Below are 71,576 nucleotides of genomic sequence, written 5' to 3'. Positions count from 1 at the left end.
TGATCGATTTTCTTTTAAATTCTCTTTCAAATCGTTTAAGTTTTTTTTTTATGAATATCGTTTAAGTTACTTATAGCATTTTTTATAAATTTAACACGAATTTTAAAATTATATAATATTGGCCTCCAAATTTTATAATTCAAAATATCTTGTAATTTTTGTTAAAAAATTGCTAATATGGACGCCCAAAATAATGTATATTCCGATCCCACACAGAAATTTTTAATAAAAATTGTAGTATTTCAAACTGAAAAAACAACAACGAGAGTTCATGGGTTAAATTGAAAAAGTTAAAAATTTGTGTTAAAATTGCAAAACATGCTAAAGTCCGCGACTTTAAAGCAATTAATCTATAATATAGTTTTGTTATAATTTTGGATACATGATTTTTAAGAGTACCTTGATATCCAATGATCACGATAGACAAAATAATTTATCCTATTTAAAATGAACAATATCTAGATAATTTGGACCTACTTCAATGTTTTCAATGTTCTGCAATTAATTTATAATTTTACAAATTAATTTTAATTTTTTAAAAAGTATTATAGGTTAAAAATAAAATTTTGAAAGCGTATTAACAAATTTCTTTTAATTGGAGCTGTTGGAATTGTTTGAACAAAAATAAATTTTAATTGTTAAAACAACTTTTGTAAATTGGAACGAATTACTGATCAAATTCATTGGCTGAAGCGCGGACTACGTCGCTTTCTTTTAACCGTCTAGTGTAATTTTCCATTTTGGATAGTATTGATTGCCTCATGCGATAGAGTAACATCATCTCTTAACTACGGGTCTAACCAGAACCTTATCCGACTTCCATCTCCCAAGATCCACAAGAGTTTGCTGCAAACTTTCTTTCAAACTTCACTCAAAGATTTCCATAAACGAGAATTTTTTTGTGTCTCAGGTAAATGTTGGAGATTACCTTCATAAATTTATATTTCGCTCGTAAAATTTGCACCCAAAGAGATTAAGAATTGGTAATAATCTGCAACCCTAACTTCATAAGTAAGACATGATTGAATAAAAACATGTTTTCACAACCAAGGCTCCCGTTCCTCTTTAGTTGTCGAACAATATTTCCATAGACAAGGCTATTTTTCTAGTTATCCCAATTATTCAAAATATTATTTTTGATTAATTTGTGGGAGTAATTGATTATAAATTGATGAAAATGTGACAATCCAAATGTTTATGAAATGTGCTTAGTTTCAACCATAACTAGTTAATAGGTGGTTCAATCTTCACACTTATAAATTCATTTATATTTCTTCATCTAAGAAATGTGGGATTATCTTTAACACTCCCCCCTCAAGTGCAACCGGGACTGGACGTCCGGTTATCAGTTGAAAGTGAAACTTCCATTGGGACTGTAATTGTGATGTGATATGCAACGGCAACACCGGACCGGGCCGCTGAGACTGGACATCTAGACTGACAACCAGATAATTAAAATTCCGAACCAGACCCTCTCTGATATCATATTAGAAATATAATTTTTAATTAATTGTTAGGAGTAATTGATTATAAATTGGTGAGAATGTGACAACCCACATACTTATGAAATATGTTTAGATTCAACCATAACCTAATAACTAGAATTAGTTAATAGATGGTTGAGCTTTTACCCTTATAAACTCATTTATTTTTCTCCTAAGCAATGTGATTTAACACCAGTCGATCCCAAAGGATTTGGCAACAACCTTTTTCCACCTTCTCATAAGCGCTATCAGGGAGATATATGGTTTGCATAACCATGACTTCATTTTTATTTTTAAAACTAAGCAAGTGTTTTTTTTAAACTAAGAGACTAAAAAGGGGTTATGATAGAATGTAAAAATCTGATTGTGACTATTGATAACCTTATCAAAAGAGTCACGTAGAACACACTAAGTGCTAAAATTTCAAGTCCTAGCACTTCTGAAATGCATAGAGAGAAACTTCTGTGAAGTTTGTTGAACTTGAGAGAGACTTCTGAGACGCATGATGAGGTGATTCATATATTCCTTTCGAAATGAAAACATTAATATTTTATCAAATAATGTAAAGCGACATACAGACGCTCTTTGGATCTTCTATGAAATTTGTTCAAAAACATGATCAAACTACATATGTACATGAAAAGTAAAAAATATATTTAAAACACAAAATATTTTTTGCCAACACTGCTTCGAGATAAAAAAACACACAAAAGAAGAAAAAGTGTTGCACTGTTTTCTTAGCAGACATACACTAAAGACGCCTCGAATACACACTATCAATGCTGAATGTTGCAAACAAATCCATGTGGGAAGATCATCAAAACAATTTTGTCAAATAACTTGTGAACCTTCGGGTCAATAATGTTAACCATTTTATTAATCTTTTTCTCTTGTCTTATAACATATATTATATTAAAATAATTAATAGGTTAGATGATATATTTTTTTATTACTATTTAATGTTTAGATTTTATTTTAATAGTTTACTACTAACTGTTCATATAGTAAAATTCAAAAATTGCAATATTAATTGTTTATTTTATAGTGAATATGTGCTAGTTTTATAAATTGTTTGAAAAATATTAATAGTAAACAAATAAAGTGAAATTACATTAATAATTATGTAAAAGAAAAAAAAGCAGTAACCTCATCCAACCTTTTAATAAAGTTGTTAGGTGTCAATAAAATTAAACAAAAAAGGATAAAAAGTAAAGGTAGGTGAAAAGGTGAGTAGGGCAGGATCTAAAGAGGAACAATGGTTTGAGCAACTGTTTTAAGAATTGGACTGACCAGTTCAACTAATTCAATCATAAAAGAGCTGGCCATGGGCCGGGTTAACCTGTGAACCAATCCGGAACCAGCCCGGTCAAACTTGGCCCGGAACTGGTCAAATTCGGAACCGGATTAAAACCGGCTCGGAACAGGCGTTTTAAGAGTCGGAACCGGCGGTTTAAGAGTTGAACCTGTCGATAAATTATTTTAATATATATATATATATATTATATAAGATATATATTATATTTGTTTTAGTTAATCTTTTTGGTTAGCATAATATTTATAATTTATTTTATTTCATTATTTTCATACAATATTATCTTCATGTGTTATTTTATTTTTAAATTATATTTTTCAAAAATTAAATTTTAATTTTACTTTCAATTCTTTTTGAACCGTCTATAACCCGAAACCGGAACCGTGCGGTTCCGAACCGGCATGGAACTGCCACTTAGAAGGTTCCGGGCCGATTCTATTTTTTTTTGAACCGTAATCCGACAGTTCCGAACCGGAACCGCCGGGTTGTGAACCTTGGCCACCCTACATAAAGCAAAGGCTTGTTCAATTTTTCTTGAAAGTGCGAGAGAAACCTAATACAACTATACTAGTAGCTAAAACTCTGTAATGCATTCTTAAAATTTCAGTTTTGCCAGTGATTTAAAATTTAAAAATTTAACTACTAACCACTAATCATATTCTATCTTTGTAAAAATAAAATATAAAATATACTTCAGCTCCTTAAACCAAAAAAATCATACTATAAACTAGTGAACTCTTGAATCGATTGAACTGTAAATTTTAAAAATTTAATTATAATTCATATTTTTCAAAAAATAATACGTGTATATATATTATATATATATATATATATATATATATATATTATAAATACAAAATATATCTATTAGTATTATTTAATTGGTAAGACCAATTAAATTTTAAACCGAGAACCACATTAGTTTGGTTTTAAAATATTGGTTTGAGCAAATCAAAGAAGAGAAGAAGAGAAAGGGCAATTTAGGAACATACACATAAAAGTAGAAAGTGTGGTTAAAGCAAAGAAAGAACACGAGTTTGTTTGAGTGACGGAACTGAACGGAGAGAGAAATCATTAAAAAATAATTAAAAAAGTAGCAGTTATAGTAGCATTTAGCAGAAGAATATCCTAAAACTAAAGGATAAAGGGTCATTTTAGTTAGTGAAATTCTAATTCAGAGATAAATAACTCTATCTTTTACTTTTAGATCAATTGAAAATTGAATTAGATCATTTCGATCCCCATATTTATTCATATTATTATTCTGAATTGAGCTAAAAATAAAGAATAAATTATCCTTCATTGATTAAAAACATAGAGAGTAAGTTATTTAACCACGAGTCAAAAGTTTAGGGACAGATTGACCCCTAATTTTAAACCTAAAGGCAAAACACATACTTGAATCCCTGGTAGTATCCCACATTGACTGTATGTGTGAATGAACATGTGTTTGTGTATCGGTTGGACATCTTCACATAATACCAATTGGTTTTAAGATGTAATCTAAATCTTTTATCGTCATATTTTGTTTAAATTGGACCCTTCTAGTATTATTTATATACTTTTAGACTTTTAATCCCTTTATCGATAAAAGTGTTAACAATATCAAATTAGACTAAAAAATCTTATGTTTAACAAAATAAAAATATAAAAACCTAATTTTAAAAAAATTAACACGAAAAGCGAATTACGAACCCAATCGCCTGAACGGCGCGTGGACTACACGACACACACCCTTTATTTTCAATTTCTCACGATAAGAACGAACCCAGTAACTTGCAAAATTAAAAACATATAAAACCAGAAGGATCCAATTCAAAAAAGTGTAAAAATACAGGAATCGAAATATATATTTGGCCACAACGAAAACATCTGCAAATCTGCGTTTGACCGTCGTACTTCTTCAGTTTCTCTCTCTATCTTTTACTAATCCACCTTTCTCTCTCTAACATCATCATCTTCTTCTTCGTTTTCAATTTTTAAATATAAAAAAAAAAACACCGTTTCTATAACTGCAGTCTTTTTTTCACCATCATCATCATCATCATCACCTCATTACACATTTTTTCTTCAGATTCAGATTTCACTTTTTTCAATTTTTATTTTTTACTATAAATATTAAATAATTACACACTCTCCCCTTATCTCTATATATACAGCGCACCACCACCGTTTCTCATTGCCTCTCTCTATCTTCTCCTCTTCATCGGACGGCTACGATCTCCTTCTGTTCTCTTGCTTCCACTCCATCCTACGGCTGTTACTTTCCGTTACGTAACTGATACACTTACGTTTTTATTCGGATTAAGATTAACTTCCCGTTTCTAGACCACCTTTTGCTCACAAAAACAAGATCAGTTCACTGTTTTACTCAATACGTCGCCGTTTTTCCTCGTCTTGTACGTATTTGTTTCTTGTTTTTTTCTTTTTAATTTCTGTTTATTTTGTGATTTTTTTTGTTAATGTTTTTTTTTTGGTTGATTTGAATTGCATGCAATCACTCTTTTGATTTTATTTGTATTGTGTTACGCTTTATTATTGATTTTCTTATTTATTTTCTATTTATTCAGCATTTTTTATTGTGATTTTAATTTGTTTTAGCTAGATTTCTGCTATTTATATTATTGTAATCATTGTTCTTACTTTTAGCAGAATTTGGTTTGTAAAAATAAATTTTTGTTCTTTTTTAAAGCAAAATCTTTTTCATTCAACTTTATTTTTAGTATTATTATGTAATTGTATAGGTCAAGCAGTTCATAAATATAAATATGTACTTGTCTGTCAATTCCTTGAATTAAACTAAATAAATTGTTTTAAATACTAAATGAATTTACTTTAGTTATTATGTTTTTGGTGAGTGAAGTTTGGAGGAAACAACATAATTTGAAGGGCAATTTCTGTAGGGACCTGAGGTGGTTGGTGTTTTTATTTACTAATATTAATTGGAATGTTGCTGATTCTCATATCTTATGTTTGAGTGAAGTTATTGTATGTTCTCCTTTGAAATTATAATCATGTAGGTCTATTTGGTAGTCCCATCTGTCTTCAATGTCGCCATTAATGTGGCATTTATGGCTTTTGAAAGAACAAAATCATCATCCAGAATGTAGGATGGGGCCATGAAATAAAGTTGGAATTGGAGCTATCACCGTATTAATTCTAGTTGTGTGACTTTCAATCTGGGATTTCATGAAGCCGCCGTTGCTTCGTATAGTGTTGTTATCTTATTGTTGTTGGTTCTATAAACTGCAGTTAAGTTGTTGGTGAAAAACTGTTCGGAATTATGCTGTATATGTTTTCTTTTGGTATGTGAGTGATGGATTATTGCGAGTGATGCCTTTTGACGTATATTTTGAGGAATGCTACAGAATTTAAATTATATTGACTCATATAATGTTGTGCTATGACTGTTTCGTGTATTTGCGTAGATTGATATTTTTTTTTAAGATATGTTCTTTCGGTATATCTATCATGCTGCTATTTGGTTCCTAATATGTTACTCTTTTCCGCCGTGTTTAGTATTTTGCTCATTTTATATAGCTAGCTGAATGTTCGCAATTTTTTACAGCTCCTAGCTGTCTCCCAGTCTCCCACCGAAGTCATTGTTTTCAGGAGTTTGCATTAATTTAAGGGAGGGACGTTATGGAGCCTAATGGTCACAGGAGAACAAGGAGAAGAGATCATCTTGTTCAACAAAATGGTGATATGATGTTAGAAAGTGTTGGTGATGTAGATCCATGGACAGCATGGGCATACAAGCCTCGTACAATTACATTGTTGCTTATTGGTGCATGCTTTCTTATGTGAGTCCCTTTTTAAAAATCACATTTTAATAGTATCTGAATGGTGACTAATAATCATTAATTCATTAGTGTACAATTAACTATTACCTACTATGTTAGATATACATTTTTAAAATGTTCGCTTTCTAAATATTTCTTCTCTAGTTTGAATGTTATCTTCCTTTGTTATTATTTCCTGTGTAATATGCCTTCTTCATACATTTTTGATTGTTGTCTACTTAATCAGGGTATCATGGAGCAACTGCATCATTTTCTCACCTGAATCCTGATGGACCCCTTCTAGATCTGAAACATATAACATTATAATATGCTTTCTCCTTTCCTACAGTAGAGAGAATAACAAAGCAGAAATCCATATCATATCACATGAATCATTTAATTTTTCATTTTACTTCACAGTTCACACTGTCATCTCATTTTCCATTGCCCTGTGAACTTGAATATATGATATCTGCCTCCATGATTTCCAGAAAATGGATCCTGATTTCCCACATGCTTGTTCCTGCCTAAGAAAGCTTTCTTGTCAGACCTTTTAACTCTGCTTTGTAAACCACATTAATTATTAAAACAACAATCCCATAGAGTCTCCATTATTTAGATATAAAATTGTTTCAATTAATTTTCTTCTATTCATGTATACAGTTGGGCAAGTGGCGCACTTGATCCTGAAGGCGCATCTGGTGACATGGTGACATCTGTGAAACGGTTGGTTTACGTGTGCACTTAGCTGTTTTTCAGTCAATAATTTATGCTTGCTTTTGTACGTTGCAAACTATAAAATACTTACTGTGTAATATTGCTCGTAGGGGTGTATGGGCAATGATTGCAGTTTTTCTTGCTTATTGCTTGCTGCAGGCACCTTCAACGTAAGTTGCTCGATTTATGTTGGAGTAATTTGTTTCGAATTATTGTTTATAGTTGATTTTTAATTTTTTAGCATATGTCTAGTTTTATTGTTGACTTGTAAGTATCATTTGGAGGAGTTTGATTGATCTGTCTAGGTTTAGTGGATTTATAATATCTAGTCATGGTTCAAGTTTTTATCAATTTTTCAGTTGTCAAAATTTGAATCCTGGCTGGTTTGTTGGCTTGTTAGTATGCAATAGTTGAAATATTGATATAGGTTTCTATGTGTAGCTTGGTCAATAAGTTACATTGTTTGGCCTTTAAGCACCGTTTGGATTGGGGGATTTTAAAATACATAAATTTTACTAAATCTATGAAGTTTGAAATTCATGGATTTATTGATTCCATTGTTTGGATTAAATATAAAAATTCATGGATTTTGGGAATAATTTTGAAATTACTAAAATTTTAAAACAATTCATCACTTATAAAAAAGGACGGATTTGAAATTTTCCACCAGGAGGTGGGAATTTAAATAATGGATTTTGGAAAATGGCGGATTTTCAAAATTCATGGATTCTAACAACATTTTATCTTACCAATCGATGGATTTGTTTAAATCTACGGATCGTGTAAAATCTATGGATTTTAATCATCCAAAATTTGTCAATCTTAATGTTGCCTTAGTCTTTGAGATTTTTTTGGTTTTTAGAATGATAACATGCTATTGAAGTGGTAATGGAACGTTAAGCAAAATATGCTTTTGTTATCTATTTTTTATGCTCCTACCTGCTTGCATCTGCAGTCACAAATATGATCCTACGCTTGGACAGAGAGTTGAACATGAGTTTTTTATGTAGTGCAGATTGTAAGAATGTTTTTAAGTATAATAAACAAATACTGAATAATAGAAAAGCCAAACTGAATCGAAATTAAATTCTTAAAAGCTGTTGGTATTAGGTAAAGAAAGATATCAGACAAGGACTGCAAATTGAAGCATTATAACTTGTTCTTTTGACATCTCAGATTTGACATGAACTCTTTTGAACATCATGTGTGATTTTCTTTTCATGTTAAAAGCAATTGACATGTTCAGAATTTGCATTAATTTATCTACATTATTATCTCAACCTGTTAAATATGAAAGAAACATTTGATCATGTTTTATATAACCCTTATGATGCTATTTGTTGCTAACTATTCAACTGTCTGAGCTTTTCAAATCTGCTTTTAATGTTCAGAGTTCTTATAAGGCCACATCCAGCAATTTGGCGATTAGTTCATGGACTGGCTGTTGTGTATCTCGTTTCCCTCACATTTTTACTTTTTCAGGTTGGTTTTCTTTTCACAAAGCTGACTTTGCTTTTGTGGGATGTTAAACTTTCATTTTCCTTTTAGATGCATGGTTTAGGTCCGGGTATATTTACTTTTAATTAGAGCAAGGCCCTTAAAAATAAACGATTTCACTTTTATATCTGCTTGTACCTGCGCCCATGGAAGGCCATTAGTTCTTTATGTGTAATACTGATTATATCATTTTTCTTCTCAGAAGCGTGATGATGCTCGACAGTTCATGAAGTTTCTCCACCCAGATCTTGGAGTTGGTAATCCTTTTGACACCATATTGTAACTTATGCACTGTATTAACATGTTAAATTTGCGTTTTAAAACTTCCGCATCAGGTTTGATGTGGACTGTGTACTCAACTGTCTTGCTCAATTGTTGCATTTTCGCGCAGAACTTCCTGAGAGATCATATGGAGCAGATTGTCGCATTTACATGCCTGATAGCCCGACAGGCAGGTTCAAAAATGTTTATGTATGAACTCTTTCATCCCACCTATGTCTCAGTTCTTTTCTTTGTGTTTGCTATTACAATATGATACGTGGATGTTATAATATCTGATTGGTTTAGTTTTTTTCAGGACACACTGTTTGATGAATTTGTTGTAGCTCATATATTTGGATGGTGGGGCAAGGCTATATTAATCCGTAATCAGCCTCTTCTCTGGGTTTTATCTATTGGGTTTGAATTCTTGGAGGTTAGATAGCCGATCGATGCCTACATCTTTTTATTTAATTCTCATTTTCTCTTTGGCACGGTCATCTTTGGTTTTGTGCTTAAAATGTCTGCAGAGCGCTTGCTCAAAACATGCATACTGACTCTGATATTTGCTTACCAGTATACTTTCCGTCATATGCTGCCAAACTTCAATGAGTGCTGGTGGGACAGTATCATTCTTGATATTTTGATATGCAATTGGTTTGGTGAGACTCCTTGACCTGCTACTGCTACTGTTGTTATTGTTGCTTACAATTGTCAAATTAATACATTCTTTGTTGAGTAAATTAGTTCAAAATTTTTAAGTAATTTTCTCAAGTTTGTATTCGGGGACTTGACGTCAATTGTTTTAATCATAAAGCAAATTTTATTCAGATAGGATACTGATGTTAACAATTTAAATTGTTAGTTGGTTGGTAGCTGGCTATGAGGCACTCCGTTTGTCATTAACCTCACTAAAGGGCCTGGCTTGGTTTGGTGCACTAATTGTTGATGTTTTAATTTAAGCACTACTAATATGGGAACTGTGACCTCATTAGTCTAGAGAGGATAAGTTAAGACTCAAGCCCCTGATTCTGACATTCAAATCTAGTTTTATATTCAAATTGAAGCTTCCAGTTATGTGGTTAATTTACCTTTCTTGTTTCTATTACCCTGAAAAGACACACATTTGCTTAAAGCCACACTTGAACTTTCACCTTAGAGCTCAGTTAGAAATAACATCAGCTATAACTAAAGAAACAACACAATTGTTATCATCTTTTGAAACTGAAATAAGAAGGAAAATGATCACATAGCAAGCTGTAAACCTTGTATTAGCCATTTTAAGGTGGCCTATGGCGCACATTTTGCTCTGGTTTGTTGCTTCTTTCTGCCTGTATCTTTTGGTAAAATAAGCTTTTACTTTTAATTAGCTATCTTATAGTTTCTTTTTATTCAGGATTGGCTAGTTGATATATGTTGTGATTTGATCATGATTTTGAAATCCTTCATTGAACATCTTAACTGTAGCTGAATATGCTGAAAATATAAAATAAATCAATGGTATTTAAAACAATACTGTGTGTCAAAGTAAATCCCAGTGTGCACATTGTATCACAATCTGAAATGCAAAAAAAGGATGGGGGTGCTATAACAAAACTAATGTTTGTCTGCAGCTGGCAATTCATTTGCAGTTTCATAAATGTACGGGCAAAACTGAATGCATGTATTTGTGATTTTTACAATTAATCTCTGGAATTTGTTCCTAATTTAAATATTTCCTTACTTTTTGTCGTGGTGCTTTTTGCGGTATATTCTGTAGGTATCTGGGCAGGAATGAACACTGTGAGGTACTTTGATGGGAAAACATACGAGTGGGTTGGAATCAGTCGCCAACCAAATATTATTGGCAAGGCATGTTTTAAAACTTTCTAATATTGCTACCTTTTCTTTTCCTTAATGTTTCAATTTGTTTTTGCTGAATGCTAACCTTGGGCGCACGCCCCAATTGCTAAATAATACTCCCTCCGTCCCAAAAAGATAGGCCACCTTACTATTTTTGGCATCCCAATTCATAGGGCAGCTTGTATATTTGGAAAGTAATTTTAAAATTAAAAGTCTCATTTACCCCTAATAAATATACATATTTATCTTCAAATGAATTAGTTGCCCCGTATTCCAATATAGAAAAATGTCATTCTTAATATTAATGCAAAGTACACCAATAAAAAAATCAATAATTAATTTATTATTTATAGATATAAAAATTTATTTAAGGATAAAAATGGAAAATTATACAAAATAACAAATTTTAACCAATTTAACCATATTTTTCTTAATTACTGTGTTTGTCCAAATGGCCTATCATTTTGGTACGGAGGGAGTATGACATTGCGCACTGCAAAGCCTTTTGAAAGGATAGTGCTCTTTGATATCTGTTTCTTCTTACTTCTAAGAATAAATAATGTTACCTCAGTTTTAGTGCTTGCCAAGCCACAGGACCCCAAGGATTTTACTAAACCATTGAACTAATTTGTAACTGTTACATGGTGACTGCCACTTTTTCAGGTTAAGCGAACATTAGGACAGTTTACACCAGCACAGTGGGATAAAGATGAGTGGCACCCCTTGCTTGGTCCATGGCGATTTATCCAAGTTCTCACTCTTTGCTTAGTATTCCTGACAGTAGAGCTTAACACATTTTTTCTCAAGTTTAGTCTTTGGATTCCTCCTCGAAACCCTGTGATAATTTATAGGTTGATCTTGTGGTGGCTAATTGCCATACCAACAATTCGCGAATACAATTCATATCTTCAAGACAGGTACTCTCTCTCTATTTGAAATGTTGCTTGGAATGCACATTATATTATGGAAGAGCCTTAACTAACGCATGTTATTCTTGCTTATGTCATCTGTTTCAGAAAACCGGTGAAAAAGGTTGGATCTTTTTGCTGGCTTTCAGTTGCTATTTGCATCGTTGAGCTTCTAATTTGTATAAAATTTGGAAATGGTATATTGTCTCACTTCATATTTTCTCTTTTTCTTTCAACTGCCAAATTATTATACTTTACATCAGTAAAATAGAGCTTTTGATATGTCAAGATTGGTTGAGTAATGATGCTATTTTTTCCCCTCTAACCAGGTCTATATCCTAAACCAATGCCTGTATGGTTGGTTATCTTCTGGGCATCTCTTGGAATTGCCCTTCTGCTATTTATCATTATTTGGTCATGGCAACTGCATCTAAGGTTGAGGAGAAAGAGGCAATAAATATATTATGGCAAGAGGCAACATATATATGGCTAGCATGGTACACCATTCTTTGATTCTATTGTGTTCTTTTGAGTCTCCATAATTGTTGTAAATACCCTATTATTATTTCCCAGAATTGTAAATGCTTATTCTCTTATAGGTTTGTGGATCACAGTTGCGTAATTAGAGTGTGTTGGGTAATTAGAGAGTGTTCAATTCTTTTTTTTCTTCCCTTCAATTAGATTAAGAAACTAACATTTACTCATAAGTTGCTAATTTGTCACTTAATGAATCGGCAAATATGGCTGATTATCTGTCCGCTGTCTAATTTTTTATACTCGGTTTTGCTCCTGTTTGAGTATTATAATGTTTATTGGCTTCACATAATTCATCGGCTTCAAATTTTGGAAAGAAAGAAATTTCTGCATTCATCAAGTATGATTTGCAAAATGCATTGAGAATTTCGTTTCTATTGTTCATATGATGCTCTACATGATTAGCTGGTTAGGCTAGGCGTACTTTGTTCGTCGGTCTGATCTTCACACATGTCACTAAACTGAACTTAATTTATGACTGTACACGGTCAGTTTAGGATACGAATTAGGTGATATTTTTAATGTTTTATGGTATTTGTCTGCGAATGTTGGAATTTACGTCTGGCATATTCCATAATTTGTCAGTCTGTTAGGGTTGAAACGTTTCTTGCGTCTTATTCTTAGGATTTCATCATGTAAGACACAATCTATGTAGTATTCATGATTAAACAATATCACTCCCCTTTCTCGAAAGAGACATCTTTGTATGCACACAATCACACATAGAATCATATATATTTCTTGACACAATCAAGAAGCATAATCTTACATACACAACAAATTAATGGAGGAAAAAAATGTCTGCATTTCGCCCCCGAGTTGAATGTCCAAGTGTAATCATGGGGATGTACGGCGCAGCAATGACCCTTTTGAACTTTGATTATTACAGTGCTGTGTTATATGGAAGATAGGTCTGAATGATTTAGGACAGGCACCCATATTGCTAAATCCCTTTGCATTTTTAAAATTCACTATAAAAATCTTTTTTTTTTTTGCCATTTTAGGTGGAAAATGGCATTTTAAGGAACTTTTTTTTCCATTTTGTTTTTCCTCTGACAATCTCTTGATTTTGAGTTTCCCCTTTAGCTAGAAGGAGATGTGTATATTTCAGAGGCACTTTATTTAGGGAGACCAAAAATCCGTTGCCCTCCATTATTTCTGATGGCAATGAAAACCCATTAAGCAGAGGAATTTCATTGCTCTGTTTCAAACCAGTGTTAATGATTCCGTCTTCGTCGGGCTCGCTTAGGGATTGAACAACGTCTGCACTTCCGCATTCCCTTCTATACTCTAATGTTATATCAGAAAGTTGATGAGACTCCAAAAACTGGTCAGGAATTGTCTGTAGAAGTGAAAAAAGCGAGTGAGAACAAAACATTTTAGGTTGGATTAGCTGTATTGATCTGTTGAAGTTATTTTGGTTATGTTTGTTACCTCTAGCATCCATCTTACATATTTGACATTGTTGACATGCTGGTTCATGTCTAAATCACTCCTTTTAGGCTGCAAAATAGGAATTTGAATTAGTAGATAGTTCTGTTTTTTTAGTTTGATGTTATGAGTTCTGATGTTCACCTTGAGGTTAGAGATCATATATCTTGCTTTTTCGTCCAACTTGGTTATTTTCTCAGCCACCTCTTCTTTGATTGCTTGCTTTTCTATAAACCATGGAGAAATCTCAGCCCTCACCTCTTCTGGCATCTTTGAGAGACGCCTCGTCTTGTCGTTCATCATCACCCATGTACTGTTTTAACACTATGATTATTGTCCGAACAAGGATGAATGATAAAAAAAATGGAAGATGGAAACATAGAGGAGATAACAGCTAAGTTGTTAAACACGCACCTAGTCGCTCTTGCGTATATATGCCCTGTTGCTTGGCTTCGAATGAGCCAATCTCTCCGCATTCCATTCTTTCCTGATGCTCCTACCCACGTATCGATTTCCACAACCTCTCCCCTGCAAGAATTGTCCATTTTAAGCTTAGATATTGATACTTAGTTCAACGCATAGTTGAAGTAATAAATCTAGTAACGTAGTCATTGTACGGAAATGGATGAATTTCATCCATTTCCATAGAATATCGATAATCATCATTTGGTTAGTCACGAAGAAAGAACTTACCAAATAGGATAATGATCAATTTGAACTTGTAATTTTGAGACAACCCAGATGAGATTATTCCTCACCATTCCATGAGTAGCACCGAATCCATTGCTGAGAAGTCCAGATAACCATACATGATTCAATGCTGTTTCCTGCAAGTCATTACAACACATTGTTTAGTTGATCATATACTAGAAATGAATCAATCAAACATTGTTACTTTTTACAGTTTCTGACCTGAAGGAGATACAATATGCTCTCAAGTGTAGCTGTTTTATCCGGACCAACTTCATAGGACCTAACGACAACCGTCTGTCTGTAACCGACACCTCCTTCTATTATAAGACCTTGACGATGAGGATCAATGTACTGTTTCTTCGTCGGAATGTTCTGACGCATTTCTTCTTGGGTGAAACTCAAATTATCAGAAACTGAAGCTACATAAGTTGATGCCACGGCAGCAGTTTGGCTTGGCGCATCGACCTTGAGTGGCCTCGTAGAGGAAGGTGAGCCGTTGATTTTGATTTTGTTTAAGTTTTGTTTATTAGGATCATGGCTATTACTACTGGACGAGCACCTGATTGGCCAGGTGATTGTATAAGAGCAAGCAGCCATTTGTTTTTTTAATTTTCTTTAGTGTAGATGGGAAAAGTTTAAATTAAAGGGGAAAGAAAATGGATTTATAGTGTAAGGTGACGGTATTAACAAAGGCTAAAATTAAACATAGTGGGGAAATTTAGGGAAGGGCTTTGTTGTAGGCATAGATGTCAAGAGATTCTTGTGTTTTTTCTGCTGCAAGAAAATGTTTTTTAGCTGTGGATTTTTTTTTCAATTTTAATAACGGAAAAGAGTGGCTCGAACCTGAAGCTCTCCGGCTCGAACAATCTGTCCGTAAACTTGTAGTTGTCTCTTGGATATGATCGTAACTAAGAAGTTGACAAAAGGGCTAATTCACTTAGTCCATTTTGATCACTATTAAGGACAAATTTGTGAGCTTTTTTGGTTGACATGTATGTTCATTTGTGCTCCTAGAATTTGGGTTCAATTTTTTACAATTGTCCAAATTTTTGTTGTTTTTGTTTGGAACATTGGAGTTTGCAAATCCTTTCTGTATATTCTCTCAAATCATCCCCTCTTTTCTTTATCTTTCTTGAAAGAGAAAAATGTTAGAAAATCAAATGTAAAGAACCTTTGACTGTAATTTAGAAGGTGAGTGAAACTAGCAAGATTCTTTCTTTCAACAATTACTTCTTGTGTGCTTTAGACCATGGGTGAGTAAATCGTCGGTTCGGTTAAAACCTGAATTATTATATATATATATAGTCAAATCATCAAATTAGTATTTATAACTGAAATTGTTTCATATTAAAATCTTATTAATGTAAAATTGAACCGACCTAATTTTTTTTTGGTAATTTTGTTAAATTGATAAAATGTTTAAAAGAATTATTCTAAATTATAAAAGATTAGAACTCTTATATGTAAGGTCTAATAGTAAAATAAATTCAAACTTGGTTACTTTTTACCAATGTTTTAAAAACCGGACCGGACCGGCCGGTCGGACCGGATTAACCGGGAACCGGCCCTCAGTCCGGTCCGGTTACAACTTAAAACTCCTAAATACTAAAAATCGGACAAAAACGGGTTGAATCGGTGAAATCCGATTTTTTAATCAAACCGGTAGAATCCGGTTTTTGAATAAGCTGGTCAAAAATAGCATTGTTTTGTCCCAAAAATATAAGTGTTGTCCAGGTCTTATATTTTCTTTTCCCATGTGATGTGACTTGATGTGATATTTTAACTCTCTTTCTTTCCTTTTTTATTTTCTCAAGACACTACAACCTATAAATATTCTTTTTTCTAAATCACACTTCAATTTATTTTTTCAGCATAAAAAAAGGAATACACATAATATAATTAACAAAGTATTTATGTATAATTACATTCAGAACAATAAATATTTTCATTACGAAATATTCATCAAAATTTTAATCACTTAATATTTTTATTCTAAAAAACAATATACTTATTAGTTTTCAGTTAAACAATTATTAATTAAAAATTTAGAAAGTTGTCTATTTTTTATAAAAAAACATTTATTTTAAATATTTTTAAAAATTAACCAATTATAATTATGTTTAACTAAATCAAGTTTGATAATATTTTTTCATTAAAACATATCATATTATTATTAAACTTTTATATTATGGTTGTCAATTTAAAAACTTTTATAATTTTGTTTTAATAATAATTTTTTTTACTAAAATTGAATTTTTTTATATAGAATAATTATTTTATATACTCTTAAACATTAATTATCTACAATTATATTTTAATTTTTACATAAAAAATTCTAAAAAATAGTATTATTTAAATATTCTATCATATTTTTATTTATAATATTATATCTTTTATTTAAATAATTTATATTTAATAAAATGAAAAAATCCGATCCAACCCGGTTGAACCGGTTGAACCATGAACCCTCGATGAAGCCGGTTTCCGTTCCGGTCCGGTTTTAAAAACATTGCTTTTTACCAAAATTTTAATTTTTGTAATTTTAATATTTTATTACAATATTAGGCCTGTGGGTAATTTTAAGCCGTCATCTTTTACTTAACTTTTTTTTTCTTTGAATTTATTCACTCTGACATGATTTAAATTTAAGATGTCATAACCCTAAACATTTTTAAATATTGATTCCAAATATATTAAAACTTGGGTTAATCTCAATAAAATACCAAACGTTTGCGAGTTTTGTCAGTTATAGCCAAACCTTTAAAAATTGTCTAGTTTAGCCATTTTTGGGATATTTAGAACCTTTTTTAGCCATTCGCGAAAAAAGTCAAAAAAAATGTCATTCGTTTACGGTTATGCTAAAAAATGTATCAAATATTCTATATCAATCAAAAGCGGCTAGTTTGGCCCATTCACGAATGATAAAAATTTCAATTTTTTTCGCAAATGGTTAAAAAAGGTTCTAAATATCCCAAAATTGGCTAAACTAGACAATTTTGAAAGGTTTGGTTATAACTGACAAAAGTCTCAAACGTTTAGTATTTTATTGGAATTAACCCTTAAAACTTCAGTTGCTTCTAATTTTTATCCAATATAGAAGGAAAAAGTTATATATGCCTTAACGTTTGGCCTTAAGATTATCAATGTCCTTATAATTTGAAAAATTGTATGTAGGCTCTCAACGTTTTCAAATGAGCTTGTTTAGACCACTAATATTTTTTTTTTTTAAAAGAGTCATATATGCCCTAACCGTGTTGAGTGTGACTGTCTAAATGAGCCTATTTAAAAACATTATGAGCATATATGGACTTTTTCAAACTATGAAGGAATAGATAATCTGAGTTCAAATGTTAGGGACATATATAACTCTATTCCAATGTAGAGTACTGATATAATTTCATCCAAACTACAACCAATTAATTGGCCTCACGCAAATCACTCCAGTTAACCAAAAAAACTAATTTCTTGTGACGTGAAAGCGCACCATTATATTATGTTAGGCTATGATATTAATTTTTTGAAATTTCATCAAATTTTATTTTGCTCAATAATTAACTTATATCCACTCACATAAAAATGGAAAAAAGTAGTTAAGGTATTGAAAGAAATTAAATTAATTCTAATTTTTAAAGGCTAGAAATGATTAATCATTTTGACTGTTAATTTTTGTATTGCAATTCACTTTCTTCCAGAAAAATTATATCTAATTTTACATTATCTTGGCCTAAATAATCTATTAACTTGACCATATGGCCTTAAAGATTTTAATCAGTTATGTTCTGTATTTGAGCTATAGTAGCAGCTTCTGTTTCATATAGATTGCTGAAGGCATGCTCCTCCAATATATATTTCAAATCATAATAGTCTCAACTCCATCATCTAAGCATAATCATTTACTATTTCTAGCAATTATATATCTTCAGCACCATTTCTCCACAAGCACCTCCAACACCCCCCCGACACCTTCATTTTCATCACTAGCGCATGCACGCTCTCTGCCTCCGTTTATTACTTTCATAATTTCTGTTTATGTTTATCGTCAATTTTAGCGTTTAATTATGCAAATTATCAGGGATCAATTGATGTAATACTTTGTTAATGACAGAGTTAGCTATAGTTTTCTTTACAGAAAGTTTTTTATTTAGAATTTTATAAAATGATAAATTACAGTTGTTAGAGTTTTGTTTCCTTATGATATGAGATCAATGTCGATTTCAAATTAATTAAAAATGAAAATTAAATTTTGAGTATTAAAATATCAAAGTTTTATGTTTAACCTCTTGAAAAATTAATGGTGTATTTTGATTGAATTATTTGATAAAATTTATTTATATATGAATGTACTTGTATTTGGTTAAACTAAAAGTTATTATTAATTTTTTTAAATTTGATTTATAGAATTGATCATGCTTATACTTAATATATTATAGAATAGATTTCTTCTCAAATAAATTAAATAATATATTTTTCTTTTAAAGTGATGTTTAGCATCGAATTACTAAAAAGGTGGATTGCAGAGAAAATTATATATATAATATTATCTCCGTCTTATTTAAAAAAATTCTTTATTAATTTACAAACATGGTCTTTTTGAATCAGCTAAATTAACATTATTTTGATGGTAGTATTTAAAGCATCCATGATTAATTTAATTTTTTTTAAATTGTTTTTATTATGAAAGTTTAAAAGCCAATTAAATGGTTTTGCCTAGAAATTTGGAAAAAGGGTCAATTTGGCCTTTAAATTTGTATTTTAAAATCAAGTAAGTCATTTTTAATTTTTTTAGTCAAATAGATTTCAAAATTTGTATCTCGAAGTCAAATAAATCACATGTAATTTTTTTAATCAATTAGATCCAAAAACTTGTGTTTTGGGGGTCAAATAAATAACGCATTTCAAGTATTCATATTAGGAATTAGTTGTCCTAAATTAAGAGATTTTGTGATATAATTTACTAAAAAAATTAAAAGTGACTTATTTGAGTCCGCAACACAAATTTTAAAATCTATTTGACTGGAGAAAATTAAAAACAATTTATTTAATTATGAGATAGAAATTTGAGATTCATGTTTATCTTTTATTCTAAAAATTTAGACTTTTGAACTATATTTGATTTATAGAATAGCTATTCTATAAAATTGTTATTTTTTTATTCTGGTTTATGAAGAAATTCTCTATATATTATTCCATTATTTTTTAATTTTTATGAAAAATATTTCTATCAAAAAAATAAAAAATAGCTATTTTATTTTTAAAAATATCCATTTCATTTTATATCTATTTCATTTAATGAACTAAACATAATTCTAATCACTTACACTTTCAAACATAGTCTTAGTCACTTGCACTTGCAAATGCTAACCAAACATAGCTATTCGATTTTATAATTTTGTAGAAGATATTTCAATTATTTTTACATAATATTAAAAGTAACAACTTTTTTATCTTCATCGAATACCAAAATCATGAATTTTTTTAATCTTTAGAACACAATGGTAGTAAAAATTTAGTTTAAAAGACTTCACATAATACTCCCTCCGTCCCATTCTAATTGAAAAAATTTCAATTGCACATTATTTAAGAAATTTTAGTAACATTACTTTTATATCCTTACATTACATTAAATGCATCACAACTTTTCAAAAATATGTTTTCTAAATGCATTAATTGAAGAGAGAAAAGTAGTGTAAAATCTACTCTATAAATAGAAAGTGTCAATTAAAATGGGACACCCAAAAAGGAAATAGTGTTCAATTAGAATGGGACGGAGGGAGTAGTCCATAAGCAATAAGCAAGAAGGCTGAATATATACTTTGACTCCTGAACTTGTACCCTTTTATCTATCTAACCTTCAAATTTAACGTCTCACCTATCAAACCCCTAAACTTGTTAAATAACTCAATTTGACCCCCGAACTTGATAAATACGTAAATATTAAATCCCTCCGTACATAATTTCTTTTAGAATATTTCAAGTGACAGGTGGACACGAAAGATTCAATATTTATATATTTATTAAGTTCAGGAGTCGAATCGAATTATTTAACAAATTCAAAAATTTAATAGGTGAGACGTCAAATTTAAGAGTTAGATAAGTAAAAGATTACAAATTTAGAAGTTAAACTATGTATTAAGCCTAAGCAAGAATGTGTTACAATAAGGTAAGATGTTAGGGTCACTATAGAGAGTGATCACTCCTAGGAAATATGATATTATCTAGAAGTTTTGAGAGTGTAGTGACAAGAGAATTTAACAATGAAAATGTAAATATATTATTAGTCAACCAATACTTGGAGATACTTTTCGCATTACTTCTCACTTCTCCACCATCTTCGGAAAAGGAGGCAAGAAGAAGGCATGTTTATTTGGGCCGTATGGTGGGATTGTACACCGAACCGAATGAAAATGGTCGGTTTTATTTATGTATGATAATTTTAAATTTTTTTAATTCAGTTTGATTTTTAATTTTAAAAAACCGGAAAAATAAAAATCGATATATATATATATATAATATTTTCTTATATGTTCAAACTTAAAATATGTAATACATTACAATTTGAGGATTTTTAAATTTGACATTTTTTTTGATTTTTGGTTTTGTAAATTTAAATTTTAATTCTTGAATTTTGATAGAACTAAAAATCAAACTAAACTGAACTTATACCTTAATATGGTTTGGTTTGTATTTTCTTAAAACAAAACAACCAGTTTTAATATTTTTGCTACATAACCAAACCGAGTTACCGTTTGCGCACCCTTAGATATTAGATAAATCATATTATATGTTGAATTAATTGCAGAAATATATCATTTATTTATTTTCTTTTCTTTTTCTAACCTCAGTTTTCTTCACTTACTTTTATATTTTTTTTTTATTAGTCTATTTTTTTATTCACTTTAAATTTTAAAGCCATTTTTTTCTTTTTTTCTTCTTCGAACTCTCACACTCCTCCTTTTCCTTCTTCTTCTTCAAAACAACATCTATTTCTATACATGCGCCATTTTCTCCGCTTTTAATTTTATTACCGAGAAAGATAAGCTCAAAACAACGTCGCGATGTTGATATTTTTTTGTTGCGATCTCTTAGAAGTTTATGTATTTACATCTATAATTCATTTTGTTTTTATTGATTGATTATAGATATGTTAGATTAATCTTTGAATTTTTCTTGTTAATTCTAATGAATTACTACCTCCGTTCTTTTTTAGTTGTCCATTTAGCCAAATAAATTTGTTTACATTTAGTTGTTCATTTAGAATTTCAAGATAACATTAGCTATTATCTTCCAAATTTAACCCTCCCTAATAAATGACTCTATAACTCAATTCACAAAGCATTTATTATATAATAGGGTTATATTAGTATTTACTTCTATTATTTAAGACAAAAATCCCACTATCTTAATATGTGTAATTTTGACTAAATGGACAACTAAAAAAGAACGGAGGGAGTAATTATTTTATAATGTGTTTTGGTTGTTTATTAGTTATTAGTTTTTATATCAATCTTAATATTACACGTAATATGTTCGGTGAAATGGTTCAACGAACTGTCGTATATTTTCATAAGGTTTCATAAAATTTGACGACATTTTCATAATTACTTAATGTGTATATTGTAGTTAAATTTTGTATTTATTATTAATTATTTATGGACTGATTGTTTTATGATTTGTTGTTGGTTGCTCATTAGTTTTTGATCTTTGTTGAATGTAATGCATCAATATTTTTCGTAAAATCTCATAAGATTTCATAGTTATTAAAAGCGTATATATGTTGTATTGAAGATATACAACACTTTTAGAGATGTTGAAATTTCTACAAAATGTAAAAGATATTGATAAGTATACCCTCTATTATTATTATTATTATTATTATTATTATTATTATTGAAACTATTTTTGTATTATAAAATGAAATTTGATATTTTTTATAATATGACATGTAATGTTGATATTCCTAATAGATATTTACGGTAAACAACAGTTCCTTGCAATGGCTAATTAACTGCAACTCTAAAAAAAAGGAATCCAATTCTATTTTTATTACATAATCATTCATATATGTAACAAGCACGTATACACAAGCAAGTTTTTGCGCCCATCTCATAAGCTCTAACGTTGGAGATTCGGCAACTAAAGACGAGACTACCATAGGCTTTTAAGTCCAAAAATAATAATTTTATTTGTATATGTCATGTATATCTACAATTTAATAACTTACAAATCAAATGATTTTTTCACAAAACTTCATATAGTTTCATTTAGTTATTAAAAGTTAATTTTAGTAGTTTCATAAGGTTCCACATGTTCACTTGTTTTCCAAATATTTAATTAAGATACATAGAAGTTAAGAGTTAATTAGAGAAAAAACGGAAATCAACCAAATTAATTTGACAAATATGGTACTAAGTTTCATTTTAGAGATTTAGATTTTTTTTTTGATTTTTATGCTTTCTGTTTTTGACAAATACGATCTTATCTTTCATTCTTCAATTAAAAACAGAAACATTCAATGCAAACCCTAACATAACCAGTCAAGCGGCTTCCTTCGATGCAATCCCTCCTCCATCACTGAAGCAAAGGTCGCCTTCTCCTTTCATTACTAGGTTTGCCAACAAAATTTAAATTTCTTCGCCGGGAATCGTACTCTGCCATCACTGAAACAGCCAAGCGGCAGCGGCAAGGCGGCGGTGGCGACGAAGGCGAAGATGAAGAATAGCGGCGGTGAGAAAGGTTTTCATAGACAGATCTCTTTCTTTTAACATCCCAAGACGAAAATGGGAGAATACTCCATGATTGATTAGATGAGGAATCTCCCATAAGATTGCTGCCATTTCTATCTCATCATTACTCTATACATGGCTAATACTGCTGCTCTGCTCCATTGTTTTCTATTATTTTTTAAAGTGATGGTTAATTTCAACTCCGCTTCTTGAGTTTTGTTGGGTTCATTGTGGAGGTTGGTGGTAGATTGTCGTGGATGTATATATAGAATTAGTGTTCAGCCTGCACTCTAGGTGTTTAAAGAAATGCTTATGAGAACTGTAATATTTTTGGGTGTTGGGTAATTAATGGTTACCGTTGTTGGTAAAAATACGCAAGCGTACGTATGCCAACTTGTAATACAGACTGCGAAGTCCGGATATCGTACCCACAGAGAAAGCTTCTAAAGACAACCAGTTAGGAGACTCGATTTGGATAGTTAAAAGATAAATTGAATGTTGTTATTAAACTAAATAAACTGAAATAACAATTATGGCTAAAACTACCAAAGCTGTAATGAAAATAAGGTTTTAATAATGATGGGAAGAACAGGGATTATTAACTTTCATTATGCTGTTTAATCAGATTGGAATATGGATTTGGTTGTTCTACTAAGGTTCAGGCTAATCGTAAGCACCTAAAATTCTCTCTCGAGCAATTGCAGGCAAAAACAGATAACAAACTAGTAACATGCTAATTACTCACTCTCGCACAATTATTAACCTAAATTACTAATCAATTAATGTTTATGAAGTAAACCCTAAGAACACGTACTCGTCAATTCACTCTCGCGCAATTAACTCATACGTTCTTAATTATGTTGGTCTATTCCAGTTTTACTCTCTCGAGCTAAAACCAAAACACAGGACAATGAATAAATTGGCCAAATAAATTCAAGCGTTAAGAACAATAGTTAAAACATAGTAATAACAATAACCCACAAATCCAATTCGTTTAAACAGACATAAATCCCATTAATAATCCCTAATGAAAGGTTTAACTACACATATTCAAAGAAAGTTCAACAATAATGTAATAAGAATTCATGGCTGAATAAGAAACAATAATAATTAATCTCTTAATAGTTATCGTACCTTAATCGACAATAATCCCAAAACAACGATGAAGAAAATCCAGAATACAAGCTAAAACGATGAACGGTAATCGAAAGCTAAACTAAACTAATGTAAAACTAATGTCTAATGTGGAAAATTAAGCGAACCCAGCGAACTCCTTACAAGATGTCCTTGTTAACTATTTATACCCATGTGTAATTAGGGTTAAATTCTGATTTGTAGCTCTCTTAAATGTCAAATATGCCCCTCAGACTTCAGCAGTGTATCGATTTCTCGCAGTGGCAAACTTGTAAAAATATCACTTTTCTGGCCGAACTCGGGGTTCTCGCGACGCGAGACCCACCCTGTCACGTCGTGAGACTCTGATCAATGGTGTAGCGACGTGATGCTTGGCGTGAGCATATCGTGGGAATCCTTCGTCATAATTTTTCCATGGGTCTCACGTCGTGAGACATACGTCTCGCGTCGTGAGACCTGAAATACCAAGACTCACGTCGTGAGCTTCATCGTGACAAGATCGTGAGGAACTTCGGCGATTTTGAAGACATCTCTACCAAATGTCTCACGTCGTGAGACATAGGTCTCACGTCGTGAGACTTAACTTTTGACCTTAAACTTTAATTAATTTGCTCCAACAATACTCGGTTTGACGCCCATGTCCAATGTTGTTCACATTTGCCCGAAAAACATCCCATTTCTCCAAATTACCTACAACACTTAGACAACACAAATAAACACCAAAACGAGATCAAATGTGACATAAAAAACATGCAAATCAATACTAAAAACCCTCAGAAATAGGAGTAATTATACTCCTATCAAACATCCTCACACTAACCTTTTGCTTGTCCTCAAGCAAATAAAGAATAATGTTAAATGCCAATCTCACACTACCAAGTCAGATAATAGAAATTAAAGCACTTTCACCCCCCCCCCCCCCTAAATAATGAACCGATCAAATCTAAACCTTTGAAGTAAACAACAATGAAAGAATAACATCAAATAACAATGCCTAATGCCAGATCATAAATCAATAACACCGAGACTACACAGTTACACTTATTAAAACATGATTTCGAAATCACATTGATCATAAAGGCAATCCAATCGATTCAAAAACAACACATGAAACTCGAGCAAATGAGCAAAATCACAAGCATGTATAATGAAATCACCAAGTAACTCCTCACAAGGTAGTCTCTCGCACACAAGTGTAAAAGGTATAAAAATTAAACTCTCACATCAATACATGTAATCTTGCCATAGGCTTGCCTACAGTCCACAATTCCACTACTAAGTTAACTCAAACAATAAGAATCAAAATGGACTTTTAAGGGTTGTAATGGGGTCTAGGTTAGGGTGTGGAAAAAGGTAAATAACATGATGAAAAATGACTTGACAAATCAACAAACACAAACTAGACACCATAAAAACTCCAGCTCTTTCTCTATATCAATCTCTTTCGTTTTCTTTTCTTTTCATGTCTTGAGTTCTTATTTTCAGATTTATATATTTTAAGCTCGGCTTTTCTCTTTTTATTTCTTTTTCTTTGCTTTCTTTTTCAAGCTCTCTTTTGTTTTTCGCTCTTTTTTTTTTGAACTTCAAAAGGCAACACTAATCATATCACATAAGAGATAATCAATCTAATATCATGAGCTGAGGATGTCAAACATCCTCACACTAGTTTTCTGCATATCCATCAATCTGTCAAGTCAAAATAAGGTAGAAAAGAGGAGAATAAGAAAAGGTAAAGTGTGTGAAATGTGTATGAAACAACAAAAAATACGGCTAAGGCTCAAATTGGTTGAACTAAGGGAAATTGGGTAGGCTATTTAAAGTGGTCTAAAGAATGTGTTATCCTAAATGCCATTTATCACTTTCAAATTATTCAACCTACAATGCAATTTTACTGTGGACGCAAGGCAAGTTCTAGAAAATCAACATGTATCGACTCACACCACAATAAAATAAGACATAAAAAGTATGCTCGATAAGGCTCAAATATCTCACAAAACTGGGTAAACACAAGGTGATTTAAAATACAAACATGTTTAATTGCTCAAAATTTTAGAATTTACACAAGTGCTCGTGTCAAGATTTTCATGCCAAATTTCACAATATTCAAAAGAAAGGACATGTTTTTTCAAAGTGTAAAATTTCACCTCAGTCCTATTAATTCATGCTGGCTAACTAGGCAAAAGTTATTTAACTGTCATTCTCACAATGTTGTTTACACACAAAGACAATAATTAACCAACTCATTAAATAGGGGGGAACGAAAACACTAAAATTTCAAAATTCTGACATTGGCAAGAAACACGGCATATGCATGATATAGAGGACAACCCAAACAAGTAAGGCATGATCATGCTAAGCAAAAGACATACAAAAACATCTATAAAGGAGTTCGCTACATATCATCCTACATACCAAACAAATATCTCACAAAACTGGGATTGCCTCCCAAGCGCGCTTTAGTTAGAGTCCAAAGCTAGACTCTTCGCGTAAGGTTGTTAAAAATACAACCTAACATGAGGAAGCCGTCTTGGTAGCATCTTCTCCCTCTTTTCCTTTGTTGGCTCCTTCAAGTAAAACTCAGGTGATACAGAGTATGCATTGTCTCTATAATAAAAGACAGGAGGAGTGTTAAGGATATTTATATATTTGATATTATTTCCATCATACTTGGAATCAAACCCTTCTAAGAATGGATCCTTGTAATCAAAGGTTTTGTCGATTTCCTCATAGAGTACTGTAATACCAAATTCCTCCCCACTTTCCTCATTGAAGCTCATGAAAAAAATAAGTGGGTCAGGAACTGAAGTTTCAAGATTACTACCCTCACACTGTCCTTTCTCACCCTCTGCAGATACCTTTGTGGAATGACATTCCACTAATGCCTTGTCGCTTTCCAAATCCAACTCCATGTCCATGGCTTGTTCTTTTGGAGTAGCTTCCATTGTTGTTAGTAACCCGTTTTGGTTTTCAACTTGTAAAGCACTAGCAAATTGAGTACATTGTACCTCAAGATTGTGAATAGATTCAGACTGAATCTTGGACATCTTTTGGAACTCAGCATCACTCTTTTCCATCATATCAAGGAGCATATCCATCTTGCGAGAAAGTGACTCTTCTAGAGCAATCTGATGTTGTTCAGTCTCATATGAGTACTGCAGTTCATCGCCAAAGTTGAAATTAGAGTTACATTGGTCTTGATATGTATGAAAGTTCCCCCAATTGTTGTTCCAACAAAACTTTTGATGGTTGTCCCACCCTAAATTGTACGTGTTGGAATAGGGATCATTAGCTTGATATTGACTACCCACAAAGTTGACATCTTCATTTGAAGCTGGATAAAGTATTGGACATTCGGCCTCAGTGTGATAAAAACTTCCACAAACAATGCAATTCTGATTCCAAGCCATTACACTTCTTTAAAAATAGTACACCATGGAAAAGGTACCTGAAGATAAATAGACAAATACCCACGGCGTAAAACAAGAAAATAAAAAACTAAATCAAGCCGAGATATCCCAGCTTAGTTGTTAAAGATACGCTTTCCCCGGCAACGGCGCCAAAAACTTGTTGGTAAAAATACGCAAGCGTACGTATGCCAACTTGTAATACAGACTGCGAAGTCCGGATATCGTACCCACAGAGAAAGCTTCTAAAGACAACCAGTTAGGAGACTCGATTTGGATAGTTAAAAGATAAATTGAATGTTGTTATTAAACTAAATAAACTGAAATAACAATTATGGCTAAAACTACCAAAGCTGTAATGAAAATAAGGTTTTAATAATGATGGGAAGAACAGGGATTATTAACTTTCATTATGCTGTTTAATCAGATTGGAATATGGATTTGGTTGTTCTACTAAGGTTCAGGCTAATCGTAAGCACCTAAAATTCTCTCTCGAGCAATTGCAGGCAAAAACAGATAACAAACTAGTAACATGCTAATTACTCACTCTCGCACAATTATTAACCTAAATTACTAATCAATTAATGTTTATGAAGTAAACCCTAAGAACACGTACTCGTCAATTCACTCTCGCGCAATTAACTCATACGTTCTTAATTATGTTGGTCTATTCCAGTTTTACTCTCTCGAGCTAAAACCAAAACACAGGACAATGAATAAATTGGCCAAATAAATTCAAGCGTTAAGAACAATAGTTAAAACATAGTAATAACAATAACCCACAAATCCAATTCGTTTAAACAGACATAAATCCCATTAATAATCCCTAATGAAAGGTTTAACTACACATATTCAAAGAAAGTTCAACAATAATGTAATAAGAATTCATGGCTGAATAAGAAACAATAATAATTAATCTCTTAATAGTTATCGTACCTTAATCGACAATAATCCCAAAACAACGATGAAGAAAATCCAGAATACAAGCTAAAACGATGAACGGTAATCGAAAGCTAAACTAAACTAATGTAAAACTAATGTCTAATGTGGAAAATTAAGCGAACCCAGCGAACTCCTTACAAGATGTCCTTGTTAACTATTTATACCCATGTGTAATTAGGGTTAAATTCTGATTTGTAGCTCTCTTAAATGTCAAATATGCCCCTCAGACTTCAGCAGTGTATCGATTTCTCGCAGTGGCAAACTTGTAAAAATATCACTTTTCTGGCCGAACTCGGGGTTCTCGCGACGCGAGACCCACCCTGTCACGTCGTGAGACTCTGATCAATGGTGTAGCGACGTGATGCTTGGCGTGAGCATATCGTGGGAATCCTTCGTCATAATTTTTCCATGGGTCTCACGTCGTGAGACATACGTCTCGCGTCGTGAGACCTGAAATACCAAGACTCACGTCGTGAGCTTCATCGTGACAAGATCGTGAGGAACTTCGGCGATTTTGAAGACATCTCTACCAAATGTCTCACGTCGTGAGACATAGGTCTCACGTCGTGAGACTTAACTTTTGACCTTAAACTTTAATTAATTTGCTCCAACAATACTCGGTTTGACGCCCATGTCCAATGTTGTTCACATTTGCCCGAAAAACATCCCATTTCTCCAAATCACCTACAACACTTAGACAACACAAATAAACACCAAAACGAGATCAAATGTGACATAAAAAACATGCAAATCAATACTAAAAACCCTCAGAAATAGGAGTAATTATACTCCTATCAACCGTTAGGTAAACCGCTGGGTAACTTTGTAATAAATTTCATTTTAAATATATTATTAATAAAATTATTAGTTAACTGGTTGTCATCGCCGGAGGTGGCGTATCTGTTGTGATGAAATTTATTTTGTTGCTATTTAACCAATCGTTAGTTAACTGATTTTTTCCTGTGAGCGAGGATGGTGATGCGGTGGTGGTTCAATTTTTAGTGTTGCACTGCCTGCACTCTAAATGTTCGAAGAAATGCTTATGAGAATTATAATGTTTTTGAGTGTTTGGAAACTAATGGTTAACATTAGGCAAATCGTTGGGTAACTTGTAATAAATGTTATTTTGAATATATTATTAATAAAAGCGTTAGTTAACTGTTAATGAATTTTATTTTATTGTTATTTAACTAATGGTGTACTAAAGGTACAGCAATAACCTTATTTTTATTACACTGTTGGTTAACAAATGGTTAATCAATAATTATAAATTTAAAAAAGACAATTTAGAGTTTATTTGACAATTGATGTTGCGGTGATGAAAGAGGAGGGGTTTACAATAGGATTTTCAACTAGTTTAATAGAAATGAAGTTAATTCAAATTAGTTTCATTAGAAATTATATGATTATAATTTGTTATAAAAAAAATTGTATAGATCCACAAATGTTAATTACAATTAACTGCATGTTCGGCCTTAGGCATAGACAACTAAGGTCTATACCTAGGGCCACAAATTTTAACGCTCCATAATTGTATGAGGTCCATAGAAAAAATAAATGTTATATTAAAATTTTACTTCCTCTGTCCCATTTAAGAAGGGACAAATGACTTTTTCACATATATTAAGAAAACATTAACTACTATAGTCTTTTCTTATTTTACCCCTATTTATGATAGTGTTGTATATTGTGTATAGACTAATAGTCATTAATTATGAAAAGAGAAAAAGGGGTAAAAAAGCAAAATTCATATAAATTGGCACAAAAAACACGATATGACCTTCTTAAGTGGGACAAATAAAAATGGGATATGTCCCTTCTTAAATGGGACGGAGGGAGTATTAATTTATTTGATGATAGATGAAATTTTCATTTATAAAATTTAATTAGGTCTTTTAGTAATTAGAAAATAAATTTTAAAGGGCCTTTTTTATGGTAGTAAATGTTGTAATTTATATTTAATAACTTAGGCTCTTTCAAAAATAACTATATAGCAATACAAACAAAAGTAAATTATATTATATATATTCTTTTTATATAAAAAATATTTTTTTTAAAGAAATGTTATAAAACTTTACTAAAAATCTATCGATATTTACCAAAAATCTACTAAATATTTATCAATAATCTATCGAAAGGGTACCTTTATAAAGTGAAAAAAATATATTTTTATGAGAAAAATAAAACGAGTTTATTTTTACGAACAATTTTACAAAAATAGATTTTATTTATAAAAAATACTAAGATTTCGCCTTGGGTCTCGGTTCATCTAAGGCCGCCCTGATTAACTGCATAAGATTTCACATGGTTTTATATAGTTTTACATGATTTTATACAATTTCTTACGTTTTCATTATGATTTTAGAATCAAAAAAATAAAAAATAAAAACTAAACGACTCTCACATGGCTAAAGTGTAAAAAGATCTATAAATCATTTGCTAAATATTTTTTACACGTGAATACTTTAAATTACAGTATTTTTCTCAACAACCTTATATGCTACACTAGTCGGGTCCGAGTTCGATAGATTCAACCTAGCAGTAAAGACATGTAACTTGTAGGATTTTAATCTTTTTTTTTTTTTTTTTATGAATAGGATTTTAATCTTTTTCTCTCCTATTTTAATAAAATTTACAAAAATTATTTGTAAATCAGTATTAGCTCGTATCCGAATTTAGTCATAGCTTTTTGAAAGTAATAAAAAGACAAAACAATAATTTGGTTGAATTTTATTTTCACTAAATAAACATTTAGAAATTTAAAAGTACACCTATTCAATGGCATCGGATGTTTCCAAGTTCTTAAGTGGAGTCTTGCTAAAAAAAAATCACTTTTTGTCTTTTATATATTCGGTTAATTAATTTTATAGAAGTTTATAAAATTTATTTGTTAGAAATTATTTTATAGAAATTAGCTATGTAGGAGGAAATGCATTTGAAAAGGAGATGAATTATAGAACAAAATCCAACCAAATATTTTATGATAGATTTTGCATTAAGGAATGAAATTTAGAAGCAGATAAAGAGGAATACAACACAAGACAAAAAAACAAAACTATACCATGTTCATCAACACCACCACAGACATTCAAACTTTCATCGCTAAATGTTTTGAAAAATTATATCCGCCGTTAACCGTTGCAAAACCTAAATTCTATCAGCCGGTATAACATGTTCACTAACAACCAGCTATGTAACACGGAAACAAAAACAAACACGGAAACAGAAAATAACGAATTGATATTCCTTACAAAATTAGGTTATAAATATAAAATAATTTGGAGTTTCGAAAGCATATTTGAAAATTGAAACAATATGCCGAAACATAAGACTCGACAACTTTCCGGTGCAACGTAAGCGAGCAATAAACATGCAGATATACATAATATAAGCTCAAATATGCATACATGCAAAGTGAGGGAATCTTCTTACTTTGTGCCCATCAGACAGCAGAAATGAGAAGAAGCATGAGACAAACAACAAAGAGTGAGACCGAATCATCTCAAGGCTCTTATTCCTCTGTTTCCGCTCAATAAACGTAAACAACACAAGCGTGAGATCGAGTAGATATGAAATCATATTCTAGAATACATAACACTAGACAAACAAAATCAAAAACTTTAATTTGAGCAAGCCAAACTAAAATAAAATGGAATAGTACTGCACAAAGGAACCAGAATAATGTTTATTTAGATGCAGAAATAGTAAAATGATTCATAAATGCTCTTTAATCTCTGTACATAAGCATGCCATAGAATTATTTATCAATGTTAATTCTAAACGGAATGTTACAACAGCTACTTTTCAAAATATAACACATTCCTAAGATCTCCTTGCGTAGTGGTTTGCAGATCATCATGCGCCATTAACATTCAATTAAACTGCGACTTTTGTTCTTTCGTCCAAAAACTTGAGATAACAATAACAGATTTTATATTAAAGTATCATAGAAAACCTCAACTATTCAACAGAGTTCACAAGGAACCTATTTCCCTCGAAAACCATTCTTTTGAGCCCTCCCAATAGCAAGCCAACTGCCTCCTTCTCAGGAAGAAGGCAGTGAGAGCCCAAGCTCTTTTTGCAATCACATCTCCAATAAAACAATTCTAAAATCAAGATCCTAATAATCATCATTACCATCCTAGCATGATAATAAAACAAAACACAAACTCTTCATCTAACATGAAAGGGATAAGGGTCATATATGCCCCTAAAGTTTGGCTCAGGATCAGCTATGCCCATATGGTTTGAAAAGGTGCAAATATACCCTTAATGTTCTCAGATGGACTCATTTAGGCCCTTACACTTAACACAGTTAGAGGCATATATGACCCTTTTCTAATAAACATTAGTGGCCTAAATGAGTCCATCTAAAAACGTGAGGGGCATATATTTGCACCTTTTCGAACCATGAGGGCATAAATGATCTTCAGTCAAACGTTGGGGGCATATATGACCCTTTTCCCAACATGAAAACAGCAAACCGTTCAGATTGTGCATGGAAGAAATGGTATTCACAAACAATAATTTAGTAAAAGCAGGAACAGTTCAGAACAGTAAGAACCCAAAGCATGTGAGCAAAAGAATTACTCTTCGTTATAATGAATTAAATATGTATTTTCTCCAGTACCCCCTTTCTCTTTAGCATTTCAAATTCAAATAACAACTGTTTTCTGTTAGCTATACAAAATCAAGGTGGTGTTGTCTGAACATAAAGATGCTTCAGTCACAGAACTATAGAATTTAAAGTAGTGAAGGGTACACAAGCTTAGGAGATAGAGCTTCCAAAAAAGTGGATTCGGAGCAAAATTTTACCTTGATGGTTGATACAAATGCTTACATCTTTGCAAAAGAAATTGTATCCCAGCTCCCCTTTATTATTCCTCAAAATTTGAAAAGAATGAACAAATGCAAATTATTTGGTGAAAGAATCATCAGGAATAACCTGATATACACTTGAATTTCATCTGTATAATGTAGTCAATCTTGCAGCTTATTTCAGCGTCTGATGTAACAAGTTGAAATGAGGATCTATATATTACGACTTGCAGCAAATTATCAATTAGTGAACACAGGTATGGATTCAAAGATTACCAACCCTGAACCGATACACAGTCAAATCAGCAATTGCATGCCATATCCATCTGTATGATAATTTAAAAAATTAGAATCACAATTATGCATGAACACAACACGCCAGAGAAGTGGACTAAAAGGAAAGAATTCTTACTTGATGAATCATTTTAGAAAATATATCGATTGCTGCATAAGAGGTTGAGGAGACAGGTCTGCTGCACTTGTGCCAGCCACCTATGAAACCCAGACCACTTTGTCAAAGGCGGATCAAGTGTTCGAATGAATAGTTTTATCATTGTCTTGAATTAAACTCTCAATAAACTGAACTGCTTGCGCTTTATAATCTTTGTCTAGTTGTTTTAACAATGCACTGTGCGTACAAGAATCTGGTTGAATCTTTTTATCCAGCATCTGTGCATATAATCTCAAGGCCTGCTGCCAATTTCCCATGTTGCAGTTCTCATTTATTAATATAGTGTAGGTATACTTATTAGGGACGATTCCATTTTCCTGCATTTCCATGAAAAACTTGTATGCCACATCCATTCTCCTAACTTTGCAAAAACCATTTATGAGGACATTATAGGTGATTACATTCGGGATAACTCCTTCCTCCTGCATCTCCGAGAAAAACTTAATCGCCCACCCTAACCTCCCATTTAATGCATGGGCGTGAATCAATACAGTGTATGTAACTACTGTAGGGGCTTGTCCTTTGCTCAGCATATCGTAGAATACCTCTCTTCCTTTTCTGAGATACCCATTCTCCAAGTGAGCATGTATAATGCTAGTATATGTCACATGATCAGGAGTGTGGCCATCATCCATCATCTTCTGCAACAATTCACCCGCCTCTTCTAAATTGCCCAATTTACAAAGCCCGTGCACAAAGACATTATAGATGATAACATCTGGTGGAAAACCATTTGCTAGCATTTCTTCTTTCAATTTAAATGCGTTGTCTGCATCACCAAGCTTCAATTCACCTACTATTCTAGTTGTATACGCAAATCGATCTGGAGCCAAACCCGCATGCAGCATCTCATCAAAAAATTCCTTAGCCATTGACAGATCTCCCAATTTGCAAGACCCATTTACCAAAATTGTGTAAGTAAAAACATCAGGACGAATCCCACAATTGAACATATCTTCTTTGAGCTTTTGAGCATCGTCCAAGTACCCTAGTCTGCAGAGTCCATCTATAAGAGTATTATACGTGATAACGGTAGGACATAGATTTTGATGAAATCTTAATTCGTCCAGCAGAAGAAAGGCCTCATGTATGTTCCCCAACCTACAATACCCATAAATTAAAGTATTGTACGAAACTACATCGGGCATCATATTCATCTTTAACATATCTATCAACCGCTGTCTAGCATCGTTCATTTTCCCTCCCTTGCAAAGGCCATAAATAACTGTGTTATGAGTTGCCACCGTAGGAGACACCCCTCTAGCTACCATCTCTTCGCAAAGGGCTAATGCTTCCGCAAGCAACCCTTTTTTGCAATAGCCATAAATCAAAGGATTATAGGTGTATGGTGAAACTCTTAATCCGGCTTTCAACATCTCCCCAATCAATCCCTTAGCACGCTGTAATTCCCCTTTCTTCGACAACCCATTAATTAACATGTTATATGTTACATCACTCGGATAACATCCTCTTTCGTGCATTTCCAAAACAAGGTCCAACGCTTGCTGCAATTCCCCTTCCTTACAAAAGGAACCCAGCATTGTATTATAAGTAATAATAGTCGGCCTAATACCACAGTCACCCATCATTTTGTAAACTTCCTTAGCTTTAACTAAACGATTTCTATCCCTAAGTATCCTAAGAACCCTATTCCAATTCTTCACATCCGGCAACAACCCGTTCCTCACCATCTTATCAAAAACCAACAAACACTCCTCAACCATACATTCTTTCGTATAAACCCACATCAAAAGATCAAGAATACTAAGCGAAACTCGACGATCCAAATACCCACCAATCAAAACATCAACAATACCAAACATTTCAAATCCAATAGTTTTCTCAACAACCCAATAAGCAGATTTAAGCAAATGACCATCCATCAAAATCTCAAGAATCACACAAAACACAAACTCAGAGGTTCTAAAGCCAGGTTGGGTCAATACGCACCTGAAAAACCTCAGAGCAATGGCGGGTTTCTCCCGAATCGACCGAAGAACACGAATAAGCAAGTTGGTGTCCGTAATCACAGAACTGAAATGAGTAGAAACCCAATTTGGATTGGTGAAAGCACGCGGCTTGTCTCGAATAGTGGCGAAGATGAGGTCTTTGTAAGGAGTGACAGCAACTGAATTAACAGTAGACTGAATGGTGGATAGAAAACGTACCTTGAAATAAGAAATGGGTAGTGATAAAGGTTTTGGAGGTCTTGAATAGAGGTTCATTGGCTGCCCTATGTGATGGGTTTGTGTGGCATTTGATTTGGGGGATTAGGGGAAAATTTGACATTTAGGGTTTTTAGGGTTTAAGGGCATAGCTGAGGTTTGGGCGGGGGAGCTCCTCCTCGCCGTAATTACCAAGTGTTTTTCGATGAGGAGATGGAATAAGATTGTGGGAAGCAGGGATGGATTTTCGGACCCGAACCCGATAAATTTTAGTTGGGTTTTTGGACCCAATTATTCGGCTGTATTGCTAGCCCCGGATCCGACCACGTTTCAGTTACTCCAGCCAATAATTGAGTCTACTTCTTATACTTTCTGTTTATATAATTATATTTTGAGAGTTTTTCAAAAATACCCATACTGTGTATAAATATTCTCAAAAATACGGTTTGACCAGTTTGGGTTGATTTTTACAGTTTGACTTTTAAAAGTTGCGAAATTACACTTTTTGAGTTGAAAAATACGGTTTTTTATTTTAAAAACCCAGTAAGTTTACTATCGGGTTACTAACAGTTTACCAACGGTTTACAAACAATAAATTTACTAACGGTTTACTAACAGTTTACTAACGGTTTTTATTTATAAAAATACGGTAAATCTCCTATCGGTTTACTAACAAAAAGTTTACTATCAATTTACTAACTGTTTACTAAAAGTTTACTTAAAAATCAAATTTACTATTAATTTACTTTTTAACCGTATGGTTAATTCATTAATCATTTACTATCAGTTTACTAAAAAATAAGTTAATTTACCATCCGTTTACTAGCAGTTTATTAGTTTGACTAAACATTATAGCTAATTTATTAACTATAAAGTATAGTTATATTTATTAACCGTTTACTAACAGTTTACTATCGTTTTACTATCAATTTACTATCAGTTTATTTATTTATAAAAAAACCATGTCCTTGATTTAAACCCACAGAACAGAGTATTCATAATAAACCATGCCCTTAATTTAACAATGAATTTAAAAGAGCCAAATTGCCTAGTATATCGATATTTTAATCAAAAACTAAACAGAGGAGAAGAGATTTTATCCCTGATTCTATTTTCTCATTACTTCGCTAAAAAATAAATTTATAAAACTTTTAGTAAACTACTAATACACCGTTAGTACACTGCATGCCCACTTACTTCTAAAATTATCAACTACCCATTTTAAACTATTGAAACTATAATAACATAGACCACAACTGTGTGAAATTGAAAATGTATTTTATAAAAATAATTGTAAAACAAATAATGATTAGCATATGGATGTAAAAGTAGTAAACTGAGTAAGACTTTTTAAATATAAAATTACAAAACTTTTCCACAGAGGCATTTTAACAAACACATAAGCTGCAACTTATGAATCAAGTAATCTAAATATAATAGTACCACCCGCACCACCGCTAAACACTCCATCTCCACCCACAGCCTCATATCCTTTGCCACTCACCTAATTTATGGTCCATTTTCTTTTATTTCATCTTCTCAAATAATCAGACCCATAACACAAACCAATTAAAATAGCAAAACTCAAACAAATTTGAATTACAGATCTGCAAATACAATCACAGGCTCACTATATTAACGGTGTTGTCTTCATCCGTATTGTTTTCTTTAAGGTAGTCTTTCTTAGCAGCGGCAACATCTTCGTCGGTCTCATCTTTGTCGACGTCGATATCGTGGTTAGGAGTAACACCGTGTTAGTGAAGTTGGTTAACAGTAATATTAAAAGAAAAAAAAGTTAATTATCAAACAAACTCAGCTTATGCAGTATTAATAGGGAAGGAAGGACCGGACAGTATATTTGGGAATAAAGTAGACATGAATAGTGCTGGGTCTAATTTCCTCTTATATTTTTGAGAACCCAAAACAGAATGAAGTTTTACCTTTTCCATTGAATAAAAAAAAACAGAGTGAAGTTTTACATTAGCGTGATTTGTATAATTATCACGAATTTTAAAATTTGATAATATCAGTCATTAATTTTCATTTTTTGGTAAATTAAAACACAAAAAAAAACACCAACATTGACATTGTAATATATATTCACGGCATCATTTTTTATTGCATGGTTGGTCGGTATTCCAATTTGCAAAAATTGAAAGTTGATAATTGACATTTTCAAATTTTAAAAATCGTGTTTTAATTCGAAATCACGCTAATTTTTTTGGTTTAATTTACGATTAATCATTTTTAAGAGCCGAAAAAAGTTACTCGTCATTTTCAAAACCAAAAAGGCAAAAAAAAAAGCACTATTACAATTTTAATAAGTTAAACAAAATAACATCAATCTCGCTCCTACATCGAATCTAAATAGAGCTATTGATTGGGCTCTCTGTTTTGGTGTGAGCTGTTGGGTCTTATGGAGGTGGTGTAATAGAGCACTACTCGATGATGCCTTCAAGAGGGAGGTAAACCCGATCCAGTATATTAAGCACAAAAATTTTCAGTTTAAAGAAGCCAAGCAGTTTGATGACCATTTGGATAATCGTTGCTCATAGGGTGGGAGATGCCGCCTCAAGGGTGGCACAAAGTTAATAGTGACATGATGATGCCTTCAAGAGGGAGGTGAACCCGATCCAGTATATTAAGTACAAAAATTTCCAGTTTAAAGAAGCCAAGCAGTTTGATGACGATTTGGATAATCGTCCAAAGAAAGAGAATATGCTCATAGGGTGGGAGATGCCGCCTCAAGGGTGACACAAAGTTAATAGCGACAAGGCTATGAAGGGAGTATTGAACATGGCTGCAGCTAGAGGTCTAATCCGAAGTGACAATGGTAATTGGATTGATGGTTGGATTGCTAATTTGGGTAAATGTTCGACTTTGATGGCTGAGCTTTGGGGTGTTTGGTACTCGTTGGGGCTAAGAAGGATTATCATGGAAGTAGATAGTTTGGTAGTGGTTCAGATGATCACTAAAGAGAATGTCAATGTTAATACGTTTTTGAGTCTTGTTAGAGACATTAAAGAGTTGCATCAAGGTCAATGGCAAGTGCGGATTCAACATAGTGGCAAGTGCGGATTCAGCATACTCATCGCGAAGGCAATCGAGCAGCAGCAGGTTGGCCAACTTTGGTGGTCAGCAGACCCTTGGTTATCACAGGCTTAATAGTCCTCCGGGTGATGTGAAGGAGGTTATGTCGGATAGGAGTTGCATTTCCTAAGAGGTGTATCTATTAGTTTTGGGTTAAGTACCCCGTTTTTAATCCAAAAAAAAAAAGAACACCAAGGCTCCAACTTTGAACATTAGAATGAAGAAGATTAACCTAAAGACAAACAAGTAAAATTCATCAGTATTAATTAAAGGACTTAATAGACAAAAATTTGTTAAAGTGGAAGTTTCTGTAATAGTGGCATCCTGCCTTGACTGCCTACAGATTGTACAACTGGTGCAAACATCTTGAAATACACAAAAGCAAATGTGACTTCCTCCTTTCCCCGGTCGGACAAATGAGAAGCTAGTCGAGTATGGATGCTGCCTCTACCGGTGTTTTCAGACTTCAACGATCCATTAGTTTTGGAAGAAGAGTCTGCCAAAATAATGAAAATAATGTACTAATGACTAAACCTTAATAATTTTCAAAAAAGAAAAAAGACTAAACCTTAATAAACTGATATCAGGTCAATGTTAATGTCAAAGGTAAAAGTAGGAGCAGCGTTTTGAAAACCAAACCGGTGGCCAAACCGGTGAGACCACCACTTCCCGGTTCAACTAGTTGACAAAATTACACCAAAAAATAAATTTTAAATATGAGTTAAAGTTTAACCAGTTCAGCCGGGTCAATCACAGGTTCAGTCCGGTCCAACTCGGTTCAACCAAATGTCCGGTTTTTAGCTGGTCGGTTCCCAGTTCAACTGGCCGGTCCGGTTTTATAATCACTGAGTAGGAGTATGCAAAGATCTGACCAAACCAATAAATTTGGTTTGGTACAGTTTTGACTATAAAAATTTCAATTTTTAGTGATGTCCGTTTTTGAAAGAACAAAATTTTAGTACCAAACGAACGGAATATCAACTAAAATGACTAGTTGAGTTCTAATCTATTTGGAAAAGTTAAAATTTCATTTCGGTTTGGTTCAAACCAAATGCACACCCCTACATAAGTTTTAGTACCGAACCAACTGAATATCAACTGAAATGACTAGTTCAGTTCTATTCTATTTGAAAAAAATAAAATTTCATTTCGGTTCATTTCAAACCAAATGCACATCCCTAGGTAAATGAAACTCTGAAGACTACTACCACAGCAAATTAGCACATCTATCCATACATTGTCAATGACTGGTTAGTTTGTGAAGATAATTGTATGCTTCGTAGCCACTTGTAAAGATTGAGATATCAAAATTCAATTATGTCTCGTATTATCGTAAATAAATATCATTTCAGATAGTACTTACAGGGCAGGAACGATATGATTTCAGCCCTTCCTGTAGTTCAGCATATGAGATTAGAAGCTTAACCGGGCGAAATTCAACAGATTGGCTATGAACTCTGTTGTCCGCGAAGCAAATCAATTCTCGTTGCAGAAGGCATTCAAATGCCTGCAAAAGTTCAGACACAATATCAAGAATTTAACGAAATAGGAAACAAACTGGGCGGGAGCGGGACAACCATTAAAATCATCATCATGTCCCTTGTTGCCTGGAAACGTTAACACTAATACATAAAACGTTAAAAAGAAAGACGGAAAAACAATATTTTTCACAAGAATACGGTATAAATTTAAAGTTTCAGAGTTTCAAAAGCGTTTTCGAAAACGTAAACCAAACACCAAAACGGATGACTCGACAAGCTTCCGTGTAATATATCTCACGTCACAATATAAAAGAGCTCCGATGAGAAATTTACGTACCCGCAAACACACATTGTGTGCAAAATAATCAGATGTGTTGAATGAGTCATGAATGCTTTTATACTCTGTAACATGTAACAGATATATTTATCATTGCGTTTTCGCAGCAACACGCATGTAACATAAAACATCTGAAACGAACCTTTCATTATAGAGATGAAGTTATATGAAGCTTTCTCTTGCACTTCCAACCGCTTCATGCATACTAGGATGTAAAGTTCTAGTATAGAGCAATCTGCTTCAATAAATGAAAAACTGAATGACTTTTGAAGATTGTTCAATTAAAAGAAGAACAAAACCAAAAAACAATGTCTTCCAGTGGGCAGTATTTTTTAAAGTGCAAGCAACAGTATTATTCCAAAAATTTCTTCACTCCTGGTTGAAGTATGAGATTAATACATCCAACCATGAAATCTTCAGCACATGTCAAGCATGAAATTATGACATACAAATTGCCATAGCGCATTAAATCAGATAATTGAACATGACACCCATAAATAAGGGAAAATGCTAAGAATTTCATTAAAACAAATGCTGCAAAGAAAAGGACAAGAAGTAAGAAACAGATACCAAGAAAGTCAGACCTTTTATGCATTCCTGCTTTGGCTGCCTTTGGATGCTTAAAAGTGCAGTTTTAAAGTTCTCAAGTGCAAGGAAGCCAGATTTCAGTTCCCATTTCGAGATAGCCATAAATCTGATATCAAAGATCGACTTTAGGATAATTTAATCAAGTACGATAATGTTAACAGCTGTAAACACACATAATTTGATTCTTCTGTAAACAGATGATGGACTTACAGAAATCTCAACAAATGGTTCATGGTAAAATTGGAGTTTAAATAAGTAGTTATGATTTCTTTGAATCTGTCATCTGCTAACATTTTCTGTTAAAAGTCAAGGACTTCTTCACTCATTTAAAAGCAACAACTTAAATGTTAGAATATGACACACTATTTCACCTGCAACAGTAATTTAGAGATCACTACCTCCTACCATGGAAGGTTGACATGGTCCAATTCTCTGTTATCGGAGGGAATACCATCATATTAAGAATGTCAGATTAGTTATTGTTGCAGTTGAAACTTGAAAATAATAATTCATGCACCTCCTACAACCTATGTAGCATGGAAATGAAAACACCAAAATGAAAAACAGCGAAATGAAAAACCGTGCTATGGTATTAGTTATAAGAATAAGATATAAATATAGAGTTCCAAAGTTTCAAAAGTGTTTTCGAAAACAAAAATGAAATGCCAAATAATAGGATTTGAGAAGTTTCCGTACAACATATCCTAGAACTTGTTGCTTTGAAATACTTATTTATGTTCACGCATAATTCTGGCTTAATTTTTCCTTTTCTTTTGATTATAATTCTTTGCACTTTGGTGGGAAATGAAACATATTTGTAAAAATAACCACATTTGATGGAAATAATAACTCAAGTAAAGGATACTTGAAGCTTTCCATTGAATTGAGTAGCATAGTCAGCTGGAAAACCTGAGTCCATCGGCAAAGAAAGGACATGCTCTAACAATCTGCTTATCCGAAGGTAAAAATGGAAGTAAGAAAGAAAGTTGATTTGCATCCCATGTTTTTTATGCAATGTCGCTCTCAAACTTAGCAGAAAGTTCACCTTTGTACATCTTCAGTAGATGGAGGCAAAAACAATAGCTTTCTATGTGAGAAACGAGATCTTACTCTTTTTTCCAAAAGCTGATCCGCATCCTGCAGATATAATTTGATTACCATGATTTACAATCACTTAACAGAATCATTAGTATCTTAGCTAAATTGGCTTAATTATCATATTCAAGTATGCATAAAGAGGAGCTCCTAGGTTTATTACTGAGTTGGAACTAAAAGAACTAAATCGTTTACTTTTGATGACAGTATTGACACAAAAAGGATGGAGAATTGAAAGAAGGGGAAAATGCAAATATGAGACGAGCAAACTAAGAGTAACCTACCAGTCTACAGCTCACACCAATGACAATAGCTTGTGAAGTTATTGTTTGCATTGCATCAAGCAAGCTATAAAGTAACCGTTGTTTTCCCTGAAAACAATCAGAAACAGAAATCAGTAATATCATAATCTGGAATTTCAAAATGATACAGTTTTGATATGTGTAGCCCTAAGAATTCTAACAATGATCTTGAGAGTATAATAATAAAATTAATTACAAAACCGAAAGTTAATTGGGGATGCCAAACTACTATTTAGCCATTATTAAAGGGCAAGGGCCCAAGGTAGCCTTACCTGAGTAAATAGGTCAAACTCATTAAGTATAAAAATGACGGTCTTATGCGCTAATCCACATTCCCTGTAACAAGAGACAGCAGATGCATTAAATTTTAAAATAACAACATTTGTATGGGCTCGCAAGATGAAAGTTATTTACTTACTGCAACATGGCTATCATAAATTGGGAGTTATCGTCAAATGATGCCTATAAGGATCATATCAAAATCAGAATGGACTGAAGCCCTTCATCACAAACTAATTCTTATATGGCCGAAAAGAGTATTTGTTTACCGTTTTTGAGAATAATAAGTGATGCTCCAAACACAGCTGTCTGGCAGTTTCCTAAATAAAAAGTATTATAATGAAAATGGTGAGCAACAATTGAATGATATTTTCAATTAAACTACTCCACAGCAACTGAAGAGTAGTCAACTGAAGAGTAGTCTATTTATAACAGCATAACCTTAAACAATTACACTAATGAGTGACCAAACATTCTAAAAGTTTACTAGTAGATACACGTAATCAATTATAATAAGCTCTCTCACTTTTGATGATCACAAATTTCCAATCGTTGAGATCCATAGCGCATAGCCTACTCCCCCTCTCATGTAGTCAATCGTCAACGTTCAAATGTATCCCTTAAAATCTAACTGCAGTCTTGTAAGAACTCCAGATAGACGGGCTTATCAAATTTCACTTGTAACTGAAAACCAAGCGCCCATCTATGAAAAGAAAGGCATTAATAAATTCGGTCCTACTACTTCTACTGGTGCTCAAATATCAACCCGGCAGAATACCTTGATTCACACACTGCACGTAAACAACATACCCTTTTGTATGTTTGTCTTTGATGCTTATATAACAAAATTTATCCATATCATTTTCCAAGATCTCCATCTAGCTCAACAAAATTGCTCATAAGATGTTTAATTTCAATTCCAGACATAAAAATCTAGCTCTCCAATAATAATTCTCAAAAAAATATGGAGAAAGAATGACCTTGAAAGCACAATTTTCATCACTATGCAGCAGTCCATTCAATTTGACCTGCAACACATAGCCCAGTATTTCTATCAATTAGATATCCTACGATTATAATTATATAGAAGGTTGTTTACATTAGCACACAAGTATTAATCAAATTATCATATTCTTCCGCTTTAGCTTATTCACAATGTGCTTAATTTCAACCGTGAAGATACGTTTTGATATTATTACTCTTCTTAATCGTCTTAAAGACATTTCATTTATGAAGCAACATGCAGACGAAATATAAGTTCAATAGACTGCATCATATATCAGTGATTTTTTCAATTTCCTAAGAAAATATAATTTCCATGTTATCAATAAGTCAGAAAACATAAGCTCAAATCAACAATTACTTTGAAGGGGGGCAAGGATAGTGGAGTGTCACCTTTACTTTTGTTAGTTGGAACTATTTTAAACATACAAGTAATCAGTAACACTGTTTTTCCTATCTAACGAGCATATATAAGAAGTAGAGAATACGATTAAGAGGACTTGCACAATACCACAGATATAGTATCAGGATGTTCTTGCAACAAATCGCCGAGAACAAGCTCCAGCACCTAAATACACGATCACAGTATGTAACAAAAACTATTTCAACAAATTAAACACAAGAACAATCTTTATAACCCCAACAGAGCCCATCAACCTAAAATAAGTACCGCGATTTTTCCAGAGCCACGAGGACCAAGAAGTAGAATTGAATTGTTGCATGCCTCAACAATTGAACTTGATATAATAAACTTCAACTTACTGAACATTGCCAAACCAAAAGAAAACGCAATCAAAAAAAAGGAGATTACTAAAATGAAGAATTTCTCCGAATCACAAATTTTCATCATTCAATTGTAAACAAGAATTTCTAGGAACTATGTACCTATAGTTTCCATCTGGAGAATCGGAGAGGGGCTTGAAGATGAAAGTAGGATCACACAGCCTGCTCCTGAGGAGATTTTGTGCGCTCTCTGCTTGATTTTGGATTCCCATGCTGCAAAATTTATATCTACCTGTGACAATATTAGAGATTAGTTACTATGTAACCCTGAACCCTAAAATTGATCATAAATAGAAGAAGCTAAAATTATCAAATTCAATTCAAAATTGAACTTAATTTATTAACATGAAATGAAGAATTGATCTTAAAATCAATTAAAATATTGAAACCCAGAGCTAGAGATCAATCATAACCAGAATAATTCACCAAACAAAATTGAAGAGAGTAATGTTAGTTACAGTGAACTGATAGAAATGGCGGGAAAAGGGTGTCATTAGGGTTAACAGCGCCACTAAAATATTAGTATTTTCTTAAAAGTAAATTTCAATTCAATTTTCAATTTAATTTAGATATAAATTAGGGTTAATTAATTAAAAACCACTCACCTTGAACTTTTTTTTCGTTTATACCCTGACCTAGGAAAAAATTCATTTATACCCTGACGTATGTATTTATATTTCACCTCTACCCCGAGGCACTAAATTAACCTCCTTTCATTAAGAAAAAATTTAAAATAGTTCTTCATTTTTAACCTAAACTAATTAAAGTTTAATTATTAATGAATTTTTCTCTAAATGAAGGACTATTTTAAATTTTTTTCTAAATAAAAAGAGGTTAATTTAGTGCCTCAGGGTAGAGGTGAAACATAAACACATACGTCAGGGTATAAATGAATTTTTTCCTAGGTCAGGGTATAAACGAAAAAAAAGTTCAAGGTGGGTGGTTTTTAAATAATTAGGCCTATAAATTAATACAATGTATAATAATTAATTATATTATATTTTCAGAAATTTCATAAATAAAAGATTTTTCTTTCTTTCTTTCTGATTTCTTTTCCTCGTTTCGTAATTTTCAACCAATTGAACCGGTGATAAACGGGTTTTATATTTTGAGCGGTTGAACTTGAATTTTTTTAATTCAAATAATAAATAATTATTAAATTAATACATTATATAATATAAAATATAAAATTTTACAAATAAAAAAAATTTAAAAATTGTATGGTACTATTAAATTTGGTCGAATGTACAAAAAAACCTCTGAACTTCCTCAGAAAATATAAGACAGCCCTTTAATTTATTTTTAGTACAAATCGATTCTCAAACTTTTAAAATTGAACAAAACAATTTCTTTGTCCAAAATCTCAGTTAACTGATGGCGTGACACATAGGAAAAAGTTTAAAAACGACATTAATATTTAAAATACTTACCAATTTTATATTTAGATTTTTTTTAACCATTTTCACCCTTTTCTTCATTTAAATATCTATAATTAAATAAAATATAAATTAAAACCAATTAAAACTCAATTAAACTAGTCAAAATCTAATTAAACACTTAAAAACCCGATATCAATTGAAAACTAATTAAATACTTCGAAATACAATTAAAAAATAATCGAATTTCTGTTAGTTTAATTGAATTTCGATGTGTTTAATATAATTAAACACATCGAAACCCTTAAAATTAAACCAATTAAAATCTAATTAAACACATCGAAACCCATATTTCAATTAAATTTCTTTTAATTTTTTTGAGAACGTCATTCAGAGGAGAAATCTCTAGTTGTTTGCCTCCGTCCTTCAAGAGCATGTTTGCCAAATCTGTTCTTTCAGAAAAGATCTGGTGGTCTATTCTTGGAGAACAAACCATTAATGGTATGTTCATGAAGAACATAGCAGGTATGTTCTTGAAGAAAAGATTTGTTGTTCAGTTTTCGGGATGTCTCTGGTGGCCGGCAGTGGAGCTGGTCGCCGAAAAAAATGAAATTTGATATGTTTAATTAGGTTCCAGTCAATTTAATCGGATTTCTAAGTGTTTAATTAGGTTTCAATTAGTTTAATTGAATTGTGATTTGTTTTAATAAATATTTTAACTTTAAATATTATTTAATTATTAATATTTAAATAAAGAAGATGGTGAAGTGTGCTAAAAAAATTATAAGTTTAAATTGCTAAGAATTTTAAATATTAAGGATATTTTTGAATTTTTTCCTTATATGCCACGTCACCAGTTAATGAAGATTTTAGACGGAAGGATTTTTTTGTTAAAAAAAAAAATTAAAGAGTCGATTTATACTCAAAAAAAATAAAAAGTTGTCTTATATATTTTTTTAAACTATGAAGATTTTTTTGTATCTTCGGCCATTAAATTTCTAACAGACAATTTTTTTTTCATTTTCTTGTAATATATGACGCAATTATTTTAGATTTTAAAGTCACTGGAAATTTAGGAGTATTAGAGTTGGTGACATTCGAAACAATGATAGTGACTGAACATATGGCAGAGTGGCAGCGTCAGAGAAGAAAAATAGAAACTCTACATACCCATTCTTTTTTTTATGGCGAACCAAACGGCCCTAAGATTAATGAAACAAACTCATTTGATTTTGCACAAATATAAGTTAATACAATGTATAATAATTAATTATATTCATTTCAGAAATTTCATAAATAAAAGATTCTTCTTTCTTTCTTTCAGATTTCTTTTCCTCTTTTCATAAATTTCAACCAATTGAACCGGTGATAAACGGGTTTTATATTTTGAGCGGTTGAACTTGAATTTTTTTAATTTAAATAATAAATAATAATTAAATTAATAAAATATATAATATACACAAATAAAAAAAATTAAAAATTGTATGGTACTATTAAATTTGGTCGAATGTACAAAAAAATCTCTGAACTTTCTTAGAAAATACAAGACAGTTATTTTTAGTAAAAATGGACTCTCAAACTTTTAAAATTGAACAAAAAAATTCTTTTGTCCAAAATCTCAGTTAACTGATGACGTGACACATAGGAAAAAAGTTTAAAAAGGACATCAATGTTTAAAATACTTACCAATTTTATATTTAGATTTTTTTTAACCATTTTCACCCTCTTCTTCATTTAAATATCTATAATTAAATAAAATATAAATTAAAACCAATTAAAACTCAATTAAACTAATCAAAATCTAATTAAACACTTCAAAACCCGATTAAATCAATCGAAACCTAATTAAAACTTTGAAACACAATTAAAAATTTAATTGAATTTCTCTTAGTTTAATTGAATTTCGATGTGTTTAATATAATTAAACACATCAAAACCCTTAAAATTAAACCAATTCAAATCTAATTAAACACATCAAAACCCATATTTAAATTAAGTTTCTTTTATTTTTGAAAACGTCATTCGGAGGAGAAATGTCTGGTCGTTGGCCTCCGTCCTTCAAGAGCATGCCTGCCGAATCTGTTCTTTCATAAAAGATCTGGTGGTCTATTCCCGGAGAACAAACCATCGATGGTCTGTTCATGAAGAACATAGTAGGTATGTTCTTGAAGAACAAATTTGTTGTTCTGTTTCCGGGGATGTTTCTGGTGGCCAGTAGTGCAGCTGGTCGCCGAAAAAGATGAAATTTGATGTGTTTAATTAGGTTCACAAATAAAAAAAAAAATTAAAAATTGTATGGTACTATTAAATTTGGTCGAATATATAAAAAGTCTCTGAACTTTCTCAAAAAATACAAGACAACCCTTTAATTTATTTTTAGTACAAATCTATTCTCAAACTTTTAAAATTGAACAAAAAAATTATTTTGTCCAAAATCTCAGTGAACCGATGACGTGACACATAGAAAAAAAGTTCGAAAACGACATCAATGTTTAAAATACTTACCAATTTTATATTTAGATTTTTTTTAACCATTTTCACCCTCTTCTTCATTTAAATATCTATAATTAAATAAAACATAAATTAAAATCAATTAAAACTCAATTAAACTAATCAAAATCTAATTAAACACTTAAAAACCCGATTAAATCAATCGAAACTTAATTAACACTTCGAAACACAATTAAAAAATAATTGAATACTGTTAGTTTAATTGAATTTCGATGTGTTTAATATAATTAAACACATCAAAACCCTTAAAATTAAACCAATTCAAATATAATTAAACACATCAAAACCCATATTTCAATTAATTTTCTTTTATTTTTTTGAAAACGTTATTCGAAGGAGAAATCTCTGGTCGTTGGCCTCCGTCCTTCAAGAGCATGCCTGCCGAATCTGTTCTTTCAGAAAAGATCTGGTGGTCTATTCTTGGAGAACAAATAATTGATGGTATGTTCATGAAGAACATAGTAGGTATGTTCTTGAAGAACCGATTTGTTGTTCTGTTTCCGGGGATGTCTCTGGTGGCCGGTAGTGGAGCTGATCGCCGAAAAAGATGAAATTTGATGTGTTTAATTAGGTTCCAGTCAATTTAATCGGATTTCTAAGTGTCTAATTAGGTTTCAATTAGTTTAATTGAATTTTGATTTGTTTTAATAAATATTTTAATTTTAAATATTATTTAATTATTAATATTTAAATGAAAATTTTAATTGGTAAGAATTTTAAATATTAAAGATGTTTTTGAATTTTTTCAACAGTTAACGAAGATTTTAGATGGAAGGACTTTTTTGTACAAAAAAAATTAAAGAGTCGATTTATACTCAAAAAAATTTAAAAAGCTGTCTTATATTTTTTTAAACTACGGGGATTTTTTTGTATCTTCGGCCATTAAATTTCTAGCAAACAATTTTTTTTCATTTTCTTGTAATATATGACGCAATTATTTTAGATTTTAAAGTCACTGGAAATTCAGGAGTATTGGAGTTCGTAACATTCGAAACAATGATAGTGACTGAACATATGGCGGAGTGACAGCGTCAGAGAAGAAAAATAGAAACTCTACATACAGATTAATGAAACAAGCTCATTTCATCTTTGCACAAAATTTCATACAAAACACTAACTTTCGCTCTAAATTATTTGTAGGTTTTCAATTTGTATTAAACTTGCTAAATTCTTTTGATACAAAGGTCTTGGATTCATGTGATAAACAACTAAACCAGAATTTATCTTTCGAGGAGCAAGATTCAGGAGGAGCATTGATCTCACGATTACCTTTATCAGAAAAACTAGATAATCCTATGATATTTTCTGATGGTGATTTTCATAGGCAGTTGGGATATACTGCATATTATCCCGAGATAACAAACTTAGGGATGCATAACTCTGCTAGTTATAAACAGCAGATGGAAGGTGAACAGTTTGACAAGGACAAACCAGGGACGGCTACTCCTTTGTATTTAAGGGAGTTTGATCAAATCCAGGAGCAAAATCTAGTTGTGAATATTCTACAGAGGGAAACTTAGAATACTGATATACTTTAACATGTTGTGGGTGTAGAGACTGCTCAACATATGAACTCAGAGGATGAAGTGAGTAAGACTTGGTCCATTGGGCATGAGTTGGGAATTTTTCAAATGAATTCACGATCAGACACGATGCAGAAATTGATATATATATATATATATATATATATATATATATATATATATATTATATATAAAAGCATGTTTTAACTTGAGATTTTTTTTCTTTTCCATGTCTATGCCTCTTTCTTTCTTTTTCTTGGAATTGTAGGGGTGGTTTATTGAGTTTGAGGAAGTAGAAATTTATTCATAATTCGGTTTCTGCTCATAATTTATCGTTTATTGGTTTGTGGAATCAAAACGTGAGGTGGTTGACTCTTTTCTTATTCAAAAAATGCGACCAAATTTGGATTTTGGGTTTGATTGGATCCCATCAAATGGTGCCTCTGAAGGGATTGTTCTTATTTGAAACACTGTTTTAATTAGTAATGTGACTATTACAAAGGGTGCTAGATGAATTGCCATGGATTTTATTTTTTGCATCGTCTCTTATCGTCATATTCTTATTTATGCTAGTAATTTGAAAATAAAAAGAGCACTTTTTAGAATTGCTTAAGTCTTTTATTAACATTCATGGGCACTATTTTTATTAGTGGTGATTTTAATGAAACTTTACTTCCAGGATAAAGGTTAAATGGGACAGGTTTTTCAGCTTCGATGTTGGCTTTATGAGACTTTGTGAATAACTCTGAGCTTCTAGATTTGCCTCTGCAAGGAAGACTTTTTACTTAGAAAAATTCTTATTCTAAGTCTCGTATTGATAGGTGCTTAATTTCTGCTTCTGCTGGAACTATTTGGCCTAGTATGTCTCTCTTGGCATTACCTAGAGGTCAATCTGACCGTGTTCCTATATGTTTCCGTTCTGCTAATAATTTTAATTGGGGATCCAAACCTTTTGACTGTGTGGATTCTTGGTGGGATCATGAGAAATTTGGTGCGTTGTTGGAAGAGAGTTGGAGTTTAGTATGTTCTAATACTTTTAATCTCATTCAGAGATTAAAGGAGTTGAGGCAAAAAAATTAAAATATGGATCATGAGGTCTTTGGGGATCAAAACAAAAAGATTAATGAGATTGCAGAGGATGTTCACATGAGAGATGTGGCAAGTGAGTCAAGGTTTCTTACTGAGGCCGGATTTCTTGATATTGCTAATTTCAAAGCTAAGTTATGGACCGTGGAGAAAAGAGTGGAATTAATGTGGATTTGAAAATCTCAAGTCAAATGGTATGTGGAGGGTGATAAGAATACAAAATTCTTCATAGTATAACTTTTAGTTTGTACAGGATCAATTCAATTCAAGTTAAGGATAATATCTATTCTGAGCCGAGGGATATTAGATTTCATATGAGAGAGTACTATTTGACTCTTTATAGTCAGAGGGAAGGACCGAATTTTGATATTTCGGGTTTGGACTTTCTTTAGATTTTTTGAAATCAAGTAGTCGCCTTAGTTCATCCTTTCGAGGAGATGGGAGTCCTTAATGCTCTTTGCTCTTATGGTGAAAGGAAGGCCCCGGGTTTTAAGGTTTTATTGAAGTGGATTATTTCCAATTCAAATCAAGTTTTGATTTCTTCTCCCTTTTCTTTAATTACGCAATTCTTATTCGTTTACTTGTTTACTTTTATTATGTCTAGCTAATTTCATTAATCTAGAATATCGTAATTAGTATGGGTGTATGATTTAAATCTTAAAAACTAATTTACATATCTTTCTTTATTCTTGTAATTCTTATTATTGCAATTAATGCTTGTAATTACTTGATCACCAATTACATGATTGAAAATCGATTTGTGAGTAAGGGTCATTAAAACAGGTTGGTTGGAAGAGATAATAGGGACGTAATTATAAAACATGAGTCCTTCCATTTTAAGATAACTTTCCATATTGAATTTCCAATCTGAAAAATTTGTAACATCAAGAAAGGTCTAAGAGTGCAAGCATATTTTTCAATAGCCATTTGGATCATTTAACTCGCAATTAAGCAATAAAGTGAGCGACTAATCTCTAATACCAATTGAAATCCTTAAAAGGGGGGGGGGGGGGAATTAGATTTAATAGATAAATATAAAGTTTAGATGAAAGGTTAAGAGTCTAGGAAGCGAACACAAAGGTTTAGAGTGGTTCGAATCACAAACCGATTATACTCCACTATTCAATAAAAGATTGGTATTTTCTTTAATCCATTAATGGGGGTCCTTTAAACTTAACACCAAACTAATACAAAATAGTGTTTTTCAAGAGTTAAACACAAACTCACAAAGTGATTTTACAAGACTAATCACAAACCCATAAACATTAAATGATTAATCAAAAATTGATAATCAACAACAAAGAAAGTAATCAGTTAAACTGATGCACAATAAATGAGAAGAATAGAATATTGAATGTTTGATAGAGGATTATTGTGTATGAATCTCTAACCATATAAATATGGTGGTTGAGGAGTATTTATAATTTTCAACGACTCTCCTCCATGTCATCAAATAAGATGACAAATCTTGTGCTAAAAACAATAATGTCACACCCATGATACACATGTTGCGCCCGCGGCATATCATTGTCCTTAAATCTTCCAATGAGTCTTTTAAAGGTAGCAAGTATCCGTTGGGGGGTTTGAACATAATTGTTGGAACCAAACAACAATATGCCACGCCCGTGACATAGGAGAGTAACACCTGCGATGTTAAAGCCTCAAAGTTTTCTCCATAAAGCAATGGGCCACGCCCGTGAAGTAGATAAGTCACGTCCGAGAAAAGAAGGTCGCGCTCGTGCCACAGGAGTGTCACGCCAACAAAAAAGCTTATGTTTCTCTAAAATCCAAAAATTTGGATTTTCGCTATGAGACTCTGAATCGATCTACCATAATTTTAATAGGTTCCTATACACTAATAGATAATATTAGAACATTTAAATTGATTGTCAAAGTTAAAATTAGGAAGAAAAAAAAACTTGGTCCAACACATGTTATTTTGATTATTCATTACTGATAAATCACCAAACAGGATCCGAGCTTCAACGACCTGCACACCACAAGCAAACAGAGGTCAGAAGGAACTCCGGCGGGGGTCACCGGACGTTCACTCCTGTAATACCCCGTAAGTTCAGGTGCCGTTTAGTGCAACGTGTCCGGTAGAGAAGGACCGGAGTTACAGAAATAAATATATTGGATATTAAAGAAAAGGATAATATGGAGTAGGACGTAATTGTTTATGGATTGGAATAAGAAAATAAGGAAAAATATCAAGAAAAGTCACAAACTTTAGATCAGGGACTAAAGTGGTAATTTAACCAGTTAAGTCCGAAAATGGAATTATTTCGCCAAGGTCCGCGAAATGTTTTATAGTATTGGTGGTAAAAGTTTCAGGTCAATCGGAGACCTTTTAAAATTTGGACGCGGATTCATTTTGGGCTAAATTGTCAATTTTGAAGAGTTCAAGGACCAAAGTGCAAATTAGCCAATTTAGCCTCGAGAATAGAAATTGGAAGATTATCGACGGAAATAATTATTTTTGGAGTAGTATTATTTATTGGGATATAAATAATACATAGATAATCGAGTTAAAAGGATAATTTAACCGTTTGGTTAAATTAGAAAGTTTAAAAGAGAATTGGTTTAAGTTAAAGAAATGAAGGATTAAAGTGGCAAATTTGCAAACTATATATATGTTTCCTTAAGAATAAGGAAATGTGAAGAACAGAAGGAAAGAAGGAGAGAATCAGGAGCAGATGAAGGAAAACGACGATTATCGTCGATCCGCCGCCGTTTCGCCGTTTCTCGCCCAAATCACGAGTTCTTTATATCGATTCGTTCAGAATTCGATACTCTATCATCGTTAAGCTTCAAATCAAGGTAAGCTTGACGTTTTTATTTTGAGAATTGGTAATTTAGGGTTATTTCGTTTTAACGAATTAAACGAATCGTAATCGCGTTTCTATAGTCGTTTTTGATATGAATTGGATTGGAATATGTGTTATAATGAAGTGGGGACATGTCGGAATCAATAATAGGCACGTCGGGACCGGCCGGAGACGGATTCCGGACCGTGCGAATGCACGGTGTGCGAAGCACACAAGGTGTGCGAACGCACACCATTGTGTGCGAACGCACACAATGTGCATAGCACACTGAGTGTGCGATCGCACACTAGGGTGTGCGAGCGCACACCTATGTGTGCGAACGCACACACTATTGTGCGAACGCACACATCCTCTTGTGCTCTCGCACAACCAAGGACGAAGTCGTTTAAAGGCATTTTTGCTCCGTTTTGACTTAGATTTCCGACCTTAAGTACGTCGGACATAAAAAGGGAATACGGACCCAGAAAACGAGAAAGTTGGATATATAACGCGATGATTAGAATTAGATTTTTTGAGTAAGTATGTTAAATATTAAGAGTCGTATATTAAACGTACGTATGATTGGAATAGGAAATGGATACATCAACGAGGTACGAGATCGACGAGCTGGAATAGTTAAAAGAGTTAATGACGTGTGGAGCTTACGTTTGGATATAAGGAATAGCGATCGTTGTGAGTGGCACTTTACTTTTGTGTTAAAACGCATCGTTTAATATATAGTTTGAAATATCGCTTATCGCATTGTTTTTATCGATCGTTAAATCGTTTATCGAATTACTATAGTTTTTAAAACTAGTATATGATCCGTGGGAAACAAGCTACCTATTGGGTGTCAATAGGCTGTGTGATCACCAACGTCCGGGTAAGTCATAGATAGAGATTTCATGGGTCGTCTATCATACTTGTTTGTGCATGCGATACAGAGCCTATCTGGTTGAACTATCCCGGGGCCTGTATCTGCGAGTCGGCTGGTTGAACTATCCCGGACTCATATCGATCGATCGTTAGATGTTGTGATAATGTTCATTATGCATACTAAGATATTAGGGTTTCGATCGGATCAAATGCTCGAAGTATAATATGTTTGTATATATGTGTTTTGTTTTAAATGCGATGTTATTTTCTATAATACCTTAGTAATGTGTTATCTCACTCAGTATTTCCCCAAATACTGACCCCTCACATTGATGTTTTTCAGGTGTATAGAGTCGGATCAGACAAACCATTTTCGGTGTGCTGGGTACAAGTCCCCTTGGTGCTGCAGTAGTATACGTGTGACGAGTCTTAGCCTAGTATAATTAGGTCTTATAGGTTGTGTACGTGTTTAATGTTTGTTTGATGTGACGTCTTTTGGTTGTCAGTTTTGTATTGATCGATAGACGGGCTAGTACGTACAAGTTACGGAAGTGAGATGCCCACTATGGTTGTATCGATGATGTGATATATATGATGTACGTTATGATTGTAAACGTGTCTTTCTTATTACATGTTTATAGGATAGTTGTGTTTGCGTTTCCGCGAAAAAGTTAGAGTGGTTTTAGGCTTGCTACGGGTTGCGGAGCTACCACTCCCATTCCCTAGCGCCGGTCTCGGCTCAATAATTTGGGTCGTGACAACTCCGACACTCAAGTAAGGTTTTGAGGTAGAGAAAGAAGAAGAAGAGAAAAGGAGTATTCTTAGAGTAGAAAAGAGAAATTACCTAGGGTTTGTCCTTAAACCCTCTATTTATAGTTAGGGTTTAAGGACAAACCTGCCTTGCTGGCAGGCTGTGAGCCCAGTGGTCCCAGAAATCAGTTATGCTGACGTGGCAAAATATCCCTGCGGGAGGCACGGGTTGTTAGGTGTGTCAGAGGGAACATTCTTCACGTACCTGTCAGAAGATCTTCTGTGGTCCCAGGATCTGGTACACGAGCGTGCGCTTCTGGGCAAGACCTCGGAGCCCGGTTAGACCCTGAAGCCCAGATAACTTGGGGACCAAGTTATCATGGTTCTGGTTCTTGAGGGTATCCCGAAGCTCGGGCTATATGGTCCGGTCTTTCGGGTTTATGAACTCGGAGCTCGGTCTAAGTCTGAGTTGAATATAACTCAGAGCCCGGGTAGAATCCTTGGTCCGGCCTTATCAGGCATGAATGTCTCGGATGATGTTTGAATGCCCCTCGATCCGGTGACCCCCCAAGTCATGTGATCTATGATTTCGAGAAGTTCGGACATTGTTACCAGGTCGGTGAAATGCTTGACTTAGCGATGTTCGTTCCTGGCGAGGTTGCTTCGCCCCTATTAGATGTGCTACGTTATCACTAGTCCCCCCCAGTGTGTCGGATATTTATGTCCGAGATGGTAGTGTCATCCGGGTTATTAAGTCACGTGATCCTTGGCATGCTTGTTCCGTTTATGGATGGTCTCTGACACCGAGCTGCTTGTCAGAGAGATAGGTGAGCTAATACGGCTGTGTGAAAGGACGTGACTGTCGAGATGTCCTGTCTGACAGCTGTTGTAGCCGTTGTCCTATGTGGCGGTTGCTTGTTGCCTACGTTGGGTCCACGTGTCTAGCACTTAAGGCGTGAGCGCTTTCCCAGGAGACGTTCTGAGTGGGGAGAGAGAGAAAATTAAAGGCGTGGCTTTTCATTTTCCCTCTCTTTTCAGTTATAAGTTTTATTTTTCAAAAACTAAGAAACCTTTCCATTTCTCTGTTTCTCTGAGTTAGAAAATTAAGAAACTAACACATTCTCAGTTCATTGCCTTCTAAATTTCTCTGTTTTTCTGAGTTAGAAAACTTTTTTGGTTGTTCTTCGCATCGTTGGGGAGATTTTGCTGGTTCTGTCCATTGAAGTTGTTCGCTGCTGTGTTTGTTTCTTCTTACGAAGGATTTACTCTGCTCTTAGTTGTCTTCTCCAAGGATCCTCTGATTATATACCAGAAAGTGTTCCTGGCTTGCGTTTTAATTGATTGTTCTCTCAGTTTTGACTTTATGTTCTTATGAATCGTGTTTTCCGTAGCTGTGTTTTATGATTTTTCGTACTTGTGTTCATGTGTTTGGCGTTTCTGGTTAGAGTTTGAATTAAACCCTTCGTGTTTTGCTCGGTATCTGTGAGTGATGATATGTCTTATTAAATGTGTTGTTCTTGATTTCCAGAGTTTGATTTGTTTTTGTGTGCTTGGATTTTTATTTTATGCTTGAGGAATGAGTTTCCAGAAATTCTGGAAACTCATTATGGTGTTCTTCATGTTCTGATGGTTTCACCCCTTAGGAATTCCCTTTTGATCCATAGTTTTAACTTTTGCAAGTTTTGTCTTGTTTTTCCCTTTTTGGAACTTGTCTCATCCGAGCTAGTTTCTGTGTCTTTAGGTATGTCGGGTGAAACCTTAGACCATGAAGAAGGGAGGGGTTACGACGATCAATGTATGGGCACAGACGAACCGTCTACGAAGTTCGTGGTCGTTCGCCCTCTCCGAGGTAACACCCCGGACGTAGAGAAGACCGGGACCTCCCAACCTCTACCAGCCGAGACAGGGAAAAGGAAGAGAAAAGCTCCCGAGGTCGGCGAGAAAAACGATGATCGTGATATCAAGGCCTCCCGGTGCACCCGGGGTTATCTAAGAGCAGTTCGGGAAAAGTTCGGTATTCCTGTCGAATACGAGCTGTCACTGGTGCCCGAGGGGCAAAAGCTGAACGACATTCCCCCTGCCAACACTATCATGCTGACCCTAGAGCATTTACAGTCTGGGATCCGGTTTCCCCTGCGCGAGGACTACAAGCAGCTGAGCCGGTACTTCGAGGTTCCCTTGTCTCAGATTCACCCTAATGGGGTTCGACATTACTCTTGCTTCTTGAAGCTCTGCGAGAAGACCGGGGTGCTGCCTAGCATGAGGTTGTTCTGCTGCCTGTACCTCATGTCTCTTAAAGACCAGAACCATTTTGCATACCTGCGGTTCCGGAGTGAAAGGAAGGCTGTTCCCGGGGGGTTGATCTCCGGAGTGGTTGATTCACTTCGGGATTTCAAAGAAGATTATTTTCAAGTTTCCCATCCTTCGGCCTTTGATGGGATGGGTACCTCGTGGGTGACCAAATGCTATAAGCCGGAGAAGTGGTTCCACATCCCGGGACCTCTGGAGGATAAAGACATCGCGATTCTTCGGGATGATGCCCCTCCGGGGAAGAAAGCACAAGCTGATGACTTGTGCCCGAAGCTTGTTTTTGACTACTGGAAGAGTTCAGTTCCTGGTGATGGGGGTTTGTGACTTGTGCTCTGTGGTGTTGTTTGTTTGTTTTTTTTTTTGAACTTTGTTATTTGTGTAATACTGACTTCGTCGTGCTTATTTTTGTTGCAGTGAACAGTATAGATCCTGCCAAGCTGGTCGGGAAGAAGCGTAAAAGGCCGGCGAGCCGAGGTACCACTCCGGCGCCCCCTCCTGTTCCCAAAGCTGCTGCAGATGCGACTTCGGCTCCGCGGACTGTGGGTGACTAAGAGGCCCCTGAGGCCGGTATTCATGTCGTCCCGCTCCGGGTGCAGCTGCCCGGAGGGATTGAGATTTCCCCCACCGCGGAACCTGTGGGGGATATCCCGTTTGTGGACCTGGGTTCGGCTGAGACGGTGATGGGGCCTAGGCGAACTGAGGAGGTTCCAGAGGAAAGAGCTCCTGGGGGAGGTGGCCAGAGCGCTCGTGGGCCTAGACGCGAGATCCCGGATCTGCCGGAGATCTCTTTTGATACCAGCACCACCGCCCCAGGTCCCCAAACGATAACTCGGACCAGCTTTGCCGAGTGGGTGAGCCAACATAACGATGGGGCCCGCCCGACGTTGACCGAGCTGCCCGTTGCGGGGGATGTAGCCCGGGTGACTACTCTGCCCATAGACCTGGCTCACTACAAGACGCATAAGCCCGAGAACCTGTTGGCCGCGGTCTCTTCTCTCTGCCTTCAGGTATTCTTTAGTTTGACTAAATTTTTCTAAGTGTTTGCTTTTATCTAGCCTTTAGTCATGCTTTGTTTTTACTGCAGGCTGCTCAGATGTCTTATTTGGCGGATCAGAACGCCAATAAGAACGAGGTTGACCTTCTCCTAGCTAAGGACCTTCTGCTGTTGGAGAGGTCTAAACTTCGGGATGCTGAGAAGCGAGCTGCCGAAGCAGAGAGGAAGGCCTCGGAAGGGGCTTCCTTGGTGGCCAATTTGGAAAGCCGGCTGAAGGAATCCGAGGACCGGCGCGCTGAGGACTTAGGAGTCTTGGAGTCTTTGCGGAAAGATGTTGGTCGTCTGGAGACCGAGAAGGCTGCTGAAAAAGAGGACTTTTCAAAGCAGCTTGCTGACGTGACTCGCCGGAATGAACTGGAAAGCAAGGGGCTCCGGGACACTGTGGACGACCAGAAGAAAAAGCTAGAGGAAGCCACCAAGCGGGTCGGGGATGCTGAGGCTAAAGTTTCCGAGTCGGCTGCTCGGGAAGAAGGTCTGTACGAAGATTTCCGACGAATGCTGTATGTCGGGGAGGTCCAGGTCGGCGAGTATGTGAGAGGCCGGTTCGGCGCCGATACCGATGTATCTGATTTCAAGCTGGACGTCCTGGAGTTACACCGTCGGGCCAAAGAGCTTCCTGAAGATTATGACGTGCCCGCGGATATCGAGGACTACCTGGCCGACGACCAGGATTAAGGCCCGGCTTAGGACAACTGTTTTTGTAATTTTTGAACAATTTTTACCTTTATTTTTGCAAGGTTGTAATTTTTTGGAATGCTGAGCTCTGAGCTCTTTTGAATATTTTGGCAAAGCTTGAACATTTTCCTTTGTATATATGTCTTTTGCTTGTTTGAATGCCTATGTTTTTTTGTTATATCCGTGTTGTTTTGACTGAACTTTTTGCCCTGTTTTGTATCTTTGAAATTTTTGTCTATGTCTATGATAACATGTTTCATGAACAACTTGGCTCCGTTTCCGAGCTGGCTTTGTTAGTGTGACCTTCTTGGTTTTTCGTGGTTTCTAGACTCAGGGTTGGGAGAAAAATGCTAGAATAGGTTCTTTGTTATTCTGAGGTCAAGTTTAAACGAGTTGCTCGGCGTGGATAACCTGTCGTCTCTGGATAACCCGAGGTTGTCATTGCTCGGGGTCAAATTGCTCGTAGCACGCAGGTGGCACATAGCCCGCTAGTGGCGCATAGCTCGTGGATGGCATAAAGCCCGCTGGTGGCTCATAGCCCGTAGATGGCACATAGCCCGTGGATGGCACATAGCCCGCTGGTGGCACATAGCCCGTGGATTGGCACATAGCCCGCTGGTGGCACATAGCCCGTAGATGGCACATAGCCCGTGGATGGCACATAGCCCGCTGGTGGCACATAGCCCGCTGGTGGCACATAGCCCGTAGATGGCACATAGCCCGTGGATGGCACATAGCCCGCTGGTGGCACATAGCCCGTGGATGGCGCATAGCCCGCTGGTGGCGCATAGCCCGTAGATGGCACATAGCCCGTGGATGGCACATAGCCCGTGGATGGCACATAGCCCGTGGATGGCACATAGCCCGTGGATGGCACATAGCCCGCTGGTGGCACATAGCCCGCTGGTGGCACATAGCCCGTGGATGGCACATAGCCCGCTGGTGGCACATAGCCCGTAGATGGCACATAGCCCGTGGATGGCACATAGCCCGCTGGTGGCACATAGCCCGTAGATGGCACATAGCCCGTGATTTTCTATCGAGTAGATTGCTCGGGTTTTGAAAAAGACATGAATTCTTTTTAATCTTTTTTATTCATTGAGGGGAAAAACTTATGTTTGAGTTTTACAAAAGCCTAACCCAAACATAAGTGAAAAAACCCCTAGGTACCTCAAAAATGAAAACAAGTGATTACTGATAGTATTTCCGAAGAACCTGGGAGTTCCAAGTTCTCGGGAGCACTCTGCCCGACATGTGTGCTATCTTGTAAGCTCCTGCTCGTCCGACCTCAGTGACTCGATAGGGGCCTTCCCAGTTGGGTTCGAGCTTTCCCACTCCAGCGTTTCCCTTAGCAATGTCTGCCCGTCTCAGGACCAGATCGCCGACTTGGAAACTCAAGAGTTTAACTCTCTTGTTATGATACTTAGCCATTCTTTGCTTGTATGCTTCGATTCTTAGCGCTGCCTGCTCTCTTCGCTCTTCCAACAGGTCTAGGCATAGTTTCTGTTCTTCCTCGTTCTTAGCCTCATCAAAGAACTGGACCCTTAGAGTTGGCATCCCGATTTCCACAGGTATCATTGCCTCACACCCATATGTCAAAGAAAACGGGGTGTCTCCTGTGCCTGCCCTTGGAGTGGTTCGGTAAGCCCATATGACCTTCGGTAGCTCTTCCAGCCACTGTTTATCGAACTCCCCGAGCCTGGCCTTAAGCCCTTTTAGGATCGTCCGGTTGGTTACTTCGGCCATCCCATTGCTTTGCGGGTGAACTACCGAAGTGAAACGCAGGTCAATGTGCAAGTCGTTGCAAAATTCCTTGAAGGCTCGGCAGTTGAACTGCTTCCCATTGTCGGTTACCAATGCTCTGGGTATACCGAAGCGACACACAATTTGCCTCCAGAAGAAATCCCTGATCCGAGCTTCTGTGATGGTACTCACTGCTTCTACCTCGATCCACTTCGTGAAATGATCTACTGCTACTATCAAGAACTTCTTCTGCCCCGTGGTTGGTGTGAAAGGTCCCAGGATGTCAATTCCCCAAGTTGCAAATGGCCAAGGACTGGTAATAGGACACTGCTCTGTGGTGGGAGCATGTCGGATGTTCTGATGCCTCTGACAGTTTTCACATTTCTTTACTATCTCCTCTGCCTGCCTGACCATTAGGGGCCAGTAGTAGCCCTGTAACACTGCTTTCTTTGCCAACATGCGGGGAGCTATGTGTGCCCCACAAATACCTTCATGTATTTCTCTCAGAACATACTCCCCTTCCTCCGCTGTTAAGCATCTAGACCACGGGTGGGTGAAAGATTTCCTGTATAAGATTCCGTCGAGGAACGCGTAGTACGGGTCTTGTCGCAAGATTTTATATGCTTTGTCTCTGTTCTCTGGCAGGGTTCCGTCGATCAGGTAGTGGGCTATGCCTTGCATCCAATTTTCCAAAGGCTGAGTCAGGAAGATGGTTTCGCGGTTGTCAATGCTGGAATGCTTTTGAATAGAGAAATGGACCCCCGGTATCTTTTCGTTCACTGTTGCCGCTTTGGCTAGTACGTCAGCCTCTTGATTTTCCAAACGAGGAACTTGCTCTATCACCCATTTTCCTCCGAGCTCCTGAATCTTGTTCAAGAAGAACTTGACTCTGTCCACGTATCTTCTCATTTCTGGATCCCGAGCTTCGAAAGTACCCAGGATTTGACAAACGACTAACTGAGAATCGCTCCTTATCGTCACATGCTCGGCTTTGACCACGTTTACCATTCTCAGTCCGATCAATAGAGCCTCGTATTCCGCGGCGTTGTTGGATGCCGGGAAATCGAATCTTACCGAGCTTCGGAGTGTAACTCCGTGAGGGCCTTTCAAGACTACGCCTGCCCCAGACCCTTCCAGATTTGATGCCCCATCGACTTCTAAGACCCACTGTAAGAGTTGTTCATCGGGTTCCTCAGGTTGGTCGCTCGCTGTGGTCTCGGCTATGAAATCAGCCAACACTTGTGCTTTTAGAGCCGGTCTCGGTTCATACCGGATGTCATATCCTCCCAGCTGGACCGACCACCTGACCAGCCGTCCCGACATTTCTGGCCTCTGCAATGCCTTTCTCAGAGGTTGGTTCGTCTGTACTACGATGATGTGCGCCTCGAAATATCTCCTTAGCTTTTCCGCCGCCACTTTCAGTGCCAAAGCAAATTTCTCAATTTTTGGATATCTGACCTCCGGGCCTTTCAAGACCCTGCTGAGATAGTAAACCGGGGTTTGCAGACCTTTATCTTCCTTCACTAGGACTGCCGCTGTTGTCTCATCATTCACCGAGAGATACAAGTATAAGATTTCCCCTGACTCAGGTCTACCTAGCACTGGGGGTGTGCTGAGATAAACCTTCAGCTCCTCAAAAGCTATATTACACTCCTCTGTCCACTTGAAATTCTTTGTATTCTTCAGGATTTTGAAAATGGCAAACATCGTTTGGCCGAACAACTCATGAACCTTCCCAACGCCGTGACTCTTCCGTTCAACTTTTGCACTTCTTTTACCGAGCTTGGGGCTTTCATGTTCATTACTGCCTCTATTTTCTCCGGGTTCGCCTCGATGCCTTTCTCCGAGATGAGGTGCCCTAGAAATTTCCCAGACCGGACTGCAAAGACACACTTTTCCGGGTTCAGCTTGAGGTTGAAACCCTTCAGCTTTTCAAAAGTTTCTGCCAGATCCCCTGTGTGATCCTCGATCCCTTTGGATTTCACGACTATGTCATCTACGTAAACCTCGACGTTCTTGCCCAGTTGATCCTTGAAAACATGATTCATGAGTCTTTGATAGGTTGCCCCAGCATTTTTCAAACCAAAAGGCATCTTCTTGTAGCAATATGTCCCCAGATCCGTTGTGAAAGCTGTCTTTTCTTCATCATCTTTACTCATCGGGATCTGGTGATATCCCTGAGAGGCATCTAAGAATGCATAGACCGCAAATCCGCACGTTGCGTCCACCAGTTGGTCAATGTTCGGCAGAGGGAAACTGTCTTTTGGGCAGGCATTGTTTAGATCAGTGAAATCTATACAAAGCCTCCATCTACCGTTAGACTTCTTGATCAAGACCACATTAGCCAGCCACTCAGGATAATCTACTTTCCTGATGAATCCGGCTTTCAAAAGCTTCTCCACTTCGTCTCGCATAGCAATCTGTTTCTCTAGAGAGAAAGTTCTTTTCTTTTGCTTGACAGGCTTGCACTTAGCATCCACGTTTAACTTGTGCGAAATTATCTTCGGGTCTACCCCCCCAATATCCTCTGGCTTGTTGGTAAATTCCTCCACATACTGTTTTATCCGAGCTATGATAGCTTCCCGGTGCTCGTTTGGCCAATCTACCCCCAGCTTTACACACATCTCGGATCCCTCTGTAAGTTCAATCGTTTCTAAGTTTTCACGGGGTTTCTGAGCTTTTTTCTCTCGGAGGAGCAACTCCGGTGTATCGATGCTCATTGTTTCCACCGTGTTGCCCATAGTTGCCATGTAACACTGTCTAGACAGGGTTTGATTTCCCCTAACAGTTATGACCTCATTCCCCACTGGGATTTTCATCATTAAGTAACGAATACTAGTGACTGCACCTGTGCTATACAACATAGGTCTACCCAGGATACCATTATATGCTAGAGGCATGTCAACTATCATGAAAAGTGAACGTACCTTCCGTGTTGGTTCCGCCAGAATGCCCTCTGTTCCGTCCTCCTGGGGTATCTCAATTCCGAGCTCTAAGTCTAGCTCGACCATGCCTTCCGGGATGACCGGAGCTCCTTCCAGCCCCAGGAGGGGAATGTTCACCGTTTTGAGATCAGTCTTGGATCCTCCCATGGACAAAAAGACTGACAGAGTCAATAAGTTAACCGAGCTACCATCGTTGACAAGCAAACGTTTTACCCATTTCGATCCAATGATGGCAGAGACAATCAAAGCGTCCTCATGAGGAAACTCTACTCCTTTCGCATCTTCTGGCCCGAAAACAATGTTAGGCCATGGCGATCCCGTGGATACTGACATGACCATCTTTTTCTTTTTCTTTCTGCGCTTCCGACCATACTCGGATTCCAAGGTTCCTCCCGAAATTGTGTTGATCACCCCTGTGACCTGTGTTTTCTTTGAGGGGGATTGGGCTTCTCGGCTCCCCCGGGCTCCGACCTGACCGAATTGACCCTCGTGTTTCCTCTGTCTTGGCCCTCCTTGGCCACCACAAAATGTTGTAATCGCCCCTGACAAACCAGCTTGTCTATCTCACTTCGTAAACGCCCACATTCCTCTGTTTCATGACCATAGCCATCATGGAATTCACAGAATTTAGACCGGTCTCCATCCTTTACTAGCCTCGGGGGATAACGAATTTCTTCATTATTGTGCTTTATCCAGGATAGGATCTGCTCCCTCGGAGTGTTAAGTGGTACATATTGTCTCGGAACCCCTGCTCGGTCCACGTATCCTTCAGCTCCTCCCCCAATACTAAAACTCGGCTTCGTGCCCGATCCCGCGATAAGCGGACTGGGTTGAGCATTGAATGGCTTGCTACCCCTGTACCCCGAAGTCTCATTCAGAGGTCGGTACCGATCTTGGCTACGGTTGGATCCCTGAGTATTCTGCGTTTTACTAGGAACCGGGCTAGCCATCCCGTAAGACTTCCTCTGCCTTTCCTCGTCAAGATTGATATAATTCCACGCCCTGTCCATCAACTCGGTGTAAGTGTCAACCGGGTTGGTGATCAAGCTATCTCTGAAGACTTGCATGCTGGTGTTGTCTTTCATAGCATCAATGGCAGTATCATCGTTCAAATCTTCAATCATGATCGCCTCAGCGTTGAACCGAGCAATGTAAGCTTTCAAACTTTCTCCCTGCTTTTGAAAGCATTTCTTTAAATCACTGGATCTCTTCTTTCGCTCAATGCTCGGAGCAAAGTGGGTTTTGAAGGCCATGGCGAGCTCCTGAAACTAGTAATAGAGCCCTCCTTGAGGTTCTGGTACCATTTTTGCGCGGCATCGCTCAACGTTGAAGGGAACACCTTGCACACCGTGGCGTCTGAGACACTTTGAACTCCCATGGCAACCTGAAAGCAACTTAAATGAGTCATCGGGTCGGATTTACCGTTATATCTGTCAATGGGCGGATATTTAAACTTATCTGGAAACGGGTCATCTCATATAGCCTTTGATAAGGGACTTGCAATGCCACAGGTAGTGAAAGGTCGAGATTCTGCCTTATGCCCTTTATGCTTATCCAGCTCGGCCTGGACAAGACGAGTAACTTCGTCACACAGTTTTCTGATGCTGTGACGCTGCACCCGAGCTGTGAACACTTTCTGCCCCGTTTCTCCTGACCGGTGGAATTCCTGCTCTCGCGGCCCGCAGAGGATCTGCCTCCGGGTCTGGGTCTCCCCTCCCCAAGCCAGCGTCACCGCGCTGTGTCCCCGGTGGTAGATTCTCATCTTGCACCCCCTCCCTTCGAGGAGGAGGAGGATCATTCCGACCTTCGTCTCTCGGAAAAGGGCGATCATGCCGACCTTCGTCTCTCGGCAGATTAGTGTCACGATGATCTTCGCCTCTCGGCGCTTGATACTCTGTTGGACCTCTAGTTCTTGGTCGTGGGTGATCGTTCCGACCTTCTTCTCTCGGAGGACGACCATCCTGAAACTCAGCAGCTCGGGGTGGAGGAGCCACGGGGGTGGCCGAGGGATTGCAACTTGGGTAATACTGGGACATGACTGCAAAATGCATCTGCTGGGCCTGGTGCAGTTGGCGAGCCATCCTGAAACTCAGCAGCTCGGTCTAAGTCTGAGTTGAATATAACTCAGAGCCCGGGTAGAATCCTTGGTCCGACCTTATCAGGCATGAATGTCTCGGATGATGTTTGAATGCCCCTCGATCCGATGACCCCCCCAAGTCATGTTATCTATGATTTCGAGAAGTTCGGACATTGTTATCAGGTCGATGAAATGCTTGACTTAGCGATGTTCGTTCCTGGCGAGGTTGCTTCGCCCCTATTAGATGTGCTACGTTATCAATTACAAAAATCAATATAATTTACAAATTTGAGCATTATCATATTATTTTATTCTATTGTAAAAGTTAGGACCGTATAAGAATTGAGTAGCTCGACGTTTTGCTCGATATGAGCTATGTTCGCATCCAATTCTAGTAAAAACGGATCGAGCTGAGCTTGATTTTATATTCATTTATTTAAATAAGTCGAATATGAACACGTTGGTGTTGGGTTTATTATATTCACGAACAACTCATATATGAGCTCGTTTAGTTATTCGTGAACGAGTTTTTGTATAAATTCGATTAAGGGTTTATAAATTGGCTTGTATATGAGCTCGATAAAGAGTTGATAAAATGAAAAATAATTTATGTGAAAACCTAAAAAGTCACATACCTTTTATTTTTATAATTTTATATATTTATAACCCTAAAAATAAATTAAGGTCCAACTCGTATTCGTTCTTTTATTTGTTAAAAGAGTCTAGTTCATGTTCATTCATTGGCAGCTAAAAAAGCTCGTTCACGAGCTTGACTTGTTTAATACTTAATCGAGCTACAAAAGCTAAACACAAATTAAATATAAATACAACAAATTTTAAATGAATCGAACATGAACACTAGCTCAAAGCTCCCACAAACATGAATCGAAGATGAACTCCTCGTTCATAAAACTAACCGAATTTGAACACTTTAAAATTTGGCGCGGCTCGATTTATTTACAACCCTAATAAAATCTAGCATTAATAAAGCATTTTCATAAATTTGCAATATTTTTATTTATTTATTACTAAACTAAAAATTTTAATTTTATTTATTTATTAGAAAATTATTAATTCTGTAAAGTTACCACATTTATTTTATTCTATTTTTTTATTGTAAAATCTATCACTGTAAAATTATTTATTTTAAAATCAATTTATATTATTAGGAGCTTCAAGTTTGTATAAACTCTTTATTTAATTTATACTTTTTTTAAATTTATGATTTTGATAAATATTTTAATTTATAATTAATTTATAATATCATAGATTTCAAATTTATGTGAATTATTTACTTCTTTGATATTTTTATAATAAAAATTAGTTCTAAAACTATTTACTTTGTTTCTATTTTTTTTTTATGGATGAAAATTGTTTTAAGAAGCCAAGAAAAAGGCAAAGCAACATTCAGAAGCTAAAGCGCAACTAAAGAGCGAAGCGAATACAAAGCAAAATCATTCAAGAAAAATACAATCCGGGTTTCCAATTACAATTAAAACTTATTTAAATTTATGAGTTCATAATTTATTATTTATTTATTTTTGTTATAGAATTACTATTTCTAAAATTAATTAATTTTAAATGCAACAATTAATAATAAATTAGTGATTTCGCGCTACTGAGCGGGTGTAAAAAACTATATATATTTTTATTTTGATTACAATCATCCAACCCTTATTCAAAAATTATAATTTATTAATAAACTAAAAAATAATTATATAAATTAAGTTTATTTATCATTACAATATTATATATATATATATATATATATATATATATATATATATATATATATATATATATATATATATATATATATATATGTGGGCGTACGCGCGCGTGTGTGTGCATGGACGGAAATAGGCAAGGCTTTGCCATGACCCTTACCCCTCCAAAAGATCCAAATTCCTTATATAGAATTTAGTGATACTAAGAATAATACTCATTTGCATAAATTTTAATACTATAACTCATATACATATACATATACATATACATATACATATACATATACATATACATATACTAAACTAGTTAATATAATTGTTTTAAATTAATTGATCATTTATTTAGTAAAAAAATCAATTATGTCATTAATATATTTTCATACTTAATTAGGTCTAACTATTATTATCATATGAAAAAGATATAAAATTTGACGACTGATATTTAATATTATGTTGTACTAGACTCAGTTATTTTTATTAATTTAATGGAGTTAAATTTATTTATTTATATTTATTTTGATAGTTTTTGGAAGAAAATTATAATTTTTGCCCCTCCAAAAAAAATCCTGGCTTCGTGTCTCTCTCTCTGTGTGAGTGTATCTTATTTTTATTTAAAAAGATTTATCGTATCAGCCTATTTATATTGTACTATGTTTCCTATTTGTATTTTTAGAATAATTATTATATTAATTAGCCAAAAATAAATTTTAGTTTTTTTATGGAAAAACTAAAAATTATTTAGTATGATATTTTCATAAGATCTGTAGTGATTAGTTTTTTTTTTACAATATCTGTAATGATTAGTTAAAAATAGCAAATGAAGGTTAGAAAATCTTTTGCAAAATTTTATGGCTATAGTTCATGCAAGTTGATTGCTAAGCTAACATCCCATAATTAAATTATAGAAAGCAAAAACACACTGTAAAAAGATCTACTCATAAAATATAATTAAGGGAAAAGCTTGCTAGTAAATAGCTATCTTAAACTAATTAAATTACTAGCAATCTCATAAATTTTAGTTTATCAACTGCAAAACTCAATGAATCTTATTTTTTAGACATATTTTGTTAACAAGTAGCAATCAATGATAGAAAAATTAACTTAAAAAACAAATTTTAACTTCTTATTAACTATATAATTAACAAAAATCTAATAGTTACACATTCCCTCACTTCCTTAATTATTTTTGTATTCATTTTAAAACTTCTATTTCATATATATATACTCATCTTGATTCCATCGTCGTTCTTATCATCGTCATTATAAAAAAAAGTCGGCCGTCAAGGTTACGGTTATGGCTATCTTCAAAGAAAATACCATGAAAAGTATATTTTGTATAATTCTTCTTTTATCATGGCCAACTTCATCATCTGCTAATTACAATACTATAAAAAAATTAGTAAATTATTTATTTCCATTAATAGATGTGAAGATTGTAAATAATGGAAAGCATGATGTATTTTTCATGTGTGACACTCACAATTACGATAAAGGGCTTCACATATTGAAACCAGGACAAGAATTTGCTTATGAACTTTTTGATATAATGTTTCCTTTATCTTGGTGCTATGTACAACTCAATCAAACTTATCATGGGGTATTTTGGGCATATCAAGTGAGATTGCAATGTCTTCAATGCAATTGGACAATTAAGGATGATAGCTTATATTTTCTCAAACCAAAAGGAGAACCACCAGAATTTCATCAATTGTTTGTTGAAGGAGAATATTTTTAAATCCATCATCTATAAATGTTCTTGATATTGTATTTAATATAATGTTGTTTTGCAGAATATTAGTATACTTTTTAATTTTGTTATTAATTGTATTTGAGTTTGATCCGAATGAAAAAATTTAGTTGATTGATTTTAGTAGTTGATATTATGTTTATTCTGGTATATTTTAGTATATTCCGCAAAAAAAAAAAAATCTGGCAGTTTTACAAACTGTCCATATAGGCACATAAATATTTAAATTTAGGCCTAATGTCTTAAAAAACCCCGACCTTTTAGCCCCTTTTCAATCATACCTGACGTTGAAAATTTGTCAATTTTACCCTATTTTGCATTTTTGTGTTTCAATTGTACGCTGAAAAATTAAATTAACGTCTTTTGCGTTTGGAAATTTGTTTAAAACATTCTCCATGTCTCGCATATATTGATTGTATATTTTTAAAATTTATTTAAATTTAGTTAAATTAATTAAAAATTTAAATTAGTGTTAATTTGATTATAGTTTTTAGTTAGTTTTTTAAAAATAAAGGACTTATTTGTATTTTTTTGAATAAAAAAGAATTTAATTTCATGTTTAGACTTAATTAATTGAGTGATTTCATCATTTAAGTAAAAAAATTAACAAAAATTAAAATATTGGAGTACAATTGAAAACGGAAAATTGAAAAGTGGGTAAAATTGACAAATTTTCAACGTCGGGTTGGAATTGAAAAAAAGTTTAAAGGTGAGGGGTTTTTGAATGATTAGCCTTAAATTTATTGCTTACTCAAACTAATTACTAAATCAACATTACCTATCATTTATTCTATTCTCCTTTTGTTATCTAACATCATTCACGGTATTGTATATTATATTGGGAGTGCCTTTCAGATTGTTATTGTTTTTGGGTCATACAGAAAAAAAAAAGTATAAATGGTGTTAGGGATATAATCCACAAACCAACTTGCAAGGGATTTTGAGGGGATTATTTTTTAAATACATGTTTTGGGTAAAGTATTTATACTATTTTAGCCCATTTTTTCTTTTTATCTTACATTATCTAGTAAGTTAACTTATTTACCAGAAATACCCACTATATAAAGAAGTCTTATCTCATTTTAGATTAAATTTTTACATAGCCACTTTTTTTTCTCTCTCCTCTTTCTTCTTCTCTCTTCTTTTCTTCTTCTTTTTCATTTGATTTTCTATTTATCTCCTCCAATTATTTTTCCGTTTGTCTTTCCGGTCGCGCTTCCGTTCGTCTACTTTCGATAGATTTCTCGTCGTTTCTGGTCGTTTTTCCGTTCGTCTTTTCCGTTCGCGCTAGTGCGTTCGTCTTTTCCGTCCGCGCTA

The 71,576-nt window shown here is 34.5% G+C and overlaps 5 protein-coding genes across 11 annotated transcripts; 1 reads left to right on the top strand and 4 right to left on the bottom strand.

Moving 5' to 3' along the window:
- Positions 1–4,744: 4,744 nt before the first annotated feature.
- On the top strand, positions 4,745–14,789 carry LOC126675327 (CDP-diacylglycerol--serine O-phosphatidyltransferase 1). Of its 5 annotated transcripts, none has more exons than XM_050369950.2 (14): positions 4,745–5,195; positions 6,365–6,599; positions 7,242–7,304; positions 7,406–7,465; positions 8,687–8,777; positions 8,995–9,049; positions 9,184–9,263; positions 9,370–9,486; positions 9,628–9,712; positions 10,810–10,901; positions 11,556–11,809; positions 11,909–11,997; positions 12,130–12,297; positions 14,670–14,789. In XM_050369950.2, the coding sequence occupies exons 2-13, from the start codon at positions 6,439–6,441 to the stop codon at positions 12,255–12,257; spliced, it is 1,275 nt and encodes a 424-aa protein (XP_050225907.1). In that variant the 5' UTR covers positions 4,745–5,195; positions 6,365–6,438; the 3' UTR covers positions 12,258–12,297; positions 14,670–14,789. The 5 variants fall into 5 exon arrangements, with proteins under 5 accessions (XP_050225907.1, XP_050225906.1, XP_050225909.1 ...); XM_050369949.2 differs by lacking the exon at positions 14,670–14,789 and adding an exon at positions 12,400–12,574; XM_050369952.2 differs by lacking the exon at positions 14,670–14,789 and having other exon boundaries at positions 4,745–5,065; positions 6,409–6,599; positions 12,130–12,574.
- On the bottom strand, positions 12,971–15,055 carry LOC126675330 (palmitoyl-acyl carrier protein thioesterase, chloroplastic-like). 2 transcript variants are annotated; one of them, XM_050369954.1, is made up of 6 exons: positions 14,678–15,055; positions 14,459–14,592; positions 14,180–14,293; positions 13,910–14,078; positions 13,769–13,837; positions 12,971–13,676 (listed from the first exon to the last, which is right to left on the bottom strand). In XM_050369954.1, exons 1-6 carry the CDS (start codon positions 15,053–15,055, stop codon positions 13,335–13,337), a joined length of 1,206 nt encoding a protein of 401 aa, XP_050225911.1. In that variant the 3' UTR covers positions 12,971–13,334. The 2 variants fall into 2 exon arrangements, with proteins under 2 accessions (XP_050225911.1, XP_055961156.1); XM_056105181.1 differs by having other exon boundaries at positions 13,769–14,078.
- An 18,180-nt stretch (positions 15,056–33,235) lies between these two features.
- Positions 33,236–36,426, bottom strand: LOC126675326 (pentatricopeptide repeat-containing protein At1g22960, mitochondrial). 2 transcript variants are annotated; one of them, XM_050369946.2, is made up of 2 exons: positions 33,892–36,426; positions 33,236–33,805 (listed from the first exon to the last, which is right to left on the bottom strand). In XM_050369946.2, the coding sequence occupies exon 1, from the start codon at positions 36,153–36,155 to the stop codon at positions 34,005–34,007; it is 2,151 nt and encodes a 716-aa protein (XP_050225903.1). In that variant the 5' UTR covers positions 36,156–36,426; the 3' UTR covers positions 33,236–33,805; positions 33,892–34,004. The 2 variants fall into 2 exon arrangements, with proteins under 2 accessions (XP_050225903.1, XP_050225904.1); XM_050369947.2 differs by having other exon boundaries at positions 33,236–33,760.
- Positions 36,427–39,418: 2,992 nt separating this feature from the next.
- On the bottom strand, positions 39,419–45,284 carry LOC126675329 (origin of replication complex subunit 4). The gene is made up of 16 exons (XM_050369953.2): positions 45,155–45,284; positions 44,940–45,030; positions 44,781–44,837; positions 44,248–44,295; positions 43,537–43,587; positions 43,407–43,450; positions 43,261–43,324; positions 42,971–43,057; positions 42,637–42,728; positions 42,457–42,538; positions 41,802–41,887; positions 41,588–41,697; positions 41,146–41,238; positions 41,004–41,068; positions 40,549–40,692; positions 39,419–39,681 (listed from the first exon to the last, which is right to left on the bottom strand). The coding sequence occupies exons 1-16, from the start codon at positions 45,262–45,264 to the stop codon at positions 39,652–39,654; spliced, it is 1,254 nt and encodes a 417-aa protein (XP_050225910.1). The 5' UTR covers positions 45,265–45,284; the 3' UTR covers positions 39,419–39,651.
- A 14,898-nt stretch (positions 45,285–60,182) lies between these two features.
- Positions 60,183–63,811, bottom strand: LOC126672772 (uncharacterized). The gene is made up of 4 exons (XM_056105065.1): positions 63,495–63,811; positions 63,272–63,375; positions 61,485–63,178; positions 60,183–60,344 (listed from the first exon to the last, which is right to left on the bottom strand). The coding sequence occupies exons 1-4, from the start codon at positions 63,809–63,811 to the stop codon at positions 60,183–60,185; spliced, it is 2,277 nt and encodes a 758-aa protein (XP_055961040.1).
- Positions 63,812–71,576: the final 7,765 nt, after the last annotated feature.

This window comes from Mercurialis annua, linkage group LG3 (assembly GCF_937616625.2).
Source record: "Mercurialis annua linkage group LG3, ddMerAnnu1.2, whole genome shotgun sequence".
NCBI lineage: Eukaryota > Viridiplantae > Streptophyta > Magnoliopsida > Malpighiales > Euphorbiaceae > Mercurialis > Mercurialis annua.
The sequence above is the reverse complement of the archived record's forward strand: the minus strand, read 5'-3'. Positions and strand labels throughout refer to the sequence as shown.

Coding starts and splice junctions, on each gene's coding strand:
- LOC126675327 (XM_050369950.2), top strand. CDS start 6,439: ATGGAGCCTAATGGTCACAGGAGAACAAGGAGAAGAGATCATCTTGTT. Junction 9,487..9,627: donor TTGGGTTTGAATTCTTGGAG/GTTAGATAGCCG, acceptor TTTGCTTACCAG/TATACTTTCCGTCATATGCT. Junction 11,810..11,908: donor AATTCATATCTTCAAGACAG/GTACTCTCTCTC, acceptor CATCTGTTTCAG/AAAACCGGTGAAAAAGGTTG.
- LOC126675330 (XM_056105181.1), bottom strand. CDS start 15,055: ATGGCTGCTTGCTCTTATACAATCACCTGGCCAATCAGGTGCTCGTCC. Junction 14,294..14,458: donor ATTGATCATTATCCTATTTG/GTAAGTTCTTTC, acceptor CAATTCTTGCAG/GGGAGAGGTTGTGGAAATCG. Junction 14,079..14,179: donor ATATACGCAAGAGCGACTAG/GTGCGTGTTTAA, acceptor GTGTTAAAACAG/TACATGGGTGATGATGAACG.
- LOC126675326 (XM_050369946.2), bottom strand. CDS start 36,155: ATGAACCTCTATTCAAGACCTCCAAAACCTTTATCACTACCCATTTCT.
- LOC126675329 (XM_050369953.2), bottom strand. CDS start 45,264: ATGGGAATCCAAAATCAAGCAGAGAGCGCACAAAATCTCCTCAGGAGC. Junction 44,838..44,939: donor GTGGCTCTGGAAAAATCGCG/GTACTTATTTTA, acceptor TCGTGTATTTAG/GTGCTGGAGCTTGTTCTCGG. Junction 42,729..42,970: donor TTGGTGTGAGCTGTAGACTG/GTAGGTTACTCT, acceptor TTATATCTGCAG/GATGCGGATCAGCTTTTGGA.
- LOC126672772 (XM_056105065.1), bottom strand. CDS start 63,811: ATGAATCATGTTTTCAAGGATCAACTGGGCAAGAACGTCGAGGTTTAC. Junction 63,376..63,494: donor AGAGTCACGGCGTTGGGAAG/GTTCATGAGTTG, acceptor GGTTTATCTCAG/CACACCCCCAGTGCTAGGTA. Junction 60,345..61,484: donor TGGAAGAGCGAAGAGAGCAG/GCAGCGCTAAGA, acceptor CCCTGAGTCTAG/AAACCACGAAAAACCAAGAA.